The sequence below is a fragment of the Durio zibethinus genome, chromosome 2 (genome assembly GCF_047325235.1).
Source record: "Durio zibethinus cultivar Kanyao isolate XHJ-2024 chromosome 2, ASM4732523v1, whole genome shotgun sequence".
Lineage (NCBI taxonomy): Eukaryota > Viridiplantae > Streptophyta > Magnoliopsida > Malvales > Malvaceae > Durio > Durio zibethinus.
The window spans coordinates 36,406,334-36,469,187 of record NC_143163.1 but is presented as its reverse complement, the minus strand read 5'-3'; the positions used below and the strand labels follow the sequence as shown (position 1 = coordinate 36,469,187).

At 32.9% G+C, this 62,854-nt stretch overlaps 6 protein-coding genes and 1 pseudogene across 21 annotated transcripts; 1 reads left to right on the top strand and 6 right to left on the bottom strand.

Moving 5' to 3' along the window:
* Positions 1–14,217: 14,217 nt before the first annotated feature.
* Positions 14,218–31,534, top strand: LOC111318117 (uncharacterized). The gene is made up of 14 exons (XM_089754615.1): positions 14,218–14,447; positions 15,441–15,995; positions 16,415–17,638; positions 17,749–18,073; positions 18,326–18,581; positions 18,671–18,887; positions 19,105–19,457; positions 19,584–20,120; positions 21,061–22,258; positions 22,591–22,938; positions 23,150–23,387; positions 27,999–30,706; positions 30,800–30,948; positions 31,065–31,534. Exons 1-14 carry the CDS (start codon positions 14,322–14,324, stop codon positions 31,351–31,353), a joined length of 8,523 nt encoding a protein of 2,840 aa, XP_089610741.1. The 5' UTR covers positions 14,218–14,321; the 3' UTR covers positions 31,354–31,534.
* Positions 31,535–31,804: 270 nt separating this feature from the next.
* Positions 31,805–33,434, bottom strand: LOC111318115 (protein SLOW GREEN 1, chloroplastic pseudogene; annotated as a pseudogene). Its single transcript, XR_016333740.1, has one exon. The product of XR_016333740.1 is annotated as a protein SLOW GREEN 1, chloroplastic pseudogene (transcript).
* Positions 33,435–33,853: 419 nt separating this feature from the next.
* On the bottom strand, positions 33,854–40,018 carry LOC111318114 (uncharacterized protein At2g02148). 10 transcript variants are annotated; one of them, XM_089754597.1, is made up of 9 exons: positions 39,700–40,018; positions 39,134–39,515; positions 38,246–38,593; positions 37,990–38,148; positions 36,602–36,725; positions 35,961–36,125; positions 35,181–35,343; positions 34,836–35,093; positions 33,854–34,111 (listed from the first exon to the last, which is right to left on the bottom strand). In XM_089754597.1, exons 2-4 carry the CDS (start codon positions 39,279–39,281, stop codon positions 38,084–38,086), a joined length of 561 nt encoding a protein of 186 aa, XP_089610723.1. In that variant the 5' UTR covers positions 39,282–39,515; positions 39,700–40,018; the 3' UTR covers positions 33,854–34,111; positions 34,836–35,093; positions 35,181–35,343; positions 35,961–36,125; positions 36,602–36,725; positions 37,990–38,083. The 10 variants fall into 10 exon arrangements, with proteins under 10 accessions (XP_089610723.1, XP_089610698.1, XP_089610713.1 ...); XM_089754572.1 differs by lacking the exon at positions 35,181–35,343; XM_089754587.1 differs by lacking the exon at positions 35,181–35,343 and having other exon boundaries at positions 35,961–36,080.
* On the bottom strand, positions 33,971–38,033 carry LOC149520175 (uncharacterized protein At2g02148-like). The gene is made up of 6 exons (XM_089754040.1): positions 37,990–38,033; positions 37,384–37,448; positions 36,602–36,708; positions 36,060–36,125; positions 34,836–35,093; positions 33,971–34,111 (listed from the first exon to the last, which is right to left on the bottom strand). The coding sequence occupies exons 1-6, from the start codon at positions 38,031–38,033 to the stop codon at positions 33,971–33,973; spliced, it is 681 nt and encodes a 226-aa protein (XP_089610166.1).
* A 301-nt stretch (positions 40,019–40,319) lies between the features above and the next one.
* On the bottom strand, positions 40,320–45,120 carry LOC111318113 (uncharacterized). Of its 2 annotated transcripts, XM_089754564.1 has the most exons (3): positions 42,353–45,073; positions 41,441–41,610; positions 40,320–40,621 (listed from the first exon to the last, which is right to left on the bottom strand). In XM_089754564.1, the coding sequence occupies exon 1, from the start codon at positions 44,960–44,962 to the stop codon at positions 42,629–42,631; it is 2,334 nt and encodes a 777-aa protein (XP_089610690.1). In that variant the 5' UTR covers positions 44,963–45,073; the 3' UTR covers positions 40,320–40,621; positions 41,441–41,610; positions 42,353–42,628. The 2 variants fall into 2 exon arrangements, with proteins under 2 accessions (XP_089610690.1, XP_022776506.2); XM_022920771.2 differs by lacking the exon at positions 41,441–41,610 and having other exon boundaries at positions 42,353–45,120.
* A 1,341-nt stretch (positions 45,121–46,461) lies between these two features.
* On the bottom strand, positions 46,462–50,780 carry LOC111318111 (zinc finger CCCH domain-containing protein 17). 2 transcript variants are annotated; one of them, XM_022920770.2, is made up of 4 exons: positions 50,304–50,780; positions 49,228–49,338; positions 48,395–48,755; positions 46,462–48,316 (listed from the first exon to the last, which is right to left on the bottom strand). In XM_022920770.2, the coding sequence occupies exons 1-4, from the start codon at positions 50,469–50,471 to the stop codon at positions 46,809–46,811; spliced, it is 2,148 nt and encodes a 715-aa protein (XP_022776505.1). In that variant the 5' UTR covers positions 50,472–50,780; the 3' UTR covers positions 46,462–46,808. The 2 variants fall into 2 exon arrangements, with proteins under 2 accessions (XP_022776505.1, XP_022776504.1); XM_022920769.2 differs by having other exon boundaries at positions 46,462–48,755.
* Positions 50,781–51,524: 744 nt separating this feature from the next.
* On the bottom strand, positions 51,525–61,763 carry LOC111318110 (ARM repeat superfamily protein). 4 transcript variants are annotated; one of them, XM_089754539.1, is made up of 22 exons: positions 61,372–61,763; positions 61,151–61,283; positions 60,223–60,359; positions 60,069–60,114; positions 58,788–59,000; positions 58,102–58,605; positions 57,827–57,961; positions 57,390–57,605; positions 57,215–57,304; positions 56,892–57,136; positions 56,485–56,573; positions 55,823–55,863; positions 55,173–55,203; positions 54,967–55,089; positions 54,642–54,859; positions 54,471–54,566; positions 53,918–54,030; positions 53,553–53,688; positions 53,331–53,435; positions 52,871–53,149; positions 52,357–52,442; positions 51,525–51,895 (listed from the first exon to the last, which is right to left on the bottom strand). In XM_089754539.1, the coding sequence occupies exons 1-20, from the start codon at positions 61,644–61,646 to the stop codon at positions 52,949–52,951; spliced, it is 3,147 nt and encodes a 1,048-aa protein (XP_089610665.1). In that variant the 5' UTR covers positions 61,647–61,763; the 3' UTR covers positions 51,525–51,895; positions 52,357–52,442; positions 52,871–52,948. The 4 variants fall into 4 exon arrangements, with proteins under 4 accessions (XP_089610665.1, XP_022776502.1, XP_089610668.1 ...); XM_022920767.2 differs by lacking the exon at positions 52,357–52,442; XM_022920768.2 differs by lacking the exon at positions 52,357–52,442 and having other exon boundaries at positions 51,676–51,895; positions 60,069–60,109.
* Between the last annotated feature and the right edge of the window lie 1,091 nt (positions 61,764–62,854).

Below are 62,854 nucleotides of genomic sequence, written 5' to 3'. Positions count from 1 at the left end.
TTACAAGAACAAAGTTTTCCAACATTAAACTTGTTTTATTTTTTTATATTAATTCACAAAGCTTTAATATTTGAATTTTATATGGTTGGAAAGATATTTGAGTTTATTTTCTAATGGATCAAACAAAATCAAAATCCAAATTTTTTAAGAAAAAATTTTGAATTTTTACTAAATACTTTATAGTTGTCTAAACTGCACAATGGGTAGTTTTAAAAATTTACTATAATTAGTATACAATGAATTAGATGATGAATTTATATGGATAGAAAGGCTTTTAAGTCTAATTTTTAAATCTTGAAACAGTTCTTAATTTGGATTTGTATAACTCAAGATATGATCAAATTAATGAGTGGAGTACAAAATAAGAGACAACCACCCAGCTTGACCAAATCAGTCCTTTCCTGTAAGGATTGATTGGTTAGAGTTTTAAAGTGACCCAATTGATCCCCCATTTAAGGGATCGATCCATTTTTTATACAAAAAGCTTTTTAGGTTTAAAGCATACAAAAGGGATCGATCCTTCTACATAGGGGATCGATCACCTGAGTAAGGGATCGATCAGGTCCTTACCTAATCGATCGGGTCTGCCTAATAATGTGTATGATGGCTATTTTTTTAAGCTTTCAATAGACATTTCTTTTTCTAAACTATCCCCAATGGCTAGTTTTTTAATTCCTCTATATATTGGGTATTCTAACACATTAAGGAAATTGATGAATCAATAGAGCAATAATCAATAAGCTATATTTTCATTCTTTCAAAAAATCAAGAGTTATTAGAGCTTAAAAATCCGTATCTTTTATATTTATTGTATCTAAATCATATTTTTTATTCATTCATCATTTTTTTGCACTTAAACTTAGCAAACACGTAGCCTTTGAGAGGTATTTTAAGTTTGCATTTCTATTAAGTAATTTTATAATCAAAAGGTGAGATATCCTTTTGAATTTATAAGATTGAAAGGTTGCTACTTAGCTTAGAAATTAGAGAGTGTTAGGTTACTAACTAAATCTTAAGAAAAAGATAGAGTTGTAATTTCAATTCAAGAATAGTGGATTAAAGCCTTGGTGTTGACAATCAAGAATAGAAGATGTAGGTGCCCTATGGAGAAGGACCAAAACTCTAAATCCTTGTGTTTGATTTCTTTATCCCTATCTCTTTACTTTACATTTGGTTTAAGATTATCAATTTATTGTTATTTGCATCATATTTTGATATTGATTTTAATTTTTCATTCAATTATATTAAAATCATTATTTTGAAAGAATTTGAAGAAATTCAATTCACTCCCTCTTGTATCACCATCTTTCTTAAAAAACTAACAATTAGTATTAGAGCTTCGATCTTTTTTTATAGGTTTAACCACCTTGAATAAAGATTTTATAGCTCAATTTATAGGTTTCAAGAAGGTAAGAAAGTCTTCAAAGCTCTTATGTTTGATATATTTAAATTTTGTGAATGAAGAATGATGATGAAAGTGTTCGTAATAGTCCAAGATTTTAAAGTTTAGAATGTGATAAAGAAAGGGCTTGAAATTCCTTTAAATAATACAAACTACATAAGTCAAGTGATGGATAATGCCAAGGTCAAGTGTTTACTCTATGAAGCTCTTAACTCTCACAATTTTCACTTAGTCTCCAAATGCTCAACCTCAAATGAAATATGAAAAAAATTGGATGAGCTAAATGAAAGATAAATTTTCAACCAATATACATCATGTCTCATGGCTATTGAAGAATCAAAGGTAACATTTAGCTCTTGTGATTTAAATTCATATACATTTGATAAATTACAAGATGCTTACAATGAGTTGTATGATAAATGTGAATCAATGATAAGGAATTACAAGCAAGTTATTTCAAAATTGAATGTTGAAAATAATTTCTTGATAAATAAAAAGAATGATTTAGAAAAGAAAAATGATAAATTGAAAATAAATTTTGAAGCTTGTCAAAAAAAATTTAAATGCTAAAAAAAGAGAATTGAGAAAGAAATTTGAAGTTTTGATGAATGAAAAACAAGAGCTTTTAAATAAGAGTTGAAGTACTAAAATGATTAAATATAATTTTTGTCATTTTCATGGTCATACACATAGTTGTCCTATAAAAAAAAATGTTTCATTTAGAATTAAATAAGTATGAGTTTCAAAAGGAACAAAAGACTCGGTTACTAACTTTCAAGGACCCAAAGCAATTTGGGTATCAAAAATCAAATGAAGAATGTCTCTTATAGGTGTGCTAGAGCAGGGAGTTACAATGTGATTTTAAAGAATGAAACTCTAAACACACAATAGAGATGGTTAACCTTTAAATTTTTATGAATTTAAAATTAGTTGCCTATTCTTGTCAAATATTAAATGCTTAATGGTTATTAGTATATGCTTTATTGATATATCTTGAATATTCAAATTTTATATGATATATATGAGCTTGATTAAGTATGTATTTATTTTTGAATGCATTATTTTGATATAAAATATTCCTTATGCTTGTTAAAATTATGTTTAATGCCTATTTGCTTGAGATATATTTTTAAGAGAATATTTGTTATGATTATGAATATATTGAATATGACAATAATAGGGAGAATTCATGAATGCTCTTAAGAATAAGATTGCAAGAATAATCTTGATATTGTTAGTGAAATTAATTTTGTATATTCTTTAGATATGCTTGTTTTTAGAACTTGTGTTTAAGCATGACTTTGTTTATGAATACTTGACATTGATGATATCATTTTTTGTGAAATTATTATTGGTGTTTGTCGAGATAAATTATGTGCGTAATTATTTTTCTATTTATGCACAAACTTAGGGGCAGTACTCAAAGCTAAATAATTTTGAAATTTATGTTTTGCTTTAAAAGTAATTTTTATTAGAGTTAAGTCTTAAAATATGAAATTTTGTTTTAGCAAGTTTTTAATTGTAAAATAATTTGAATATCTTGAATTCAATGATTTAAACTTGCTTAAACAAAGATAACTTGATAACTTACAATAGTTTAAAATTTTCATAAGTGCTACATATAAGTTTCAAATGATTGTGGAGCTTAAAATATTAAATCTTGTTTTTGAACTTTTATGGGCATAAAAACCATTTGGACTTTTTCAAAGTGTGATATAAGATTTTTCTAAATGGTTTAGAGAGCTTAAATGCATGTTTAAATATATTTGTCCATCTTAATAGCCTTTTTCAAAGAAATATATGGATTAAGAGTTGATTTTTTTATTTCCTTATTTCTAATATCAAATGATCACTTGAACAACTTTGTTTTGTGATTTGAAATTTGTTGAAATGGTTCAAGTTGGTTAAAAATGAGCTTGACTAATTTTAAGATTTATTAAGGTATTTTTCAAGCAAAAATGAGTTTTAAAGTGCAAAAATCAAAATCGTAGAGATATTAAGTATTCAATAGATTATCTTATTGTGTTTTTGCATATACATATTTGTTTAAGCGATTTTAGCTTGATGAATATGTTTCATATTTTTTTATGCACTTTATATAATATACTTGGATTTGTGATCATCTAAAATGCCCATATAGCCATGTTGTTTAAAATTTCTTAATTTGTTTATAATGTTTAGATCTTATGAATTCTTTAAACTTAATTGTGTTATACATAATTGTTTTGATTCTTGATTTATGGTGTTGGCGAATTAAGGAACATCTTAGGCTTAAAAGATATATATTGATTCATTGTTCATTTATATTTTAGGTCAAGATATATGTACATATGATCATTAATTCAACTTAACCTTAATACTTATGACTTGAAAATACTTAAATTTTTTTTATCTTTTGATTTTTAAAATATTTTTAAATATACTTGCTCTTGTGCTAATTTGATTCATTAATTTTATGAAATATTTTGGAACCTATACTTAATTGACTTATCTTTTGTTTGGGATTAAGAATTGATGAATTACTTATGTTTTAAAATGATATGTATTGTTGGTTCATCATTATTCTTGTCAAGTGTGTACTTATATGAATATGATTGAGCTTTACTTGACATGCTTGTAATATGACTTAAGTCAGTGATTTTCTTATGATGCTTATTTTTACCTTAAGTCATTATCTATTATGGCCTATAATATGTGTTGACATATTTATTCTTTTATGATGAAATTTTCTTAAATTTATTTTTGATAATAAACATATCTTTATTGAGTTTTTAGTTTTCATATGGTCTAAAATTTATTTTGACATATTCTTTAGTGATTTTTTGAATATACATGAATATTGAATATGTCTTCTTTGTGTTCATTATTTTTAAATGATCTAAAAAGGATTCATGTTTTACTGATTGCTTAAGAACTTTTACTTAGTGCTACCATTGTGCTATATGATATTTATTATGATGAATGGTCTATGGTTTTTTTGTGTATAAGCTATTAAAGATATTTTTGTCATTTACTAAAGGTTAAAATTAACATTTGGTATGTGGTTATTTTTTAAGAAAAAATTTGGAAGTGTGTAAAGAAAATTTGATAGTGCATTTAGAACACCTTTTCTATATCTTGTTAAATTTTAATGTGTAATTTAATAAATACATTATAATAATTTTGATCAATATGGTAAAAAAGGTATTCTTATAATTATTGTAGAAGAAGCATTATAATAATTATTGCCAATCATTGGGAGGAGAGCATTTTCGTAATTATAATAAGAGCATTATAGTAATTTTTATCAATTATATTAAAAGAGTTATTTTGCAATTATAATAAGAGAATATTATAGTAATTTTGGCTAATTATGAAAATAAAGGCATTATAGTAAATTTGGACATTGTCAGCTATCGATCCATTAATTAGAAGGGCATTGAAGTAATTTTCTTATGATATTACTTTTAATATATTGTATAAATTTATTTTATTATAGTAATTTAATATGTAGTTAAGTCTTATGTAATTTTTATGAAGTAATGTAGGAATATTTAGTAAATTAATATATAGTTAATTTTATATTATGATAAATATTAATATGTAATTTAATAGGGGTATTATCATAAATTTAAAACAAAATGTCACATGTCATTTTGTAATTATGGTAGGTGGATCATTATAATAATTTTAACCAATTATGATAGGAAGAGTGTTTTTGTAATTATGTTGGGAGGGCATTATTATAATTTTAGCCAATTATGATAGGAATGGTATTCTTGTAATTATGGTAAGAAGAGCATTATAGTAATTTTAACCAATTAGAGGAGTAAGGATATTCTTGTACTTTTGGACATGTATCAAATAATTGAAGGGGGTAACATAGTAATTCTAAGGTATTATTTTTAATTATAGTTGACCAATTATAGTAGAATAGTCATTTTTATAATTATGATAAAAGGGATATTATAATAATTTTCAACAATTATAAGAGGAAGGGTATTATAATAATTTTAATTGATTATGGGAGCAAGGTATTATTATACTTCTAAGGTACGTATCAAATAGTTGTTAAATAATTGGAAGGGTAATATAATAATTTTTACGAGGATTATTTTAAATATATAGTATAGATTAAGTAAAGAAATTGAGAAAGTAGGTTGGAATGAGACGCTTACAACCTATAGCTCTAGATAGACTTAACAATTTAAAATACAACGGGATAACATAATACAAAAATAGGATATAAAGATGATACTATTTAAATTTTAATAATAACTATATATGGGTTTAACAAAACCAAAAATATATATTTCATTTTTCATATTGACACAATTATGACATGTAATTTTCGTATAAAATACAATATAATTATATAAATTTTAATATTTCACACGATAAAAATTCATGAATTATTAGGTTTAGTTTCAAACAAAGTAAGTGGGATTTTGTAGGTGTCTCCAAAGGACTTTGGACATTTGGTAGCTTACACAATACATCCCACACTGATGTCATTTCTTCTATAGTATTATTATTTTATTATTTTTCTTTCTAAATCGTAAATGGTTTTTTTTTTTTTATAGATTTTGAGTTTTAGGGCATAAGTGATTAATTGGTCTCCATCAACCGTAATTGATATGAACACACCAATGGAAATGTGGACTAGTAAATAAGCTAATTATTCTCAGGCTTCGTTTGTTTGGTGAAAACTAACTTTCAAAAAATGCTTTTTGAAAAGTATTTTTATTTTTTGGATATACGGAGATTTTCTGTTGTTTAGACGAGTTAATGAAAAATATTTTTTTTGTATGGTTGTTTTTTGAAAAATCTGTTTTTTTCTTAAAATAATATTAATACAATTATTAAAATATTAAAAATTATTTATTATTAAAATATATTAAAATTATTAATATTAAAAAATAATTATATGTTAATAATATTTAATATTAAAATATTATATTAATATAAAAAACACTTAAAATAAAACTATATATTATTCTTCATATTAATATTTTTAAAATATTTAAAATAATATATTATTTTTATTAATATTAAAATAGTAATATTTATTATTAAAATATTTATACTATTACAATATTTATATTTTATATTGAAAGTACCTATTATTAAATTAGAACAAAATTATTTTTTATTTATATTTATTATTAAAAGAGTAACAATAATTATTAAAATAATAAAAATATTATTATATATGTTTTTTATTAAAATAATATTATAATATTATTTATTATTTAAATATTAAAATATTTATGTTTAATAATATACAAAATAGGAATATTTCAAATTGAAATATCAAAAGACGTTTAATGTTAATATTTTACTTTTCTTATAAAAATTAAATAAAATATTTTTATTAATATAATAATATTTCAAGTCGAATCAAATCAAATTCAAGCTTAAAATATTATGTTTAAAATGTTACTTGAGTAAAATTATAATTAAAATATTAAAAGACTTTTAATATTAACATTTTAATTTTTTAAGTTAAATTAAATAAAAATATATTTATTAATATAATAATATTTTGGATTGGATCAAATTAATTTTAAGCTTTAAAAAATTATGTACAAGTTTGGCTTGACTAAAATCATGTTTAAGCTCATTGATAAGTAGTTTTATCCATAGATAACTCTTTTCTATAAATTGTCTTCCATTTTCCGAAAAAAAAAAGACAATTTCCAAAAAATGGTTACATTTTGTATTAATCAGAAAGTTATTTTCCATTCACCAACTAGTTTCTATCGAACAAATATCAAAAAATGCAAAAATCATTTTTCAAAAGCCATTTTCTGTGAAATAAATGTAACCTTCTATACATTGGGTAGTTTTGTGTATATAATGTACAATTCTCAAGAAATCACTAAATTTGATCTAAATTTCAAAAAGTATTTATTCTTAGGATATATTGATGGAGTTAAAGGGTATTGCCTATAAGACTCCACTACCTACAAGGTTGTCATCAACAGAGATTAATATTTACAAAAGATAGGGTGAAGGAAAATGAAAACACTTCAATAGAGACTATAATAGTTCAGGTGGAAGATATTCAAAAACAAAAAGATTTAGACTTTTCTGAAGCTACTCCAGAACCTAAAGCATAATAACAAGTCGAGGCTAAAGTTCCTAATATCCACCAATCAACTTGTGAGAGAAACCACCGGTCTAGCATTCAGAGTATATTACTAAGAGCAATATTGCATACTATCTTCCAATAAAAGACGGAGAGCCATCAATTTTCCAAGAGGTTTACCAAAAACCTGGATGTATACTTATGGATGGCAGCATTGCAAATAGAGATTGAAGCCTTACACAAAAACAATACATGGGATCTTGTTTTGCTACCACAAAGAAAGAAAGCCATGGGAAATAAATAGATCTATAAGATCAAGCATGATGGCAATGACGAAGTGGAGCCTATCGTGCAAGCTTAATGGTGAAAAGATATGGTTAGAAAAAGGGTACTGACTTCAATGAAATATTTTCATCATTGGAACGACTTACAACAATTAGAGTAGTTATGGCCATGTGTGTTATGTTTGATCTCAACTTAGAATAGCTTAGATATGAAGACTGCATTTTTTCATGAAAACTTGAAGAAGACATGCCTAAACTAAAAAATTTTGCTAAAACTAACAAAAAGAACTTGGTTTGCAAGTTGAACAAATTTTTGTACGATTTCAAATAGGCACCAAGGTGTTGGTATAAGAGATTTGATTCCTTCATGATAAGTCTTGGGTACAACAGACTTAGTTTAAACTATTGTATGTATTTCAAAAGATTTGAAAAAAATGATTTTATCATATTGCTTTGTACGTAGATGACATGTTGGTAGTATGTGCCAACAAAGATCAAGTCTAAGAATTAAAAACACAATTGGTTAGAGAGTTTGATTCGAAGGACTTACGACTAACAAACAAGATTATAGGGATGCAAATTTATCGAGATAGAAGGAATAGGAAGATTTGGCTTTCCTAAAAAAAAATCATTTGAAGAAAATCTTATGATGCTTTAACATGCAAGATTGTAAGCCAATTTTCACCACACTTCCTATTAACTTTAAATTATCTTCAAGTATGTTCAAATTATCCTCAAGAATGTCTCCTAACAATGGAACAAACAGGATAGAGATGTCTCGATTACTGTATGTATCAATAGTGAAAAGTTTGATGTTCTCCATGATTTGCACAAGATCAAACATTGCACAAACAGTAGGAGCAATTAGTTGGTACATAGAAAATCCTAGTATAAAGTATTGGAATATTGTTAAGAGGATTTTAAAATACATCAAAAGTACCTCTAATGTTGCACTATGTTATAAAGGATTAGAATTTGCTATTGAGGGTTATGTTGATCAGACTTTATAGGTGACATTGAAAAGAGAAATTCCATTAAATGCTATGTGTTCACAATTGCATGTGTAGCTTTAAATTGAGTTTCAAAACTTTAGACTAAGTAGCATTATTTACAACAGAAGCTGAATACATGATAGCTAAACAAACTTGTAAAAAAGTAATTTGGATAAGAAGCGAATAAGGAACTCAGGCATAAGTAAGGAAAAATTCTCTTGTATTGTGACATTCAAAGTGCCTTGTATATCATAAAGAATCTAACTTTTCATTCTAAAATAAAGCACATAGATGTTCAATATCATTTTGTTCGAAAAATGGTAAAAGATGGAAGCATGAAAATAAAAAAGATTCACACAAAGGAAAACCTAGCAAATGTCTTGACCAAACTAATCAACAGCAACAAGTACATATGGTGCAGATCCTCATAGGGCCTAACTAAAAGCAACATAAAGAAGGTAAGTGTAAAAAAGATGGATTATAAAGGTGTGAAAGCATGATTAAGATCATAGTCTTCAAATGCAAGATTGTTAAAATCCACACATAACAACAAAGTCTACCTCATGTTTTTTCTAATAGTGCATATGAAAAGAAAAAAAAATTGAATAAGATGATACATAAGATAACATCAAATGAAGGGACTTAGAGCTTATAGAAATGCTTAATTTATGAATAGAAATACATGTAAAAAAAAATATCATTCTTCATTTATAAGAAAGTTTTGTGAGGTGTTTTCTCTTAGTCTTAAAAAGAGTAAAATTATTCTCTTCTTAAAGAATAGTGGTTATATTATCACATTATTTCTCATAGTGAATTTCCCTTTATACTTACCCATGGATGTAGCCAAATTGGTGAATCACGTAAATTCTCGTATATCTCATTTTCATTATTAGTCTCTTAACTCTTATTTTAGTCACATGTTGTCGCTTCTACAAAGGTGTTAAAATCCCAACAATAAAAACAAAAAAAGTTATAGGTAAATTCTTTATTTTACAATAAGGTCACTACATGACAAAGTAAAGATTTTAAAGTGCGTGCAAGTTTGTAACAAGGTAAATGCATGATATGATCATTGGTTCCCAAGATTAAGAGTTTTCAAGCATGCATGAATATTTAATTGAGATTCATGGTATTAATTCTTAATGACAAAAAAAAAAAAGTTAAGGTACTCAACCAAGCAAGAAGTTTTTGCTATAGAAGAAGTTTTGCTAATCAAGTGCAATTGCAATTTGTTCAAAGAAGCAAAGAAAAGATTCAAAGCCATTAAAAAAACTATTGTTACCTTACAACTAAGACAAAATAATGAAGATAAAAGATTTTGCCTTTAACAAAGCAAAAAAGTTCATAAATCCAAGGCAAGAAAAAAAAGTAAGGCGGATGGTGATTAAGAACTTTATCTAATGAATTAAGCTATGATCTTAGCAATATTGCATGAAATACTCAAGATGAATTTTATGCTAGTGAAGGAAATCAACAAGATGAGCCTTGTTTTTAGAAGAGAATAATCTTACTTCTAATTAGCTTAGGAGTATAATACTATCTATGCTTTAAACATATTCCTCACATGCTTTGGGTGAAGAGTTGGGGTCCAATTTTTCTTTGAACAAGGATACATAGATCCTACAAGAATTTTTCTATGATTATAATTCAAATTACCCTTTAGATCAAATAGTAAAATTGCCAAGGAAATAAAATTTCAAAGTGGATTGGGAAAAGCTTTTGTCAAAGTTCTATTATATATTAGTTAGAGAATATGCATGTCAATCACAATTGTAAGACAATTCTTCTCAAATTATAAGTCACCAATTGATATTAGAATTATAATTCAACTTTGTTAAGGATAAACCAAAGGTAAAATGGATTTATAATTCTCTTTGTTCAATTACACTAGAATTATAATTTGAATTCATCAAGGAAAATCAAAGTTAGTTGGATTTCAAAGTTTACTAAAAATGCAAAGTGTAGGTAGAATATGTGCCAAATCAAATTAAATTTCAAGATATGTTCACTTTGCAAGCAAAATCATGTATGACCAAGTCTTGTGGGGCATTTATAGAAAAAAGGTCAAATTATATAATTAGTCCTTATATTTATATAGAATTTCAACTTTAGTCCTTGTATAACAATTAGGAAGAATGAGATCTTTATACAATTTAATTTAACAATGTTGGGCTAATTGATAACACTGTTACTTCATCTCTATTAAATAGCTAATATGGATGTTGACCAAGATAACATAACTATTGACCATGCTGACATGGTAACTAAGATTAATGAAATTAGTTGTTAAATTATACAATAGTTCTTATACTCATACGAAATATGAAAATTAATCTTTATACTCACACGAAATTTGAAATTTATTCCCTCTAAAATAAAAAAATATTTTAAATTTGTTTAGTTTTTTCAAAATTTAAAAATTTAAAAATATTTTAGTTCCTCTAATATATTAGCTTTTATTATATATAATTAATTATTAATAAAATCATATACATAATATTATTATCATTTATGTTAATCAATTATAATTTTAATAATTTAAATTAATATATCAAAGTTAATATTATTTTAATTAGTGTAAATATATTATAATTAGAACTTTCAAATTTTTTGGTTTTCACAAAAAAATTATTTAAATAATTAAGTTTAAATATAATTTAATAGTCTTTTAACATAACTAATAACATGAAATTAATATAGTAAAAATATATTAAAATAAATAAAATTTTATTTAAAATAGTATATCTAAAATTTATATAATTTATAAATAAACACATCAAAAAATGACTGAAAATAATTTTTAAAATAATTTAAATATATTTTAATTATAAAGTTTTTGCATTTTGTGAGCATTTGACTTATTTTGAGCTACAAAATCTCTAATATCCCATAATTTCTAATAACAAAAGAAAACACAAATTTAGAGTAAAAATATAATACTACAACTTAGAATTTTGTTTTGACAAAAATGATTTCCAAAAACCTAAATTTTGGAAGCCAAAACTTTGCAAATCATCACAAACAAATTTAAACCAATTTGTGTTATTTGTGATAATTTCTAAAGTTTTGCCTTCCAAAACTTAAGCTTTTGGAAATCATTTTTGCCTAAACAAAATTTTAAGTTATAGTATTATATTTTTACTTTGAATTTATGTTTTCCTTTGTCACTGGAAACTATAGGATATTAAAGATTTTGTGAGTCAAAATAAGCAAAATGCTAACAAAATGAGAAATTTTCATTATTGAGAAAAATTTTTAATTATTTTAAAAATTATTTTCAACAAATATTTTATGTGTTTAGTTATAAATTATATAAGTTTTAGTTATATTATTTTTAATAAATTTTTACTTATTTTAATATATTTTTACTATATTAATTTCATATTATTAGTCATGTTAAAAGATTGTTAAATTAGATTCAAACTTAATTATTTAAATAAGTTTTTTTAAGCAAAAAAAAATTGAAAGTTCTCATTATGATATATTTATACTAATTAAAATAATACTAACTTTGATATATTAATTTAGATTATTAATATTATAATTGATTAATATAAATTAAAATAATATTATTAATATTATATTAGTAATAATTAATTATATATAATAAAAATTAATACTAGACGAACTAAAATATTTTTAAATTTTAATATTTTGAAAATTTTTAAAAATATTCAAAATATTTTTTATATATTAAAGGGATTAAATTTCAAATTTTATATGAGTACAATGATTAAATTTCAAATTTCATAGAATTATAGAAATTAAATTTCAAATTTTGTATAAGTATAGAGATAATTTGTATAATTTAATAACTGATTTCATCAATTCTAATTATCATATCAATAAATCAATACTAAGTTAACATGGTCAACGCCCATGTTAACATAATCAATAGCCACATCAACTATTTAACAAATATAAAATAACGGAGTCTTTAATTAGACCAACATGATCAAATTAAACTAGTATGAGAATTTAATTTTTGTGAATTATTGTACAGCGACTAAAGTTTAAATTCTATATAAGTACGAGACTAATTATATAATTTGACATAAAAGAAAAAAAAATTCATCCAATTAAAAAGTGTCACATATTCAATGGAATTTCTTTAATTAATTAATTGAAAATTTTTTAAATGAGAAATTGATTAATGTTATGTAGATTAATAACATCATTTAATTTAATCATATAATTAAATAATTAATTAATTTATGATTAATTAAATATGTTACTTGGTAATTGAAAATAAAATACTTAGCTTGACCAATCAAAATTCATCAATGAGTCATCTATTTTATCTCTTAATTAAATTAAAATAATTTAAAGATAAATTTAAATTTGACCAATCAAATTTTAAATTTCACTCATAAGTCGTCAATTTTATTTCTAATTAAATTATAATTGTTTAAAAATAAAATAAAATAATTGAGCTCCTCTGAAGCTCTCATTGTAATTATAAATAAAAGTGCTCACCAAGTCACAATGGACAATTTATAGTTCTAAAAAGAATAAAATAAGATTTTGAAAACTTAAAACCTTTCCAAAAATCTCACAAAATAAATTTTAAAGAATTTCAAAAAACAAAATATTTGAATTTCAAGAATTATCAAGAAATTACTCTTCAAAACATTTGAATATCAAGAACTGTCAAAAAAATTACTTTTTGATTTTGTTTTCTCTAAAAAAAATAAAACAATTTCATTTATTCAAAATAAAGTGAACAAAATCCTTAAAGCATTCAAGAATAAGTGAACAAAACCCTTATCTAAAAGCAAATTTGCTTAACCCTTAAAATAAACTTTTCGTGAAAAAAAAAAAATAAAAGAATTTTATTTATTTTTAAAATTTCCAAGATTGTAATTTTTACAAGATTAATAAATAAAATTATTATTTATCTTCAAAGATTGCAAATTTTTCGTTGTTTTATTTTCGACTAAAAATTTATGTGAACAATAGTTTACTTTCTTTAATGTTAATCAATCGAACAATAATTGATTCGATGATATGCTATTGTTCAACTAGATTTAAAATCAAAGTCATCCCGTTTTATTCTTAGATTTTTGAAATACCTTTTAACATTAAAAAATATTTTTAAAAAATATGTATGGAGCTGTTGGTTAATAAATACTCCAAAAGAAAAAAAAAAAAAAGAATTAGAGGAGAATTTACTTTTTAGTCAGCAAGGATACGGAGGTCGAATAAACGATTAATAAGACCCTTCTTTTTTTTTTTCCTTTATTCTCTTTTTAAGGTTTCATCGTTTCATTTGATGGTACAAGGTATTGGCAATGGAAATGGCTTTCCTTTTCGGTTGCTGAAGTCTAATAAAGTGTGATAAAGGCTTCATAATGTCCGTTAGTAGTGCTTGCAGTACAGATTCCTAGCGTGTTCTACAGTTTTTTTTATATTTGAGATATTCCTCTTTCTTTGCAGTTAAGAAACCCACCCCCCCCCCCTCCAAACTTTACTACACTCCTTTTTAATTTTGTTTTTGTGGGTTCTTTCAAAGGGTGAAAGCTGGAAATCAGTTTCTAACTTTCTATGTTTAGTACATGTATTCATAGGAAAATATGGAACGTAACGCTTCAACTTCAAGTGAGCAGAGTGTTGTAACTAGAAAAAATGTGAGTTTCATTGATAATGTGTTTTCATGGTCTCTTGAAGACATTTTCAATGATGATCTTTATAAGGATCAGGTGGGTTTCCTTTGTCCTCCATCATCATCATCATCATCCTTGAATCTTTGATGTTCCTTCTTTTTTTTTCTTTTTTTTTTTGCTTATTTGAATCTTATTTATCTGATTATTTTGCAGCTTTTGGAATATCTTACACTTTTATGGAAGTTGAAAATGTTTTGCACAGGTTTTGGAAGGAGATGCTCGTACAAAAAATAGCTGTAGTAGTTAGAGGAATAGTTTCTTGTATGGGTTGGGTTTTTTTTTTCCAGCCCAAGCCCATTTCAGCATTAGTGTCTCGTGCTTCTTGCTTTATGAATATATACATACAGTTATGGCAGCAAGCCAAAAGTGGCATATTGTTCACTGAAGTCTGCTAAAACATGGCACAATAAGACTTGTGAAGTTTTCGCTTGGTAGGGAATTAGGAACAAAAGGTAGCTAAATATAGTAGTAGCTTGTTATTTTCTTGCAATTAAACTCTTCTGAAAATTTATTAATAAAATCTTATGTTAGTGTCGTTGTTGTGCATGGGGTAAAATACTTTAGAACTTTGAAAGCCCATGAGTTTATCTTAAGCTTGTTCAGTTAAGCCAGAGAGCTGAATAAAGATTGAACATCATAAATTTGTCAAATAGTTGAGCTTGGTTTCAAAACGTTGAAATGTCCTTCAGTTTAATTTGACAATTGGAATCAGTTTATAAAGCCAAGTTTGAACTGGCTCATATGTGTCTCATGCGTGTTAGCACATTTTTTAGCCTTAACTATGTAGTTTGACCTTAACATATTAGGGCGTGTGTTATTTATTCTCGAATGCCATGGAAGAAGATATAAGAAGTTTATTACGGGTTTAATCTTCCACAATGGTTGTCCATGCATTCATTTGCTTGTGTATGTCTGAATCAGTTGAGTTTTATGAGGGATTAAACTATTATACCTTTTCTTCTCTCACAATTATTTGTCTCTGACCGATAAGGATTCATGTGATCTGTTTCAATTTAATTCTATTTGTAGGTGGTAAAGATTCCAGATGCATTTCCATCTACGGAACAATATCTTGGGTCGTATGTTTTCCCTTTGTTGGAAGAGGCTCGAGCAGCAATGCATTCATCTATGGAAATTATAGCTAGAGCGCCATATGCTGTAGTAACATATCTTCATGAGACAAAGCCACATGGAAAATTATTATTTGATGTGAAAGTTGATTACTGGAAAAACAGGTTCAGTGATCGTGAGAAGGAACCATACAAAACGTTGCCTGGAGATGTTATTGTTGTAGCAGATGCTAAACCTGAAACTGCTTCTGATTTACAAAGGGTAGGAAGAAGCTGGACATTTGCATTAGTCACTTATATTTCAGAGGTTTCAGAGGATGACAATGAGGATAATAGATCATCTACTATCTTCAAAGTGAAGGCTCTGGAAGACCTTGCATCCAAAGATGACTTGCAGAAATCACTATTTGTAGTTTTCTTGAGGAATGTAACCACAAACAGACGAATATGGAGTGCATTGCACATGAAGGGAAACTTAAAGATTATCAAAGAAGTTTTGCGCGCTGCTTCTACGGTGAGCATCTCACATTACATGTTTAAGATTTGCTTTTTTGAATTTGGCATTATACTGGATAATTTGGTATCGCTTTTGATCAAAAGTGGTAGCATATGATGCAAGTGGCTACATTTGTCAAGCATCCTCCAATACTGGTTATTCTTTATGTTAACTATTTGAGACATTGCATACGTCCAACATTGTAAATCTAACATGAGTTTTGCAGTGTCTCAGATTCAAAATGTTATTGATCTTATGTTTCATTTGTTTTACGTGTTTTTCAATGTAACCGTAGAATCAGTTTTCTGGAATTTATTATTCTTCTTATTAATTTGAGGAGCAATTTTGAGGAATTTATAGTTGCTTTACACTTATATATATATATATATATATATTTGCAGGGACGATTTTTTATTCAAATTTCATGTTGTATACAGGTAGAAGAAAGCTGCAGTCTCTGTTCCTCTGAGATTGGTGGAACCTGGAATGATATTTTTCTGACAAGTTTCCTATCTCAACTGAATGAATCTCAAAAGAAGGCAGTTTTGGTTTGTCTTCGCAAAATGCAGTGCAGCCACAAGTCTCACGTGGAACTTATTTGGGGCCCACCTGGAACTGGGAAAACTAAAACTATTAGTTTGCTGCTGTTAACTCTGTTGAGAATGAAGTACAGGACACTCACTTGTGCCCCAACAAACATTGCAATTACAGAAGTAGCTGCACGTGTATTAAAGATGATAAAAGAAGTTAAGAAAACATGCTATGTAGCAGATGATCCATTTTGTTCCTTGGGATTGGGAGACATCCTCTTATTTGGCACTAAAGAGAGACTTAAAGTTAATTCTGAGATTGAAGAAATATTTCTGGATTATCGTGTAAAAAAGCTTACTGAGTGCTTTGGGCCGCTGGGTTGGTGGCATTGTTTTACTTCGATGATAACTTTTCTGGAAGGTTGTGTCTCTCAGTACCATGTTTTCTTGGAAAATGAATCAATCAAAGAGAGGGAACATGGTAGTGAAAATGAAAACCGAGAGAAAGAGTGTTGTAGTGAAACTGATTATAAGAAGGTGAGACACGGATCATTTCTTGAATATGCAAGAGAAAGATTTACCCATACAGCATTGCCACTGAGAAAATGTGTCTCAATTTTATATACTCATATCCCCGAAGTCTACTTTCTGGAAAATAATTTCCAAGACCTTAAAACTCTTTTAGGCCTGCTTGATTCTTTTGAAACTTCGCTGTTTCTTGATGATTTGGTTTCAGAAGAAGTGGAGAAGCTCTTTTTATATTCAAGGGATGATAAATTGCTTCTGGAAAATTTTTCTGATGCATCACTCCTCTTGTGCTCGGTAAGAGGCCAGTGTCTATCTATTTTGAAGTCCCTCCGTGATTCTCTTACTGAACTTAAACTATCAAGTGCGAGGGACAAGGATTCCATAATAGAATTCTGCTTTCAAAGAGCGTCGTTACTCTTTTCCACTGCATGCAGTTCCTATAAACTCTATAAGGTTAAAATGAATCCACTGAATGTGTTGGTAATTGACGAAGCAGCACAATTGAAAGAATGTGAATCAGCCATACCCTTGCAACTGCCAGGTATAGCACATTCCATTCTAATTGGTGATGAACGGCAATTGCCTGCTACAGTTCTAAGCAATGTATGTAAACTATACTTAGTTTGTTGTCTTTCTTTTCTCTCCAATGTTCCTTTCTAATTTTTCCCCTCTTTTATTTTTGGCTGTTTATTAATTTTTATCTTTTTTTGTAGGTTTCTGATAAAGCTGGCTTTGGAAGAAGTTTATTCCAAAGGTTGAGTACATTGGGTCACTCAAAGCACCTACTGAATATTCAGTACAGAATGCATCCATCAATCAGTTGCTTTCCAAATGCAAGGTTCTATAATAACCAGATTTTGGATGCATCAGGTGTTAAGCATAAGAGATATGAGAAACATTATCTTCCATGGCCGATGTTTGGTCCCTATTCCTTCATAAATGTCTCTGGAAGAGAAGAAGTGGATGATGTTGGACGTAGCCATAGAAATATGATTGAGGTAGCTGTTGTGTGGAGGTTGCTGCGAACTCTGTTCAATGGTAATTATCATGAGCTTAATTTGTAATGCTATGGTATGGGTTTTTTTAGATATTTCTCATAAGTCTGGATTTTTTTTAATTTTCTGGCTTATGCCTTTTGACTGCTAGTGATGGACATCGGTGTTTAAGGAGATAGTTCATTTTGAGGGCTGATGAGGCATTTTCTCTTCTCTTCATATTAAAATCAGAAAGCATTCTTCTTTTATTATTAGATTGATTTCCTTTTGTATTATTTGTTGCTTTTGCCTACAGCATGGGATGGCTCAAGGGAGAAGCTCAGTGTTGGCATAATATCTCCCTATGCTGCTCAGGTTGTTGCAATTCAGGATAAACTTGATGGGAAGTACGAGAAAACTGATGGCTTTGCAGTGAAGGTGAAGACAGTTGATGGATTCCAGGGTGGTGAGGAAGATATTGTCATAATATCAACTGTGAGATCAAATAGTTCAGGAACAATTGGGTTCATATCCAATTCTCAAAGAACAAATGTTGCTCTTACAAGGGCTAGGTATTTCCTTAAATTAACTTTCTTTCCGTCACTTTTTGCAATTCTATGACAAGTTGCAATGTATTACTATGTTTTCAATGCCTTCACAGGCATAGCCTCTGGATTTTGGGGAATGGAAGTACACTGGCCAAGCGTAAATCTGTGTGGCAGGCATTGGTTCATGATGCAAAGGCACGTCATTGTTTCTTTAACGCTGATGAAGACAAGGAACTGGCAAAAGCTATTTTAGATGCCAAGAAAGAATTTTGTCAACTTGATGACTTGCTTAATCGGGACAGTGTTCTCTTCAAAAACGCTAGGTGGAAGGTTTGTAACTACGCTGGTTAAAACTTGCTATCATTCTGCTTGTTCTATCGTGTTATTTTCATTGGCATCAATTTATATAGGAATTTTGTACGATATGAAAACCTATGTTATCTTACGTATTGCTGACCTTATTTATTGCTATATTTAGTTAATGAGACTTCATTAGAGATTATCTGCATTTTAAAGTGGTAAAAATTAATTTCTTTTCTTTTTCCAGGTTCTTTTCAGTGATTACTTTAGAAAGTCATTTGGGAAGCTGAAATCTGTCCAGACCCAGAAACTAGTTTTAAACCTTCTATTAAAACTTTCAAGTGGCTGGCGACCTAAGAAGAGAAATGTGGATTTAATTTGTGAAAGCTCCTCTATGGTCTTAAAACAGTTCAAGGTTGAAGGTCTTTATATTGTCTGCTCAATTGATGTAGTGAAGGAGCAGAGGTACACTCAAGTATTGAAGGCTTGGGACCTCTTACCATTAGAAGATATTGAGAGATTGGTTAAGCGCCTTGATGGTATCTTCAAAATGTATACTGATGATTTTATCAGTCATTGCAATGAGAAATATCTGGAAGGGTATGTGACCATAATGTTATTCCTAATTTGTAAATAAGAAATTTGCCTTTCTTGAATATGAATGTTATGTTTCATATGCAGTAATTTAAAACTCCTACATTGTTTTTACTCTTTTATTGTATCTAGGGATTTGGAAGTTCCCAAAACTTGGACAATATCATTTGATATTATCAGATATAAGACCCTTAGCCAAGATGAAAGAGAGCACAGTTCAAACAGCAGTGCTTCAGATGGTAGATGTTATTTAGAAAACTCAAAAGTGAGTGAGAGCTTGTTGTTGATGAAATTCTACTCTTTATCATCGGGTGTTGTGAACCAACTTCTTTCTGATCGGAATGGAAGAGAACTAGAACTTCCATTTGAGGTGACCGATCAGGAACTTGATATAATTTTATTCCAAAGAAGCTGTTTTATACTAGGAAGATCAGGCACTGGGAAGACTACTGTTCTGACCATGAAGTTGTTTAAGAAAGAGCAATTACACCATTTAGCAACTGAAGGATTTGATGAAGTCAACCCAAATACGTCAAATGAAGTCTGTCGGGAAGACAGAATCATGGGTGGTGTTGGAGAGACTGAAGCAACTCCACTGCGCCAACTTTTTGTAACAGTCAGTCCTAAACTTTGTTATGCTGTGAAACATCATGTTCTTCAATTGAAAAGGTGCGTTGCATACTGTGTTGAAATGATAGCTTTACGGTAGTATAAATTACATTTGAGTTTACAGTTGGCATAGAAATAAATCTAATTTTATACGAAGGATGATATCTAATGTGATTCTGCAGTGGTAAATTCATAGACCGAGACATATGAAGTCTGGACATTAAGTCCTACAACCCTATGTGTGACTGCAATTAATCCTTTTCCTTAAATTTTATTTTCTAATGTTTTAGAAACTATCCTGCTAAGTTTGTGATGAAATGATAAAATTAGCATATTTCAGGAAGTTCTTCTTTTTGTGCTAGATCAACAAATTGACATGTTTCTGAGAATGCAATAAATCTAATTGGTGGTAAAAAAAATCATATTTATAGACACCAGTAGAAAATTTGAACTTCATCGTCTGGCCAAATAAAACTGATAATCTTGCATGTTCAATCTTTTAGAAGTTTGAAACAATAAAATCTTTGAGAAGTTGTCTAAAATTCCTGGCGACTCTTGTCTGTATTTTGTTTTAAATACCTAACATATACAATTATTCTATGGATTTGTTTTTCATTCTTTGGTGCAAGAACTACAGAATGCTATTGTATAAAGACCCCTACTTTTTCAAGTCTGCAAGGTGTTTTCCCAAGTATTTAGTTTTCATAGCTATGATAGTCTTTTGTTTCTGTGTAAAGTTTTCTGCTTACACATGGTAAAGTGCGAAGGTTTCTTGATGTCTGTGATCTTGGATGGTTGTTAGATTGTTGCAAGTTTCGCTATTTTTATTTTTTACAAATAAGCTGCAATTTTGTTGATAATTCGCTGTTGGCTACTTTGGTTCTGACTTCTCATGGAAATTAATTTGATCAACTTGTCATGTAATAAGCACTCCACTCAAGGTACTTTATTTAGCTGCATGGAATTCTTGTTTCCCGGTGTCACAAGCCTTGTTATACAGGTTTGCCAGTGGAGGAAACTATTCTGAAGGGAGTGCCTTGCAAGATGAGGATGATATTGATGGTGCAGCACAATTCAAGGATATTCCCGATTCATTTGTTGATATTCTTCCTAAAGCATACCCTCTCGTTGTAACTTTACAGAAGTTTCTGGTCATGCTTGATGGAACAGTTGGTAGCTCGTTTTTTGAGAAATTCTATTATGCTAGGGAGCTATCAAATTGGCAAGTTGGAAAGGCATCAGTTTCCTTAAGAAATTTTATAAGAATAAGGGAGGTAAATTATGAAAAGTTTTGTTCAACTTACTGGCCCCATTTTAATGAGAAGCTGACAAAAAAACTTGACTCATCCAGAGTCTTCACAGAGATAATGTCTCGTATAAAAGGTGGCTTGAGATCAGGGGATTCTTGTGATGGGAGACTCGATGAGGAGGATTATATCAAATTATCTGAGGGTCGGGCGTCAACCTTAAGTAGACATGAGAGACAAGTGATATATGATATATTCCAAGATTATGAAAAAATGAAAGGAGAAAAAGGCGAGTTTGATATGGCTGATGTTGTGATTGATCTTCATCATCGACTTCAAAATGAAAGGTATGAGGGTGATATAATGGATTTTGTTTATATCGATGAGGTGCAAGATCTTACAATGAGGCAGATTGCTCTTTTCAAACATGTTTGCAAAAATGTAAGTGAAGGCTTTGTTTTCTGTGGGGATACAGCACAAACTATTGCCAGGGGTATTGATTTCAGGTTTGAAGATATACGATCCCTTTTTTACAATGAGTTTGTTTTGGAATCAAAATGTAAAACAAATGATGGGAAAAAGGAGAAAGGTCAAATATCTAAAAGTTTTCACTTGAGCCAGAACTTTCGTACACATGATGGTGTCCTAAGGTTAGCGCAGAGTGTCATTAACCTTCTTTACCATTTCTTTCCTTCATTTGTGGATATTTTATGCCCGGAAACTAGTCTCATATATGGAGAAGCCCCGATTTGGCTTGAATCTGAGGATAAAGACAATGCAGCTGCAGCAATATTCAGGAACAATGGTAATGTCGGGGGACGTATAGTTGGATTTGGAGCAGAGCAGGTCATATTAGTACGAGATGATCTTGCTAAGAATGAAATTTTGAAGTTTGTTGGCAAGCAAGCTCTTGTTCTGACTATACTGGAATGCAAAGGTTTAGAGTTTCAGGTATCTGGTATTTTATAATTATTCTTGTTGCTTCTATCATATGATCTGCTTGTTTTTATCCCTGAAATTATTAATAAATGCTCAATGATAGCTTTCTGTTGTTTAGTTAATCTTATTTTCCCTACAAGTTCAGAACCTAAGAACAGGTTGGCTGGCTTGGCTTTTATAAAAACATTAGGATTACCCCTAGTGTGTTAGAGCTTAATAATTGATCTGGCCCACATGCATCTATCTTAACAGTGCCTTTTCTCTGTATCCCTAATGTTTGTTTTCAAAAATGTAAACTGGTTCATCCATGCCACCATTAATTTTTTTACATTACATCTCTGTAGGATGTATTATTGTACAACTTTTTTGGTTCATCACCTTTAAAGAATCAGTGGAGAGTTGTATATGAATACATGAAGGAGCAAGGCTTGCTTGATGCAAATTGCTCATTTCCAAGTTTCAAACAGTCAAAACACAACATTTTGTGTTCTGAATTGAAGCAGTTATATGTTGCTATCACCCGCACAAGGCAAAGACTGTGGATTTGTGAAAATGTAGAAGAGTTTTCCAAGCCGGTGTTCGAGTACTGGAAGAAGAAGTGCCTTGTTCAAGTTAGGAAGCTGGATGATTCACTTGCTCAAACAATGCAAGTTGCAAGCAGTCCAGAAGAGTGGAAGTCACGTGGTCATAAGGTTTGTTGTTTTCAGAATGGTTGTTCTTGCCGGACAATTCTTATTTTTAATTTCCATTAATTCATATTCATATATTTGTTAATCTATTGTTAGTCATTTTCATACATGATTCAAGCCATTTCAATGGGTTTTGGGACTCCTCAGTTCTGCAATGAATTAACAGTTGTGCAAATGTAACAGCTCTTTTATCCCTTTTATTTGTGTCCTGCAGCTGTTGCATCAGGGTAACTATGTGATGGCAACAATGTGCTTTGAAAGAGCACATGATTTGTATGGGGAAAAACTGGCGAAGGCTTTTGGACTTAGGGCAGATGCTGACCAGTTGCATGGTTTAAATCCTGAAAGGGCTTCTACAGCCAGGAGGCAGGCTGCTGAAATTTTTTATTCTATTGGCAAGGCTGAGCTTGCTGCAGATTGCTTTTACATGTTAATGGAGTATGAAAAAGCAGGTGCAATTCCATTTTCCCCCTTCATACCTCGTTTAAGTTAATTTCTTGATAAACATGAACTTGAAGTGCTAAAATCTACTGCTCAGACATTCTATAATTCCTATAGTTGTTTTCCAAAAGACATTTTCTTTCTTCTGCTGTGTTGAATAACATCTTCCTACTGAGTAAGAGAGAAAGAAAAAGATTCTTTGATTGCAGCCTTTTAGATTATATGCAAATGAGCTTAACATTTTCATTTATCAAATGCATTATATTTCAGAATATAACATTCTCCAGTTTATTTATAGGAGCATCCTTGTCTTTCTGAGTTGAGTATTGATCGACTTATTTGCATGCTTTATGTGGAAACTGAATGTATATTGAAAAACTGCTTATATTGAATTATACAAGAATCTTAGGTTTATATACAACTAACTAGGGGTTAAACTAGGAAACTAAATCTTCCTTAATTCTAGGGATACAAATATTTAATTCTAGAGATACAAATATAAATATACAGATTACAAGATTACAACCAGCTGTAAATAAGTGTTTTCCTACACTCCCCCTTAAGCTGGTGAATAGGTGTTTTCCATTCCCAATTTGGAAATAATTCCTTGAAATGTTGCACTGCTGAGACCTTTAGTCAACACCTCTGCAAGTTGACCCTTGGTTGATACATAAGGTGTACAAATCAACCCACTGTCTAGTTTCTCCTTTATGAAATGCCGGTCTACTTCAATGTGTTTTGTTCTGTCATGTTGTACAGGATTGTGTGCAATGCTTATTGCAGACTTGTTATCACAGTAGAGTCTCATTGGTCCATCCCACTTGATCTTCAAGTCTTCTAAGATAATCTTTAACCATAGTAGTTCACAAATCCCTTGAGCCATTGCTCTGAACTCTGCTTCAGCACTTGATCTTGCCACCACATTCTGTTTTTTACTCCTCCAAGTCACAAGATTACCACTTAAGAAAGTACAGTAGCCTGAGGTGGATCTTCTATCAGTTACTGAACCTGCATAATCAGCATCTGTATATACTTCTAGAACTAACCCCGAATTTCTTTTGAATAAGATACCTCTCCCAGGATTGGCCTTCAAATAGTGCAATATACGGTAGACAGCCTGTAGGTGCACTTCTTTAGGACTATGCATAAATTGACTTACCACACTCACAGCATATGCCATATCAGGTCTAGTATGTGAGAGATAAATGAGTCTTCCAACTAATCTTTGGTACATCTCTCTATTTACAGCAACATCTTCATTAGCTTCTCCAATTTTATGATTAGGATCTATAGGGGTATTTGCAGGTTTACATGCAAGCTTCCCAGTTTCCTTCAAAAGATCCATCACATATTTCTGTTGTGAGATAAAAATACCATGCCGTGAGTGAGCTACTTCAATTCCTAGGAAGTACTTCAATCTCCCTAGCTCTTTTATCTCAAATTCTCTAGCCAAACACTGTTTTAGAGATTCTCTCTCTTTTTCATCATCTCCAGTTACAATTATATCATCAACATACACTAATAGAACTGTGACTCTCCCTGAATCAGAGTGCTTGATAAACAATGTGTGATCTCCTTGACTCTGTTTATATCTCATTGCTAGCATCACTTTGGCAAATCTCCCGAACCAAGCTCTAGGAGACTGTTTAAGGCCATATAAAGCCTTTCTTAACCTGCATACTTTGTTTACTTCTAGATGACCTCCAAATCCCGATGGAACCTTCATATATATTTCTTCTTCCAAATCACCATGTAGAAAAGCATTCTTTACATCAAATTGTTGAAGCTGCCAATTGTAATTTGCAGCCAATGATAACAAAATCCTAACTGTATTCATCTTGGCAACCGGAGCAAAGGTTTCCTGGTAATCCACTCCATAGGTTTGAGTGTAGCCCTTAGCCACTAACCTGGCTTTATACCTTTCAACAGTACCATCTGCCTTGTATTTTATAGTGAAAACCCATTTACACCCCACTGAATTTTTTCCTTTAGGCAACTCTACCAGTTCCCATGTCTGATTTTTCTCTAAGGCCTCCATTTCTATTTTCATGGCTTGCCTCCATTTCTCATTAGATAATGCCTCGGATAATGTAGTTGGAACAGAAATAGTGCTTAGGCTCACAAGAAAATTTTTGTGAGATGGTGAGAATTTTTCAAATGACACAAAATTAGATATTGGGTATAGTGGATGCTTGGTACATTCTCTGGTTCCTTTCCTAATGGCAATAGGCAAATCATAATCACTAGTTATAGTTTTAGGAGATTCATGCTCATTTTGAGAAACAGAGTCAAAAACTGTAGTTACCTCATTTTCAGAGTTAGGATCAGGTTCTTGGACTGGCACTGGTTCAGGATCTGGAACTTTCCTTCTTGAGTACACCTGTAATTCTTTCATAGAATCAAGAACAATATTATCCTTTGTCACATCTTCCGTATTTGGAATGGGTTCAGACTCAAATTCAGTGTTTGACTTGGGCTCAGCAGAAACAGGTTTCGACTCAGAAGAATTAATGGGTGTAAATGTTGAAGAAGGGGGCAAATCAAGCAAAAAGAAGTCTTTATCCTTATCTTCCATGAATGAAGTCTCCCCTTGAAGATAAGGTTGGGTAAAAAATGGTTTATTTTCTTCAAAAGTGACATCTGCAGACACATAAAATTTTTTGGTAGGAGGATGATAGCACTTATATCCTTTTTGAGTTGAAGAATACCCCACAAAAATACACTTAATCGCTCTTGGATCCAACGTTCCCCTGTTATGACTGTGAACATGAACAAATGATGTATAACCAAATATCCTACGTGTGAGATTGTTTGTGGTATTAAGGTTGGGATAAAATTGTGAGAGTAGTTCCATAGGAGTTTTAAATCCCAAAACTCTTGAAGGTAACCTATTTATAATGTGTGTGACAGTGAGAACAGCTTCCCCCCAATAAGATTTAGGTACATTTGCTTGAAAAAGAAAGGCTCGGGTTGTGGCTAGTAAATGACTGTTTTTCCTCTCTGCCACTCCATTCTGCTGTGGAGTATTAACACAAGATGACTCATGGATAATCCCCTCTTTTTGGAAATAGGTGGATAGACTCTGGTTGAAGTAGTCTCTTGCATTATCAGACCTAAATATCTTGATTCTCACTCCAAATTGATTTTGGATCATGTTTTGGAAGCTTAAAAACACACTATTCACATCTGATTTGCATTTAAGTAAAAAAACCCAAGAGACCCTAGTACAATCATCTATGAATGAAACAAACCATCTCGCACCAGAAATATTAGGAATTGTAGAGGGACCCCAAATGTCACTATGAATCAAGTAAAAGGGAGTAGAGCTTCTTTTGTTACTGATTGGAAAAGACACACGTCTATGTTTTGCAAATTCACAAATATCACAATGAAAATCTTCAACATTTAATCCTTTGAACAAAGAAGGAAACATGTTTCTCAAGGTTCCAAAAGAAGGATGTCCAAGACGAAAATGATAAAGCCAAATTTTGTCTTTATTGGAAGATTTTTCAGAAAGAAATGACAAAGGTAAACTATTTTTGATACTACTTGTGTTATTTGATGTCTCAAGATAGTATAGTCCATCCTTCTCCTTAGCAAGTCCAATCATTTTCCCCGAACTCTGGTCCTGAAATTCACAATAAGAGGGATAAAAAGTTACTTTGCAATTCATATCTCTGGTAAGTTTTTGTATAGATATCAGATTAATAGACAATCCAGGAACATGAAGAACATTTTTGAGAACAAAGGAGGGATTAACTTGAACATCTCCTAATCCTGCCACTATGGTAAGTGAACCATCAGCAACAACAATTTTCTTATTACTAGGACACAGGTTATATGTACTAAACTTTTGTGAGGAATGTGTCATGTGGTCTGTGGCTCCTGAATCAATGACCCAAGAACTCGTAATAGGCTTAGCCGAGACATTTAATCCATGAGAACCGAAAGCTTTACCTGAACTAGAAACTTTACCCAAGGAACATACCATAGTAGGCTTTTCAAGGATTTTCAATAAGTTTCTCAGCTTTTCAATCTCTTCCCTGTTGAACTCTCCTTGTTTCTGAGACATCTGTAGTACTCTAGTGATTTTCCCAGTTAACATTTTCTCAAATTGGGTGGTAGTGATATCTTTCTTTGAAAGGGTTCGGCAATGAAGGCCTAAACAGGATTCGGCAATGAAGGCCTAAAAAAGTCAGCAATGAAGGCTGAAAATTTTGCTTCCCAAGAAGAGCCTAAAGCTCTGATACCATGTGGAAACTGAATGTATATTGAAAAACTGCTTATATTGAATTATACAAGAATCTTAGGTTTATATACAACTAACTAGGGGTTAAACTAGGAAACTAAATCTTCCTTAATTCTAGGGATACAAATATTTAATTCTAGAGATACAAATATAAATATACAGATTACAAGATTACAACCAGCTGTAAATAAGTGTTTTCTTACACTTTAATATGTGATCATTAGTAACTGAACAAATAATTTTCTTTCTCTAATACAAATATTTCCTGCTTTAGTCTAGGATTATTAATGAGTTCTTATTTTGTGAGCGTGCATGTGTGCATATGACTGTCCCAGGATTCCTGGAAATTCTGAAAGTAGTTTTGAAACTGCAGGAAAAATATATTTGGAAAATTGTGGGGAATCTGCTCTAGAGAGAGCTGCAGAATGTTTTCTTCTTGCTGGATGTTACAAGACTGCAGCAGAAGTTTATGCAAGAGGCAACTATTTCTCAAAATGCTTGTCTGTTTGTTCAAAAGGAAAACTATTTGACATGGGCTTGCAATACATTCAGCACTGGAAACAACTTGCAAATGCAGATGAAGAAATAGTCAAAAGAAGTAAGGATATGGAGGAACTTAAACAAAAGTTTTTGGAGAGCTGTGCACATCATTACCATGAGGTTAATGATAAGAGAACAATGATGAATTATGTCCAAGCTTTTGATTCCATGAGTTCAAAACGAACATTCTTGCAGTCCTTAGAGTGTCTTGATGAGCTTCTTCTTCTTGAAGAAGAATCGGGGAACTTCTTGGAGGCAGCAAACATTGCAAAGTTGAGAGGTGAACTTCTACTTGGGGCTGATCTGCTTGGAAAGGGTGCACAATTTGAGGAGGCCACGCTTATTATCCTCTGGTTTGTGTTTGCCAACTCTCTATGGTTAACTGGGAGTAGGGGATGGCCATTGAAGCAGTTTACAGAGAAAGAGAAGCTTCTAACAAAAGCCAAGTCATTTGCAAAGAAGTTGTCAAACCAGTTTTATGGGCTTGTTTGTTCAGAGGCTGACATTTTACTGAATAAGCCAAGCAACTTATTCTTGATGAAACAATATTTAACTGCTTCTCAGAAGCACAAGAGTACCCGAGGTGAAATATTAACTGCTCGAATGATTCTAGATCATCACCTTCATTTAAATATCTCAAAATATGAAGGGATGGATGACTTGGTTTTTGATCTAGCAAGCTATTCTGAAGAGCAAATTTCTAATAACCAGGTTTCCACTGAGACACTGGTCTACTTTTGGAATTTCTGGAAGGATAAAATCGTGAAGATATTTGAGTATCTTGATCATGCTGGAATCAAAGATAACAGTGATCATAGAAAATATGGAGAATTCTGCTTGAATTATTTTGGTGTCTGGAGACAGTTTAAGAATCAGAGTACTGTATATCTTCTGCCGAATTCTGATGCTGAATGGGTGAGAAAACTGGAGAACAAACATGTTTGCAGTAATCAGAAGCAGGTTTCTATTTCTCTCGGTCAATTTGTCTCAGCTGCAATGAGTTATTGGTGTTCAGAATTACTCTCTGTTGGCCAAAAAGTTCTGACAAAGCTTGAGGTATTCTATAAATCCTCATGCAGAAATTCTTTTTCAGCCTTCTGTCGTAGCAGGTCTCTTACCCTTATCTATGAGGTTGCCAGTTTTCTCTTGAATTCCAACTTTCTGAAGAACCAGCGTGTGGACAAGGATCTGATGAAATTTGTTCGGCTGTCAACAGAGCACTTCTTTGAGTACATATTTCCTCTTGATTGGCGAGAATCGTTGAGAGAGAACATGATATCTCTGAGGGGAAATGAAATTTCAAGGAATTTACTTGAAGAAGTTATGTTTGAAAAGATCAGGTCAAACAATAGTGGTTTGTTGTCTTATGGGGAAACTGGAAAGGTGGCTTTGATAATTCTTGGATCAGGTCAGCTTAATATTGAACTATATGGGAAGATACTTGATGCTTTAGAATGGAATGTAGCATGGAAGGACTTCATTGGGAGTCTCAAAGAGGATAGAGTTTCTCCTCAAGTTTTTTCAATTGGCCATATCAATGAAGGGAATGGAAGCTCAGAATCTAGAGCTGGATCTGCAGCTGGTTATATGGAAGAAATTGGGAATGAGCCAATTATATTGAAGTTCCTTGAAGCTTTACAAGATACTTATAACGCTAACTGGAGGAAGATATCTGATTACATGTCACCAGTTTGTTTCTTGTATCTTGTTGAGCGCTATCTGCTTTTGTTATCCTTCTTCAAGGGAAACTTTTTCACCACAAAGACTACTTTTGTGGAATGGCTTATCTACCAGGATGGGGTACCCAGCTCAATTTCCAGTTTTATGGCTGATAAGCAACAATTTTTGGAAGACATTCTAAAATTTGTAATTGACATGGTCCAGCAGATCCTCTATTTCAAGGAAGAGACCATTGATTGGATTAAAAAGTCTCGTATAAACGTGAGGGAGTACCATTCCCTAATGGTTTTGAGACTGGTTATCATTTTATGTTTGCTTCATTTGAACTTTGGCAAGTGTATTGATTTACTTTTTGACTTGCTGGATCGAAAGCATATTACAGATCTACTGCCCAAGGATTTTTATGATGCCCTTTGGAGAAGGCGGAGATATAATTGTCTGGATGTCGTGCTTGCTCATGCATTTAAAATAATTGGAAATCCTCTCATAATTGTGAGCATGGGGGTAAACGGTCCTAAATTTGGATGCCAGGATGCTATATTTGTTGATATGAAGGTCAATCCATGCAAGGAGGAAATATTGAGAATCTTGTTCCCTAGAACTGGAAGTTCTGAATATCGAACTGATGATTTTTGTGGTGAAGTTCTTCCTCCAGCCAGTTATGATGAAGGGAAGAGCTTGAAGATTGTTCCTACTTCAAGCTCTGGTTCTCTGTCAGATCAACACTTGAATGCTCAGAATCAAGATGATGGTGACATACTGATTAACAATGTTCATTTTTGGGAAATTGTCGAGGCCTTGAAGGCAGTGAGTGGCATCAAGGATCAATTGACCATTAGGTCATATGCTTCAAAAATGAGGGTAATTGTTATATGCATGTGATTAGATGAGCATTTTCAAATGTCACTGTTAGTTTTGTGTGATCTCATCATCACTGTTTACTGTTCTTTTTAGGTGTACCTGGATAAATGCGTTTCCCTCCTCAATGCTGCAACAAAAGGATGTTTGGAGAAGAAATCTAGAGGTAGTGAAGACAACTTTTCAAGGGAAGTAATCAACATGCTTGAGGAAATGGAGCAACTCCAAACCCAACTGGAACCAAAGTCAGTTTCATTCACTGCCTTTCCGATGTGTAGTTGAAAGACTCCATTTTTACACCACATTATTACCGCACCATATTTCCTAAGAATTTCCTTCTGCTTCTGCATTTTTTTTTCAGTGAGCTGAAACTTGAAAGTAGCATTCCAATAATTGGAGCCCTTTGCGAGGAGCTGCATTTAAGAAGGTCTAGAATTGAGCCTTTTCTGCGGCAGCTATTCATGCAGCAAGATGAAGATCTTATATCTGATAAATCTGGCGGCCGATGTGATATAGAAGAGAGTAGCAGTAAGGCTGAGGAATGTAGTATGGGTAAGAATCCGGCTTCAGAATCTACTGTCAATTGCAAACCCCAAGGGAACAGTAAATCTAAGAAAAACAACAGGAGTCGTGGCTGCAAAAGTAAGTAGATAAGCATTCCTCAAAATTCTAGAGGGTGTATTACTGATCTATATTCACGGTGGTTGCATATTACTCTCCTTGTAGCATAGATCTTTTATTTCTTTTAAATTATGCTAGAACTTCTGCTATGACTATAACACACATCTATTCTTATTTTATAAACCACTCTATCCACCTTATTGTATCCAACTTATGGTGGAATCCATAGTCTGAACTGAGTTTGAAGCAAAGTGCCCAATGTGTATGGAACTGCTCAATTCTATTGCTAATCAAAAGTAAGAAGCTTCCGGTAATTCAGTTATATGTTGAATAGATTACATACCTTTCCGCATTGAAGAACGTGATATGAAAAACCAATGTCCCTCGCATTCACATGCATCGTTTATAACATCATCCTAAACAAAACTGCAACCATGATAAAAAAAATGATCCAACTAAATAGAAAAAAACACGAAGTAATAGTACGTAAGCCCATCAAGTTGAGCATATTATTGAAGCCAAAAATTGTCATTAAGCAACTCATTCCTGAAACAGCAAAAACTCCCATCTCCTTATTTCTCTAACTATCCTCTGAAACTTACATCGAAGTTTCAACATCACTTATACCATTTTCAATAACGTTTAAAGGCCTAATAAAACATTAATCAACAAAACTTAGTAAAAGGCATAGGATTAACTCCAAGAATTGTATACCACCTGAATGCCAGAAAATTTTGGAAAGCACCCAAAACTCAATTCTCCTCATTGGTCCCAAACAATTTCATTCATGATAAAGATGTCCCCAAATACCCTTCCACCTCAAACTTCTTTGGTGAAAGCTCCCTATACTTTGCAAACTGTTCTTTAGCTTCAGCTTTCCTATCAAGCAAACTATATATCATCCCTTGACAAAAATACGGCCTAAAATCACTTGGATCTTCTTTGGCCAATTCTTGGTAACTCCTCAAAGCTTCCTCAACGTTCTTTTGCAAGAACTTTATCTGCGCCATTATCAGTCGAACATCTCTTGCTTCTTGGACTTTCTTCTCGTCTTGGGCAATAGCTAAAGCCTCTTCTAACCTCTTGATCACGACTTCTCCTTCCCCACAACGGTCCATTAACAAAGCATTCTCAAACAAAGCCTCGAAAGAGAGCGGATTTGATTGAAGAATTTCATCGAACATTTTACGTGCATTCTCCGTTTGACCCATTTTACTTAACAACCTTATTAACAAGAATTTCCAATCAGTTACCTGTGGTTGAGAAGAAACCAAACGATTCAAGATAGTAAGAGCTTCTTCGTCTTCGCCGTTTTCGAGCTTCTGTTGTAAAAGGGACTTTAATGCCTCAATGGCTTCGTAATTAGATTCCAGAAACTCTGAAAGTGGGGAAGTTTGTTTTGGGTTTTGAGTTTTTTCTTCCTGTTGCTCTTCTTCTTCTTCGAGAATGGCAGTTGTTTGTTCAGTGACTGTTGGTGGGGAGTCAGCTTTGGCAGGAAATTGGGAGAACTTCCCAATCATCATAGTGGTGGCACCAAGTAAAATAGCTGTTTTGGCAAAGGATTGGAGCTTTTGAGTGAGGAGTTGGTTATTGTTGTTATGTTTAGAAATGGGAATGGAATCATGATTTGCTGAAGAAGCCCTAAGACTGAGAGGTTTGTTGAAAGGAAAAGTGAGAAATGAAGAAGAAGAAGAAGAAGAGGAAGAAGAAAATGATTTGAGAGGAAGGAAATAGGGGGATGGTGATGATAATGTGGCTAGTGTGGGATTCATGGCTAAGGTTTTTAGGGTTTTTTTTGGTGGGATAGTGATTTTCAAGGCTGAAGAAAACAAGGTGGGTTGGTAAGAGAGTGGAGACTGAGACAAAGAGGGCGTTTCCTTCTTTCTGACCAGACACCTGTAATTTTGACTGGGGAGTTCGAATTAATTTAAGTAAGGTAAAGAATTTGAGAAAGGTAGTGGGAGTGGGACGCCCGCAGCCTGCAGCTACAAGCTAGGTAAGTGGGATTTTGTGGCAGACTCCGGACACTTGGCAGCTTGTGTAATGCACCCCATGCCGACGCCGTTTCTTCTCTAGTACTATTATTTTATCATTTTTCTTTTTAAAATGTAATTCTTCACATTCAAGATCAAAAAACAGAACCTAGAGCTGGGCCACTTTCAGCTCCAGGGATGGAGCCATGGAGGAGATGGATGTTGGTCCAAGATAAACTTACATTAACAAGGCCATGCTGCTACAATTATGTACCAGATAAGTTACAGAACGTTTAGCACCTGGTTTAACTCTAAAATTGTCATCACTATTTATATGTGCAAGACTCAATCAGTAGTTATGAATTTTACATATTTGAATGGTGATGTGATAGAAGGTGCATCGAAAGTGATGGATAAAAAAAATTAAAATTTAATTTAATTTATTTATATAATTATTTTTAAATAATAACATTTAATATATTTAAATTCAAATTTTAGTATATATAATTTTTTTCTCTAATCATAAACTAACGATGTTTTTTATAAATAAAAAAAATGAAAAGCCAAACCTATATTATTATAAAAAAGAAATGGGGAAACACTACTTGGTTACATGACTGAATGATATATGGAAACAACCAAAATTCAACATCAGACAGTATAATAAAGAATATCACCAAGACTTTGGGTATTCACGAAGAACGAACCGCATCATATCCCTAACCATCTTTATGCCACATCCTGAGCAGAACTTGGATGTTTCCCTTCGATAAGGTGCCCCACCTTCATCACAGAATTTTGCTGGACTTATAGGCTGAAATGTAAGCATTTCACAGGAGGTCAGTAATGACTTTTACATTAACAAAAGCATAAATATTCCTATTATGCTTTTACACTGACAAATTAAAGCATGTAAATTACAAAACACAATCAACACAGTGCAAACATGGAGCACATAGTATTCATAAAAAAAAGATCAGACATGACAATAGAGTTCTATGATTATCATACGCCTCATCCAGACACATTCATTCCTAAAAAGAATTTTCCAAATATAGACATGACAATGGGCCACTCTCATACTGTATTGGTATTGAGCTCCCAAAATCATGAAAATCAACTGCAATTATGAGCTCCCAAAATGTCTTGGCCAGATAAAGCAGGTTGCTGATGATGTTAGGAACATCGCATCTTTGTTTAGCACTCATAAGAATAATGATATTATCATAAGTCGTACTAATGGAAGTTCCATCTATCATTGTGCCAGATTCCCATTAAGAATTTTAGAGTACTAAACCAAAATCACCTATAAGGTATTTCTTATTGTTCTGATACAAACTTAAATAGAAATAAATTTCCAGAATTAGAATGTTAGCAACATGGACATTTCTTCCATTCTCCCCTAAAGTCATCACTTATAGTGTGTGCTAGAGCAGCAAGATGAAATGATTTACGTAAGAAATTAGAACCATAGGATAGCCACTGAAACATGAGTCATGCAAAGGAAGAGACTTAAATACATATAAAAACACCCTCACCATAACATGCAAGCGTGCTCCAACATGACCTGCTGTTAGGGGTTGTAAGCAAGCTATATGTTGAGACAGGGTTGGTGACTGGTGAGCATGATTAATTTCAGGTAAGTGTGATGGTTGCCCACATTGATGATTCGGGGGGAAATGAGCTGCATGTTGATTTTGGTGAACTGGTTGATGATGGTTCTGGTGAATAGGATGAAATTGGTGCTGATGAGACATTGGTGGTATATGATGCTTGGAAGGAGTCTGCTGCTGATTCTGCAATAATTGCAACAGTTTAGCAAAATCAGATACAAATACAACTTGCTGCAAATATACTGTTTAAAATAGTTGTCCCCAAGTCACCTTGAGCATATTTACAGGAGGTTAACACACTAAAATAGGATGTTTGGAATTAACTTGCAATCACACTTCTTGTCCAATGTTAGAATCCTTGGAAAGATTCAGAATCCATATTCCAAACAAATTCTTCATTAAACGGTTGCTTAGAATGACTAAGTTCAACTTCCTGCAAACATTTGTCCAAAATAATGCTATCCCCTAGTCATTTTGATCTTTGAATACTAGCTCAATACATTAGAACATGTGATGCCCAATTTAACTAGCAAACAAACTTTTTTTTCTGATGCTAGCACTCATAAACTGATTATGATATTTAACATTAAAAAATAATTCTCCATCAAATTGAATGTCTAAATGCAAAGAAAATAAAAGACTAATAGAAAGCCTAAATAGATCATTTTTATTTTCCTCAATGTTTTACCCTTTAGAACTTCTAGAATTTGTAAGAGGCTCCAGTCATGAAGCTTCTCCTGCTAAAGAATAAAAAGTGAACATAAGAGGAAAAAGACCTGCTTTGGGCTTTTTATCCTTCTCTTCCAAATTTCACTTTGAACAACTTTCTTGATTTACTTAAGCAAGTGGAATAAAAAGGGCTTATCTATTTTCAAAAACAGGAAAAAGAAAATAAGTTGTATATAGAATTTTTTATCTATTTACTTCTCATTCTCAACTTTAATACTGAAACCAGTTGCCATCAACAGCTTTAAATTGCCCTCCATTTCAACAGCTCAGTCATTGGAAGCAGGCAAAACTAAGGATTCTTTTAAAAACACACGCACATACCTTCTTTTCATGATATAGTTTATGCAGTTACAAGGGAACTCCAGCACAAACAACTCTATCAGCAAATAGCATATACTCATTTCACAGGGGAGCTCTTACTTCAATGACAATGTGAAACCCCTGAGCATTAGAAATTGGAGAAGAACTATCAGTGATGGAGAATGTCTGCAAACATATAAAAGATTACAAAATTATATCTTCGCATTCAACTTTAGTTGGTAAGGTTTATAGCAACAATATGTTTAGTTCTTTATTATATTTCATACACAATCTTCTGAAGCAATCCATCGTGGCGGAAAGAAGGAGAAATTTAACTTAGAATGATTGATGGAGAGAGGGAAAAAAACCTTAACATCATATGTATTATATTAGTATTAAGTGGTTTTATGTCACCAACAGCCATGTGGTCTGTTGGTAGAATGCTGAACTCTTAGTCCTAATAATAACCAGGTTCAATCCTTGACGATCTCATACACCCAAAAAAAGGCAGTTTTATGTCCTACTTCATAATATTGATCTACACTCAGAAATGCTAATGAATTCTAAGGCAAATTGGAAATTAGTTTTCAAGAAAACATTCAACTAGACCTTATTGTTCAAAGATACAGAGAATCAAGTTGGAAAAGAGGTATAGAGCTTACAGGCAAAGAAGGGATGTTGGGTACTGTGTTTGATGGAACATGCCTACACTTATGCCTTGGAGAATAAAACTTATAGTCTCGAGCAGAGATAGCAACCTCATTCCAACCTGTTAGTCATCTAAACCTTCAGCAAATAGAAACCTAATTAGAGAGAGGAAAGCATGTTGAAAAAAAATGCCTCTCAAAATTGCCGACAGTCAATACAGTTTATTGGTGGAGTGTTGGACCTTTAATTCCAGAAACCAAGGTTCAATCCTCAGTAGCCTTAAGAATAAAAAAATGTCTCTCAAAATCCTCAAAGTCTAAATATTGTCACTTGACAGTAGTTAATCAATTGTAAAAAAACACACTATAATGCATGGAAAGAAATAACTATTTCTCCAAATAGGAAAAACTACCTTGTTTCTAAGAAAATAAGGTCTAAAGAGAAAATAAAGAAACACACAATGCTTATAACGGCAAAAAAGTCAACAACTTCCCTCATATAATCAAGTTCTAAAAATAGCAACAAGGCAATACTGCAAAAAAGCAAAAGTTATAGCCTCTAACGGCTAGGAAAGGGAAAGAATGGTGCATGAAACAGAACCACACATTAAGATAATTTAGCAGCCAGGTCCCAACAGAACAAGCAAACAAGGTGGTTAGATATCAAAAACAACATAAAAATAAGAATTCTCCAGCAAAGCTAAAAGGTAAAAGCCTTGATGTAAAAGGAAGGGAAACAGTGGTGAATGAAAATAAAACCATGTATAAAGATAATTAGTATATTGCCAGGTGCAAACAGAACAAGCAAACAACATGATCGCTTCCCTCATGCAATTGAGAATATAACAACAACATAGCAGAACTGCAGCAAAGCAAAATATAAAAGCCTATGATGGGAAAGGAACGGGGAAAATGGTGAATTAGAAAGAAACTATGCATAAACATAACAACATATCCAAGGAATAAGCAAACAAAGTGGCACATAACACCTAGAAGATCTAGATATTCAACCAAAAGCTAGCAGGCCCATAATCAACATAATTAGTCACTCGCACTAATGCCGGTAGTGCAGAATAGAGGGGCTCTCACCTGTATTAAGATAAATCGCCACCTTAATCAGCTAAATAAAAGGAAAAAGAGATACACCCAAATGACTCATGTCATAAGAAATCCAGCTAACTTTGAATTTTGATTACACCGAAAGCAATAGATTGATTCTTATGGAACCCCTCTAAAAAGTATGCTAGTGTTCCTTAGGAAGGATCAATTAGCCAAATGAATAAGAAATAGTAGACACTGGGCACTGATAAACTAGTCAAAAAAAGAGCCACACCGCTAAAAGACCAGGACAGAAAATCACATGCAATGGTGCAAAGAAATAAAATCCCAAAGGAAGAACTTACCACTCAGCATCTTCAATAGGCACATTATTTGGCCTCTCAACCATATCCAAACCACTGACTACCACTAAACGAACTCGGTTTTCTTCTTGTATAACTAATTCTGGAAACCTGTCCTTGTTTCAAGGGAAGTTGTAAGTTCTCTTCTTTTATATATAAAACCTATAATCAATTAAAGGAGCCACATTACATTTTCAAGAAAATGTAATAAGACGTAATGCTTATTATCCTCATAATGTTGAGGAAAAGAGAATACTACCTTTTTTAGGAAAATTTGTTGCCAATCTTCTGTACAAACCACCTGCAGCTTCAAGGACTAACCCAATAGTCTTATCGCGAATGCCATTCAAGTAAGCAAGCCTCAAGTTTACATCATTAACTAAAGTTTCATACAAATTAGCAACATACATTAAGGGCAAAGCGAACCTATGATCGCCTTCATATTGTACATCTCTTGTCTTTCCCTTACTGAGTTTGTCTTGTCCTGACTGAGCATTGTAGTCAGCAGGTAACTCATTATCAACCACTTCAATCACATGGTCATTAATAAAATGATCCACTATGATTTGCAAAATTCTGGCCCTTGCTGATTCAATAGGCAAAACATCTGTGGTTTAAGAAAAGTTCAATTTTGGAAAAAGTGTCAATTCCCATTCACAGAATTTTATAATAAATTTCAAAGTTAGAAGCAATAATACTATTAAAGAATTAAATTATAAAAACTTAATTTCAAATAAATAATCTTGATTTTACTTTTATATAGAACAATTATGTTGGAACTACTATTGCATTTTACTCTTTTGCCTTTATTTGTAGCAATTTTTGGAAAAGGTGTAAATTCCCATTCACAGAATTTTATGATAAATTTGAAAGGTAGAAACAATTATACTATTAAAGAATTAAATTATAAAAACTTAATTTCAAATAAATAATCATGATTTTACTTTTATATAGAACAATTATGTTAGAATTACTACTGCACTTTAGTCATTTGCCTTTATCTATAACAAATTTTTTTCAGGAAGAAAAAAAACAAATAAAAAAAAGCACAACAAAATCAATGACAAAAAATAGCCTATACGGCCTTGTAAAAATAAATAAAACCAAAAAATAAAGCCTCAACAATTAAATCAGGTTTCTTTTTTACCTTCAATTGTCAAAATACTGAAAGCTCCTCTGGAAGAGTCGCTATTGTCTAAGCTAGACCGATCCTCATCCTCCGCTCGAACGCCGTGAATTGGCAAAGAATTTTTATAAGATATACGCATACACTGCTGGAACAAACAAATCTTCATAAAAATTAGAAAAAAAATCGTGCACGGACAACAGTAGTGGAATCGTGGTGATCGTTATCATGGTGATCCAAGGCATCAGCAGCATCAATGGCGTCGATTTCAGAAGGGCGAGAATCAACGGTGTTGAGATCGTGAAGAGAAGCGGCTACAAAGGAATTAGTCTAGTGTTGGACTGGAAGCTTACTCCCCATCCTTTTAATTCAGCAATTTCTTCTTTCGCGTCGCTGTTTTTGGCTGCGAAAGAGAAAGACAAAGAGAAAGAGAGAGTCTTAGAGGAGAAGCCATGGTTGTAGCAAGCTTTGGGTTTTTCTTTTATATTGGTTTGACTGCGCGGAGGGGAGGGAGGGAAGGCCAAACTTTGGCTTTAACGGCTATTTACAGAACAAAACTGAAGAAAAAACCAAGCCTGAAACCATACCTGAAACCCAAACCTCACTCTATTGTCCACACCTCTTCCCAAACCATTAGGTTTTGACTCCTTTTTCTTTTATAAACTACTTTGGACATTTAGCTCTCGACGAAGTCGTTTCGGTATATATTGTCATTAAACACCTTTTTTTTTTTTTTTTCATTTCTTCAAAGCCAAATTTTTTCTCATATACTACTAGTTTATTACTCGTAAAATACATAATTAAATTATAAAAACCCAAATTGACATACATGAAAAGAAATCGTCAATTAATTTCAAATGTGAATTTTTTTCAGAAATTGAAATTTTTAATTCTTTGAAACGAGAATTCCACACACTTAATATTGAAATATAATTTTTAAAAAGATATTAGGTTTGAAACCTGAAACATTAGAATAAAATATTTCATTTAAAACTCAAAATTAGATTTGATATTTCGTATATTTATATTATATAAAATATTAATAATTTGTATATTTATATTTTATTTTATATAAAAATTACATATCTTAATTTATATCAAAATAAAAATATGAAATATAAAATTTTTTTATTCTGTTAAATACATATAATTTTCGTAAAAATTTTAAATTATATCACTTTTATATTTTTTATTCATATCATATCACTTTATAATATTTTAAATTATAAAATCTACTTAAAAAGTGGTTTGACATATCTGTGAAAAGAATAAAATTCAAAAGAATTTTGCAAACTACTCAAACTTTTGATAAAATCATATTTGGTGTTTTAACATGTTCAAATGGCTCCAAGATGCAGCGGCCCCAGAAACCTGACGCGGTATCGACCACTGTCTGTGCGGCTTTCTGCTTCACTATCTCTGTTGTCTTCAATGCACATAATCCTGGAGCAAATCAGAGTAATTATGCATGGAAAATTTCAGTTTCTACGAAGGATAAATCGTTCGTTCCTGAAAAAAAAGATACATCAGTTTTAATAATTGGTTAGAACACAGAAAGTTGGTATTAATACAAGTAATAGTTATTAATTAGAAATATCACTTTGGGGGAATCCTCCAGGAAAAAAAAAGGCAATCAAACTCAAAAGTTAAAGCTGTCTGCTACAAACTTGGATGAAGATAAAAGAAAATCTAATCAATAAAATACCCATAAGACCGATATCAATGTATCACTAGCATTGAAGAATTTTGACATATAACCGAAAAAATTGATTCATCGATAAACATGGAATTGAAAACCAAAAAGAAACCAACTAACAGTTTTGTGGCACTTTTTCCCCACATAAAATAGAGAAAATTTACTTGATAAAGAAAACAGTATCATCTGCTCTAAACCTCTTTATGGGCACTGACAATCAGAGTACAAGACTTTATGCTGACTGCAAATGAAGCTTTGCTTGACCTAAATGATAAATGTCAACAAAAACTTAATAAAATGAAACCATTCGCAGCTAGCACAATACAGATTAATTGAAAAGCAACTCTGACAGCTAATTTAGAAAAAAGATGTCTTAATTGATGATGAAAGGCACATTGGGATTCTTGAACAACAAACTCTAATTAAATTACTTACAGTTCAACATAAGCTAAAAGAAAATTTCAGAAAAGGTTCTTCCTGTGGCATAGGTGTAAACTCAGACTAGGAGCTCTCTACCAGGAGAGTGCACATTGTAACCATGGACATTATTGTATTTGTTGACCGTCATATAACCACACTATAAGTAAAAACCCAGAAGCATTGGCAAACAACGGTAAAAGATAATTGTTTACCCTCTCATTCAGTGGCGTGAAAATACGGTCTTTGTCAGAGCAAAGATGCCTATCACCTAAAGAAGCATAGCCGTCAACGAAAGCTTGTAAAGTATTTAATTCTTCCTTTGTCAAAACCTACTTCTCAGCTGAAGTCATCCGACTTCCATGTCAGCCTTCACGCTTGAAACCTATTAAGACAAAGGAAACACTATTGAATAGACATGTGCTGTATAGTAAAGCACATTTTTTGTCCTTTGAATAACCTACGGCACATTTTGTTAGAGGCAGCAAGAAAGGATTTGGGGACAGTCTCCTCAAGAATGTTTTATTAGAACCAGCTAAAGTGACACAGAGAAAGTCTCTTATGGTGACAAGAAATCAGTAGTTAGCATTCAGACCTTGAGCAGTGCTGAATAGTTTATTAATACATACAGGTTTTATTTTGAAGAACTAACCCTAACAGAGAGCTTTGTCACATAGATGTGTGCTCATAAAGAAAAAGAAACAAAGAATGTCAATAACTATGGCAGTTTATTGGTGCAAAACAACTGTTGGAGCCTGAAGGTAAACAGCCTTAAGCATATATATCAAGATCAAAAATCCAAATCACCAGGAGAGGATCTATTGTCAAGTGGCCACAATTTACAGCTGTTTTTAATTCTTTGAAATGTTTAGTTGCTTTTAAATATTAGAACCTTTTAACCCGTCCAAGTAAGGATAAACCCCATCACTTTTAATATTTCATCATAATATAAGAAATAAAAGCAATATGCAAGCGTATGTGAAACAAATCTAGTTTTGTCATTTTTTTTCTAGACGGTCTTATACTGTGATTTCATCTTATAAAAACTATGCATAGACAAGATCCACATTTCCCAATGTTTCAACATATTGAAGAAACCAAAATTTTCATTTGTGACCATCACTCACCAGACACCATCAATGTATGGAAGATTTGATCTGGGTAAGCATGGTGCACCAAAAGCTGATTTGACTCCAAAAGGAAACATCTTCTGGTCGCAGGTTTTGCATCACTAAAGAATGACTCTGGAAGGATTCTTTATCAGCAAACCTGCTCAAATATGTTTGCATTCTCACAACAAGGAATGCCTCAGGTTCCTATTCTTTATTATGGTACATCCCTGTCCACTGATTCAAGTTTTCTACACAGATTGAACAAATTATGAATGACCAAACAATTAGACCTTACGTTTGTACACTTGGAACAGCATGATGGATGAGGCTAGTAATTAAACCCCTCTTAGCCATTTCATTTTGCAACTCAATGGCTTCAACAACATGTCCTAGCTCATAGTACTTCCTTAATACACCAATGCAAAGAATCTCATCAGGAAGGATATGCTTGCTTATCATCTCATCCAGAAATTTTCTTGCTTGCTGTAACTGACCACATTGGCAAAACCCCCAAACCAGGGAAGTGTAAGCTGGCAAATCAAGCTCCATGCCCATTTCAATCATTTTGTTCAACAGATTCAAAGCTTCTTGAAAATTTCCACGTTTTAAATTTCCATCTATCAAAGCAGTGTAAGCAGTTTTATCTGGAACCAAATTTTTGCTTAGCATTTCATCAAACATATTTTTGGCTGCTTCAATGAAATTATTCTTACAGAGGCCATCAATCAATACCGTATAAACTGCGACATTAGGTTGCAAATTGAACTCCAGCATTCTATTGAAATAATTAATTGCCTCTAGAACCAGTCCTGTTTTGCACAAGCCATCAACCAATACACAAAAAGTCACAACTGTAACTTCAATACCCAGGTCCCACATTTCTTCTAGTAGATTCAGTGCCTCAGTGGTTTTTCCTGCCTTAAAATAAGAATCCATGACTGTAGTGTATATGACAGGATTTGGACTCAGTCCAGATTCCTTCATTTCACCCAAGACAAGTTTAGTTTCTTCTATCTTATCCTGATAGCATAGTCCCCAAATAACAGTTCCATAAAACAACAGGTCAGGTTTAATGCTTTTCTCCTTCATTTCTTTCAAAAGATTCAAGGCATACTCCATCTTCTTAACTTTCATATAGCCATGAGCAAGGGCAGTATAAATTTGCACATTAGGTGTTAATCCAGCTTTCAGCATTGCCCTAAAAATTTCCTCTGCTTCCTTTGTTCGCCCTGCTTCACAAAGACCATCGATTATAGTTGTATATGTAACAATGTTCAAGTCAATATTTGCCTGCAACATCTCATTAGCCAGCTTCAATGCTTCGGTTAGATTGCCAGCTTTACAATTTGCATCAATTAAAGAAGTATAAGTGATCTCATTGGGTAAAAGACCAAGCCGCCTCATATCAACTAAGAATTTAACCCCTTGTTGCATCATCCCTTCCTTGCAAAAAGCATCAATTAATGTGCTATAAGTAACAACATTTGGTTTCAACCCCTTATTCCTCATTTCACGAAAAAACTCAAAAGCCTGAAGCATCCTCTGAAATTTACAAAAGCAGTTTATTAAGGCATTGTATGTAATTACATCAGGCTCACACGCTACATTCTTCATCTCTTCAAATAAGAAAAGCACTTCATCCAATAATCCCACCTTTCCATATCCATCGATTAGGGAGTTATATGTGACAATATCCGGTGTGACGCCAATCTGTTTCATTTGTCCAAATAACATTCTTGCAGTGTCCAGTTCCCCTTCTTTGCACATATGATCTATCACTATATTATATGTGAATACTGATGGAGCAATGCCAGCCCCAACCATTTCCTCCAAAAACCTCCTAGATCGGTCCCTCCTCCCTGACTGGGAAAGCCTATGTAAAAGAGCATTACAAGAACGAACTTTAGGCAAAACTCTATACCTCTTCATTTTTGAAAAACATTGGCTAGCCTCCTCAAACATTCCCAAATCAACCAACACACTAAACAAACTATCAAACACCCCAAACCCATATCCACAAACATTCCTTGTAGACCACAGAACATCAAAAGGATCGCAACCTGGCAACACTACCCCCCGCCTTGACAAAATGAATTCCCTAAGAACAGCAGTAGCATCAAAATACATTCTACCATGAAACAAAACGTGCACCAATATACAATAAGATTCACTTGTAGGGCTAAACCCTTTCTGGGTTTTCGCCCATTTGAAGAATTTCAATGCCAGTTGAGGGTCCTGTTTCAAACCAACCAAAATCTTAGATACCCAAATAGGTGCCAAGCTTGAATTAATCGAAGTTGCAATCTTTGGATCATTCCATGCGTCTTGTCGAATGATTTTACACATGGACTCCCTATTGAAATCATCTAAAAAAACGTTGGTATTACTCTTAGACTTGGTCCCATAAGGGAACTTGATCACGTAGAAGAAACTAGTGAATAAAATAAAAGGGCAGACAATAAGAGAGTCATTGGATGGAGGAGAAAAGGTGAGGTGATGAGCGTTTTGAAAGAGAGAAAAGGGGTGGCTTACTCTGACAGGTATTCTGCGGTTGATGTGGAAGAGACTGCTGAGGGATAGAAACATTTTGGTGAAGAAACATAGAGTTGTTGAGATTAGCCTCATTGTCGAAGCTGAGATTGCATCTTTGAACAAATTTGTATATTGTTGTGTGAGAACGGGAAACTAAGAAATGAGGTTTACTTGGTTTTGTTTAGGGTTTAACAGTGTAGCAGAGCAGAAGTTCTAGGTTTATGGGTGATTGACTGTAGGCTGTAGGCCGTGGCCAGCTGCTGAAGAGATTTTGGGCTTTCAGTGTCTCGGCGATTCAGCCCACTCCAACCCAAACAAAATTTATTTAGTATACCTTAATCGTTAAATCTTTTTGTTTTGCTTAATTTTTTGAAAAAAAAAATTTAAGAAAATATTTTTCAAAGTATTTTGTTTACACAATTTAAATAATTTTTCAAGAAGAAAAAATTATTGCATGGAATTTCATACCAAACAAAATAACGTACACAAGCAATTATTGACCCATCATTTTTTTCAACTTTATTTATTGCCTGGTTGTCTGCTCATCAAAAATATTTAAGATTACGTGACCGGTGACCTCACATATAATATTCATTAATGTTTAATCCAAAAGTTAACTAAAATAACAAAATATAATAATAAAATCCAAAAATATATTTGCAAATTTTTTTTTTAAGTTTTAAGCCGTAGAATTAAATTTTAATAATTAAAAGTAAAAGCTTATAATTTTATCAATAAACTATATTATTAAAAACAGTGATTCAAAGATTACACTTGTTCAAAATAAATGACCTGATTTGTGTAACCATACCTTATTGCCTCCGTATTTTAGCTAAATTAAATTGCTTTTAAGCTGCTAATTCTAGAAAGAAAGAATGAGTGAAAATTGGAGACTTTATTCCAAAGAGTAAAAATTGAAGAATATTTTAATTTAGAGAAATTATTTAATATACTAATAAAAAAATTTATTTAATACATTAATAATAAAATTTTTTAACTTCAGAAACAAAATTACAATAATAATACATGTCTTTTATATATTTAAAAAAAATTAATTTAAAATTTTAATATTTATTATCATCTTAATCCTATATGTATAATTAAAAAATTTTATTATCAGTATATCAAATAATTTTTCTTTTAATTTATGTCTATCGAATGCCATAAAAATGAGATGGCTTTGGCAATAAAGTGTAGTTTATTCCACTTATATAAAAGATGGTCTTTCATTCTTTGTTCTGTCACTGCCATTCAAGAATCCAACATAAAAGGAATCCATCCACCGACGAATTCGTGCTATGTTAAAGGTCACGTAAGCTAGCAGGTAACCAAAATTTGATAATAGCAGTTATGTAGCATATTCAGCAAGAGACTTCCAAACAAAATAAATCCCAAGTTGTTCGAGCACCCAATATGCTAAAACAAATTGAGCATAGATTAAACCAGCTGCATTCACACAAACTTGAAGGGAACTTATGGAAGACTTTAGCTATGGAGAAGAGTTTACACTGGAGAAGAAAATGAAAGAGAAGACATGTTTGTTTTAAAAAGAAAGACAAAAGATATGACAGGATAGGAAGGCAACATAGAAATTGTGCAGCAGAGAATAAAATAGAGAATTGGAGATTAATGAAAATTTTCTTATTCTCGTTCTACTTTTCCTGCCATGCGCCTAGTAATCAAGTTCAACAGGTGGGCACCAGAAAAGGCCTCAAGCATAAGAAAAATCCCCATTCAATCCGCTTTTAAATACAATGAGAAAGTTTTAATTGACACAAGGGCAAAACTTAATGTCCCTACTTCTAAAATGAAATTCCAATATAGCTAACTCTTGATCAGAAAAAGCAACCTAAATGAGCTCAAAGGCACTCCACAACACCGGAATAAATCATAGGGACTGCCAAGTAGTCTTATATGACCATCTCCATCTACCCATCACTCATGAAAACATGACTCCTAGCTTCTTTGCAAAGTCATCACCATCTTCACCATCTTCCTCCTCTATGTATTCCTCTTCAGGGTCCACATTTTCACCCTCCTCATAGTTATATTCTCCTTCATCACCCTGATCATAATAATAATCTCCATCCCTCTGGTCATCTGCCTCAAGCTCGTGATCTTCCATCCTCTCATCCGCAATAGTCCCATCCTGAGTCTCACGCTCACTTGTGCTGTGTAGTTGAGATGATTCACCATGAGTGACTTCCGTTGTTCCAATATCTGCAGTTGTGGACTTGGATTCTTCCTTCCTATTGGCCTCTTCCGGCGTCACTGAAACTACTGTATTAGTGGAGCTGCTAATCAAGCTTCCCTTGCTTTGTTTCTGGTTAACATCTTTATTTACAGATGCTATACCACTTCCAGAAGCTGCAACTTCAGATTGTCTCTTTCTCTTCAGAATCACACTTAAAGGCATTGGCCCTTCAAACGAAAGATCACCTTCAGTTTGTTGATAATCCTCTATGCTCTTTCGCTTTCCAAGAGAATGGTACTCCTTATTATCAGTATTCTTCTCAACTTTCAGCTCTGCAAGACTTTTCGGACCTGCAAAATCAGCATTCCTCTCGCCCATTATTTCTCTCCTAATCCTCAAACCCCCAAAATTCCGACCTTCTTTATTGTTGAATTCTCCTTCCACCCTTCCTTTTATTCTGTCACGGAGCCCCCCGTGGTGGGAAGAGATTTGCGGCTTTCCAGGAGAGAGCCATCCCAAATTTCGCCCCCTTTCTATCTCTCTTTCAGAACGCAAATCAGTCCCATTGACTAGAGATTTCCCAGGAAGCTTTATTCTACCCCGAAGACGATTACTAAGAGAACTATCATGTGGAGGTAAATGGTAAGAGTCTCTAAGAGAGCCCCGGAAATTTCGCTCCCCTTCATGGTTTTCCAGGGCATGATCATGATTGACAACAGACCTCAGGCCATTAACCCTCCTATGCTTAGATAAACGATGGCGTAGATCTGACTCCTCAACATGATTAAGACTTTCAGCTCTTGAGTAACCCCATCTCTCCAGAGTAGATGATCCCAGAGATATCCTCTCAGATGAAGCCCTCTGTTGGTCCCAACCATAATTCCCTTTCACATGGTCAAATGAATCATAGCCTCGTGCATCATGAAACATTTCTGGATCAACATCAGATATGGCATCATGATTAGTAGACTGACTAATGTCATATTCATTCACATTCCTTGCCTCATGTCCTCTTGTACCTCCATAGTGATCTTCACCATGGTAGAAATCAGAATCTCTGAGCTCATCATCCACAAGAACATCAAAACCAGGAGAAGATTCCCTTAAAAATTCGTCAGTGTCCCTACCACCATGAAAACTTGGTTCATCTAAAGCATGGGCCTGAAGCAAGCAATTAGAACGGCCCACATAGCCACCATTAACAACTGAAGTAGTATTTGTTCCTTTGTGTCGAGGAAGTTCCTCATCCAAGCCTGTCGGACATGGCACATTTCTCTCAGTTCCAGTACCAATTCTAGTGAAAGCAGCTTCGACTTTTGGAGTAAGTTTACCTTCAGGAGCTACTCCAACTGTCTTTGACACATTAGTCGAGGGAAACTTCTGCAACTGAGATGTTTCAGGGGCACCAAAAGCCTTCTTCAAAGAATGAGGCTCAGTAGTAGTGGTAGTTGCTGCTGGCTGTGGGGCTTTATTACTTGTAGTTGGACCATGCAAAAAAGCACATCTATCACCTTTTAAGCAAAGCCCCTTCTGGAAGAAAATACATGGCACTGCTTGTTTGTTGGAACTGTAAGAAGCACCCTGGTTGTAAGGGGTATGACTAGCAGGTGTTGGTGTTGCTGCTGCATTCAAAGAAGACATGGAAGAACCAGCTGGAGCTGCTACTTGGGTTCCCAACAAGCCATCAAGGGGCTGAAGAGACACCACCAAAATTACACAAGAACATTATTACAACCAGTCCAACGTACATCCACTACATGGGTGAAATAGCTAGATAAAATAACTTGCTTATTTAAATTTAAAAATTAAAATAATAAAAAATAAAGAATTTATAGATCTCTTAAAATCTAAAAAAGAGAAAAAGTTAGAATAAGTACGCATAGAAGTAAAATTATGGACTCCAACCCTAAGTTTCAAGGAAAGTAAATAACAAATATAATCTTGTTAATACATATTTTTCATTTTATGATTTTTTTGTCTATTTTCCAAGTGAGTTGGTGCCACTTGACTTGTTTGGAAAATATTCTAATCTGATTGTCCACAATTTTCGAAACTTAACTGTCAAAACACATAATGAAAAAGAAATAAAATCCCTATACAACCTTGTAAGACTAGCATAGCACAGAAATGTTACTGTTGCCGCAAGTGAAGAGAAGAAACTTACAGGGTGCCGAAATCCACATTTCGGGTTCAAGCAATTACCATTCAACCAGTAATAACAATCCCTTGGATTAATCCGGGCATATTCACTATGGCGATACTCACATTCACTTCCCTATTGGCATGGACAAGGGAAAAGGAATATCAGTTACAGAATCCAATGACCATTAATGACAAAAAATTGCATAGCAGTACGGAAAATATGCCCACAGCATCTTTCAATGTATGAAGTATAGCATGACATAATTGACATTATGCCATCTAAAAATAATTGTTTGTTATAAACAAAATGATGCAGCTGATGAAGACTGGTTAACAAAGCAACTTCACAGATGAAAAAACCAATTTCTACAAAAGAACTAAACAACAAATGCAAACAAACAACAAATAGTTCCCATAGGCTAAAAGTGAAATTGCAATCAGAAGACAACAGGAACAGTCTTGGAATGACAGTAATAGAGATGATGCAGCCAAGTATACCATTATAATCACAACATAAATGAATTGCAATGGAAACACTAAATTCTAAAAATACTCTTCTTTTTTACCCTTAGAAAGGGTTGGTTGACAGGAACATCAATGTTTCCCAGTCTTTTACAGCAACAACTTAAAGTTGTAACAGAATCAGATCAAATACAATACGCTAAAAAATCAATGCACCAAGACTAACAATAATTCAGCAAATAATTATATATTTAACAGCATATCCTTTATTAGCCAAATATATATATATATAACACGGCCTTTGGAGCAAAAGCAATCATTTTGTGTAGTATATATATAAAAGGCACATCAAGGGAAAGATTCCATATATTTCCTGATGAAATTCACTAGGGTTTTACCACCAAGACACTTAGATAAACTAGTAAGATCTAACCTTTAAAAAAAAAACAAGTGTTCACTTTTCCAATTACATTTAAAAATTTTTCATTCAAAGTTAAATAAACAACTAAACAAAGAGCCATCAGAGGGAAGGAAAGTAAAGGGAAAATCTCAAACCCCAATTAACGTAACAATGCAAGATCCAAGAAAGAACAAGATCTTGTCTGAAACCCAAAAAGCCCTAAGAAAAAACCTAACCTTTTTGCAGGTTAAAGGGGAAGCAAGAAAGTAAACGCAATCCGTGTTCCTCTTCAAAGCCTCTTCTTCAGCCGATGTTTTCGTAGCCCCTAACACCGCCATCGCCGCCTGTTTCTGCTGTTGCGGTTGCTGTTGTTGGTGGTGGTGGTGTTGCGTAGCCGCTACCATGGCAGATTCTTTAATTTAAGATATTAAAATCCCCAACAAAAAACAAATCCTCTTTTTATTAGATCGAAACTTTTAATGAAACAGAAAGAGACAGACAGATTTAAGATTATGTAAGATGAGGAAGAGAGGAAGAGGAGGAGCCGCCTGGAAGAGATTGGGTGTTGAGGGGATGAAGGAAATTAGAAAGAAAAAGCCTAAAAGAGTAAGCTAAAAAATAATAGAAGAGAAAAGAAAAAGAGTAAATAAAAGAAGGAACGAGAGAGAAAGGGCAGTGAAGAGAGAGAAGATGTGAGATGAGTGGTGAATGGTAATGTGTTCTTTTTTTTAGTTCGTTTTAAGAAGGAGTTTTTGTGTTCTGTCTTTCCGGTTCGACCGTGCTTCAACTCTGTTCTGTTCTACCACGTGTTACTTTTTAACTGGTCACATCACTTTTAGTTTACATATATTTTTTTCGCTTCAATACAAATTTGGGAGATAAGTATTCTAATTTCGAATGAAAAAGTTTTGAATAATTGTTTTAGTAATTTATTAGTTGAAATTTTAATTTTAGTGATTAGAATTTAAATTTTAAGAATTTAAAATCTCTTAGTATAAGAGAACACTAATTGAGACTACATATAAATGAAATTTATTTGTTGATATATGACATAAAATTTTTGAATAAAAAAAGTGTTGCAAATGTTGAAATACAAAATTTTCATAGTTAATGTGAAATTTTTACCGGACACCGTAGTGTTACCATGATGAATTTAACTCTTTTTATAAAGTTAAACCTTGATATACTTTCTCATGTCAAAAAGAAAAATACAAAAATAAAAATTAATATGAAATAATTGCAAATTTTGCTTTGAATAAAATAAAATTAACCAATTAACTCTTGAATCAATTAACATATATTTAAAATTGGTGATTAAAAATTACGAATTTAAAAAAATTTATACGTATAATTTTTTTAATCAAGTAAATATAACATAAGAGGTTTAAAAGTAGACACTAAGGTAATAAAAAATAGAGTTGACATAAAAATGCAGAACCATTGTTCTTGCTAACAAATTATTGGTTCAACCACCCGATTCATTTAAATATTTCCAAAAACAAATTAAATGTTTTGTACATTAATAATGTGGTAAGCTCCACTCTCCTATACAAAGCACAAACTTGTGAACAAACAAAACCTTATAATCAACTACAATCAACCTCGAGAAGAAAATAAACTGCTATAACATAGGATTCAAATTTTCTTTATCAAAAAAGAATCAATATCATGAAAAAAATGGTTCAAGAAAACAATTATACATTACATGCATGCAACGAGAAATGCAGATGCACACATGTATGCTCATCAAAGATAAAGGACAAGCAGCATCTCCAAACCGGAAAATGGGGGAAGCACTGGAAGCGGAAGGACTAGCACTAAAAAATACCTGCAATTATAAGCATGCATGATTAAATGTCTTCAAATCAGCTACAGCATCATAATAAAGGCTTTGATTTGTGAGCAAAAATCCAGAAATATATATGCAGATATGATGCAATACATTTACAAACAAATAGCAATTCTGATCGTATGGATTATGGAGTATTATGGACAATTCAAGTATTATTTATCAACTTCAAGACTTGACAAGGTTGTCGGAAAGTTAACTAAGAATTTATGTCTTTATCTTCGCATTGCAATATCATTACTATAGTCTTTCAGTTTTTACGTTTTGGATTTATGTATGTAAAGATATGCATGCGTATGTGCATATATAAAACGAGAGTTAGTTTCCTAATGAATGTATTTATCTATACTCTGATCAACTATAAACAATAAATTAAAAACATGATAGCCCTTTTACTTGGATTTTTTTTTAATTTAAATCAACAAAGGTAAAAGTTTTACCTTGTACCAAAGTCCTTACAAAGTCAAAAGTTGCTGGTGTCAATGTCTGGATGACCAACCCCACCCTTTCTATTTAACCAGCCAAACTGGATCAGAACAAGGTTCTAAGTTGGATGGTACTCTTGACCCAGGTTTCGACCCACCCATTCAATTAAAATAATAAAAGACTAAGAAAATGGTAAAAGACAATCAAAGGGCATTCAAGTAACACGCACGATTGTAGACACATATGTATAGATAGGTACATGCATGCATCTACATATATTTAGTATTAATGCATGTGCCTATATTTGTAAGTATATATATATATATATATATATATATTGTATGCAAGTATATGTATATATAGGCATGCACTCCATTTAGATCAATAAGTACATATGTATGTATGATAGCAGTAGCAAGACAGTTGATTTGGTACAACACGATAGAATCAAGGCCAGCTCCATCAATAGTAATTTTACCTACATGTCAAGCATGAAAAAAGATCATATCCAAGCGTTTTGGGTCTTACCTCTATCAGTAAAAAAAATGGGGAAAGACCATTTTCTTTGTCAAAGAAACATTTAGAGCTCAAGTGATCGATCATATATCAGCTGTTTGGGACAAATGCAGCAAGGGCATTAGCATGTGCAGGTGGAAGGTTGCTCAGTAAGGGTTGCATCTCTTGCCCATAAAGTGAAATTAGGTGAGAAAAAGCCCTTCCCACTTGGGCTTTAACTTCAGAAGTTTCAGCTGGAGACACCAGAACTTGAGCAAAAATATTTACCAGCTCAGGGACATGAGAGAGTATCTGCTTTGTGCATGCAAAAGAGAAAGAGAAGGGGGGGGGGGGGGGGGGGGAACAAAGTCAACAAAAGACTATCACTTCTGAAATTAAGTCCAGAACCATAAATGTTTAACAAAGCTTCCAGTTGACAAATACTTATTAATTATAGTAAGTTTGCCATCCTGGTCAGGAATTAGACAAATACCTGGGGATTAGATGACAAAACAAGCATAGATACACAATTATAAACAGCCATGGACTCCTCATGATCTTCTTTTAATGGAAGAACTCTCAAAAAAACAGGAAGAACCTGTGAAATGTAACCAAGTTATAAAGAGATAAGAACAACACATTAGATATGGAAGGGGTGTGGGGCAGGGTGATGTTGTAGGGCAAGCAGATCAGTTGGAAAGAAGACAAGATTAACCTGGTTCAATGGGATGGATTGCGGATGCACCATTATCATCCTTGCAACAGCACCAGCAGCGTTATCCCTGACAGCATCATCTGGCTCAGGTTCCCCAAATAATGGGTAAAGCCCACGCAATATATCATTGTAATATCTATTATTGATGAGTGGAAAAGCTACATTCAGGGATGGAACATTGTGGAAAAAGTCTAGAACAATGACATAATATCTAATTAATTTTAATATTGTCATAGTTTGAAGACAATAATGTAAAAAATAGTCCACAGAAATCTGCAAGACACAATGAAAACACATTTCAAAACAAGGAAATAAGGGAAAAGAATAAGAGTGGGTGAGGGAGGGCATGGGCTGGAAAAGGATACTTCAAAGATGACTCTCCCCCATTTTTGGCCAGCTCTCCCGCACAAAATGCAGCATTCCTTCTATTTGTTGCTGATGATGATGCTAACTCTTTAAGCACCAAGGGCATCAGTCTCTGAAACATGGAAAAAAAGTTTCAGTAAACAGCCGCATATGTTTGAAAACCAACAAAGACATAAAATTGACTGCCATCTTCTACTTGTAGCCTTTGCTACTTTCTTTTGGCTTCTGAAAGCAAGAAGCAAAATGTCTGTTTGAATATGGAACTAAACAATACTTTTGACATAAAGAACTAAAAATGCTTTTCATGAATTGAAATTTAAAAGTAACTTTTTATAACAAGATGCATGATTTTAATACAGACCAACTTTTTAATACAGACCAACTATGTTAAAATTAGCATTGCCATCTTATTCATTTGTTCAAATTTTAGTCATCATTTTGCTTGCTATACTTCACTTTTGCTTTTTGACAGCTGTTTAGGTAACAAAAAGCACAATAGTAAAAGCAAGAACCAAATAAAGCCTAAACAATTGAAAATTCTGATTAAATTACATCAATATAGCTTGCAATTGGAGCACCCATGTCCTGCGCAACTTCAGCAAGACAAGCCACCACCATAGTTCGATCTTGTGGAGGGCGTGAAGCTCTCTGCACTCAGCAACAAACAAATATAATATGCTAATTATAGAAATCATAACTTCATACTCAACTACTATAACCCACCGCAAATTTCATCAGAGGTTCAAATAGTTTTGCAAATATAGGAGCAAAGTGAGAACCCATTGACTTAGCAAATGCAGGTAAAAGATCAGAAACTGCATCCATTAGAATTTCATCATGTTCGGCATCATCATCATCAATATCACTCCCATTCTCTAATTGCTGACATGCTGATTCCTCCTGAAGCAATGTCAAAGTAGCATCCACAAGCTGAGACAAATCTGAAAAACCAGATAAAATGAGAAATGATATCGACAATAAATATTTGATCTACCCCCGAAAGATTTTTGCACCAAGGATTCTTAACAGGGAGCAGTGAACTACTTACAAGGCTCTAGAGCCATATAACCATAATCCTTGATGATATCAGCTATGCTCATACAAGCTTGGGCAACAACTTCCTTGTCATCATCTTCAGTCATAGTCTTGATATAGATATTAATCACTGTATCTACAAAATGAACGAACTAAATCAGAACCCTATTACCAATGCAATCTGGAGAAGCATAAATATAAACTATAAACAGTTAATACCAAGAACTTCTTTTGCCTTCATTGACCCATCCTGCACAGCAAAAAACATTAAACTCTTATTAGCAGTGTATGAATTCACCTACTCTCAGTGTGTATGCAGACACGATACATTTATATGTACATATTTGCATGCATGAGGACCTGCATGACTGTCTGTAGTCTACGTCAATTTAGATAAAGACTCTTCTGTGAATATGCACACGCGCCAGCATGTGCATGTTGCTCAATCAAGTAGCTTATACACCAACAAATTTACCAAGGTAAAAGAGAAGCTTCGAAAACTACAAGCATGAGTGGAAGGACCATTGGGCAAATTCAAGACATACATATTGTACTCAAAGGTAGCAAAGTTTACGACACAAAATTCTAAACCACATTGGAATTGACATATCCAGCACAAAATTAAAGCTAGAATAATGATTAGATCACACAAAAGTAGAATTATTCCTTTGAATTCCATAAACATTAATCATTCTAAGAAAACTTGACAACCAGAACATCCACCCACCCCTCTCCTCTATCCCTCTTTTTACAGCACTCCAGAGGGTCAAATACAAGAAGAAGAGTCCACTAGAGATGTTAATGAAACCAAAAAAAAAAAAAAAAAGGTATAGAAGGGAAGGAAAATGAAAAGGGTCAATGCAACTCACATTCTGACACTGAAAGATTGCATGTGCTGCTGTCAAAATATCTGCAAGTTCGATCACCAACAAAAGATGGTGAGATTTGCATAAAGATGAATACATGAATGTAAGAGATAATTACTATTCAACTCATTGACCTATTCAGTCTGTGCCAAATCCAAATTAACAGTTTGCTACAACAGGAATGAAAAACTAAATGTCAAATCTGGACAATTAGCATCCTGCTCCAAATTTGAACTTAATCATGAGCTTCTCCAGCCATGAAAAAGCATTATGTCAACCACAATGGCATTTCATTTTCTTTTTGGACCAGATCTCCCTCTCTCCTACCCTGGCCATAACGTTGCCAGCATTGCTAGACTCTTGCACATGCATCATTTAAAGGGGGGGAGAGGGAGTGAGCAATTTGTGGATGAAGCCATGGCAGAGGGCAACATTATTAGTCAGAAATTAGTCAGAACAGAAGAAAATCAGAAAAAGCAGTCCCATGAAGACAAAAATATTAATTGCAGTAGACATAGGTTTTTTTTTTTTTGGAAAGTAGAAGAGTCTTTGTCAAGGACAACAATAATCAATTTTCACCATCTATCATGACAAAAAATGTTAACAATATATGTTGGATATTACATAATGATGTCACAACGCACAAGTATGTAGTTGAAACTCACGTTTCAAAGCAATGATTGCCTGCAGCCGTACATCTTCATGAAAATACCCCGAATGTCTCACCAAAATCTTCAGTGATTCCTCCAAATAGCTTAGAAGAATTAAAGAACTCAGAGTACAGGGGAACTACCATTTTTATGGCCATTCACATTCACACTTAAGGGGTATTAAAGAATCTAGAAGATGGTTCCGTTCTAAATCATACTTAAAATGTTGTATGGTCCAAATTTTGAAAGCAAAACTTGTAATACCATAACTGATCTTTGTCTGAAAATGAATCATCAATTCATAAAAGACTAAACCAGCTCTATTATACCCAACTCAGTTTTGGATAAAAACACCTTTAATATCAGAAATATAAATGGTACAGTTGGACAAAAAATAAATTAATAAAACAATACAAGGATACGGAGCAAAAGAGCCTTTCGTATGCTGAGCAAACAAGCCAAGAGCTTGAGTTGCAGCTGCCTTTTCATCTAATACCCCTGTTCTTATACTGATATTCCTAACCCTTGGTTCATCATGAGCTTCATCATCAGATGAGACTTCACCAAAACCATTAATATTCTCATCATCAGACTCATCAATGTCCACTGCAGACCCATCATCAAGATTGCAAGATGAAAATGCCAGAGGTGCAACATGAGGAAGATACTGCTCACAAAATAAAACTGACATGAATACAGGCACCAAGCAAACGAAAACAGAAATTTAATTGAAGTCCATGCACACCTTCACAAAGCCATCATCCATAATTTCTGCAAGATTGCTGAAGAACCCATGAGTGTACTCCCTAAGCTCACTGAATTCTAATCCAAAACCCTGAGGTGATAGCAAGCATGATTCAACACATCTAGGAGATCATATTCATGTTAAGATACTTAGAAGAAAAGGACAGTGTAATTACAGAAATTGCAGCTTCTACAAATGCGGGTAAAATTGGCTCTATCCTTGTTCTTCCAACAGACATTGCAACAATTCCAACAAGCTCCGTAGCTCTTGCCCGAGCACGCAAATCCTCATCATCAGTAAGAACCATGAATACTTTCATCAATTCCAGAACCCTTTCAGCATATGGAATGAAAGCTTGCTCTGCAGCAGCTGCAACAGAACCAATTGCGGACTGCACCAAGTATTAACAAATAAATATTATATTACAGGATTAAATTCTGCAATTAAATGAAACACGCTATTTGAAGACTTCATTTATATTCCAGTAACATTATCTCATATCATCAACTCTCCATTTGATTGGTGAATCTCAGCCTAGGAGTCTTTGTTTGTGTGCGCAAGCTGTCTTTCCTCTTAGGTTCAACAAAAGAATATAGAGCCATATTTGCTTACCATGCACGTTTCTTGCAAATTACGAGAACTATTTTGGAGGGCAGCCAGGAGCTTTCCCATTAAAGGATCAAGAAAAGGAAGGATTTCCGTGCCCATATCTTCACAAAATGCTGCCAAAGCATAATATGACTTTTCCTGTAAAAAAAACAAGTTATGCAGTTATTATAAACATTACAGACAAATTTAAAATACATACATTGACATGCAAGCGTGCATGTACATTTATCAACTAAAAAGTGATCTATACCATAACTTAGACATTTCCCTTTATGTACCTTCACTTCATCAGACACATCCTCCAGTGCATTGAGAATGCAGGGAAGAACACTTGCATAATGACATATAATTTCAGGCTGCAAATGTTCTGCAAATTGGCCCAATGCAAAAGAGGCAGCCCCTCTAACCATTTGCTCTGGGTCTCTCAATGCCCCTAAGACGATCTGAAGAACAGGCTCCAACTTATCTTTCATCAACTCTGCACAACCCTCTGAAACAACACCTAAAGCTGTGACAGAGGCCTCCCTAAATTTCGGATTCACATTCTGACTGCTTATAGAAGCAAACTCAAAAACAAGAGGAAAGACATGCCTTGAGAGATTCAAGGCCATTGTGTCAATAACTTCCGCAGCAGCTCGATCAGGAGCAAGATCATCATCTTCATCCACATTGGATGATTCTGCCAGCAAAGGGCACATTACTTGCAGAATAGGTGTGACCAGCTTCTGTTTTTTTAGTGAATTGGCTTTGTACTTTGCCAGCCATGAAATTATTTGAATAGCCTGACAAATTAAATGAAAGAAAGAAGTAAAGGTACAGAACGTGAAACCAAAAACAGAGACATCAAAGAATGGAACACAGCCATAAGATGCAACAGAACTATCCATGATGACCAATTAACTATAGCTAATGCTTATATAATAATAAGTCATAAAAAATTAGGAAAAGAACCATCTTTTCTCACCTGGTGGCGAGTGTTCGAATCCAAATTTTGACTTGAGCTAACTTCAAGAGAGAACTGTACAATGGATTTAACAGAATCCCCAAGAAGAGGTGCAGGAGACTCAATAAGCTCATCAAAAATTTCAAAAGCAATAACAGCAACATCCTCCTCACCAGCAGCAAGGCATTGTCTTGATACATTTAAAATGCTAGGAATGAACTCCCGAAACTTAACCTGCATGGTATGATAATTAGCCACAAACATTTTGCAAAATTGGTTGACCTTGTTCTTTTTTTTATTAAAACATGTATAAAAACAGTTAAAAGCATGCATAAACAATTTCCAACAAACAAGATATGCCTTAGAATCAGATTACTAGAAGAAAAGTGGGTGAACGTTTACTAGTTAAAACAGAATCAGTGACTAAGCAGACCTGACATTGCCAGCCAGATATGTACTGAACAACTCTGTACAAAAAGGATAATTTGCCATTATAGGGATGGGAAACGGGTGGGACACCCCAAGCACTCAACTCCACCCAACTAAGCTTTAATCAGAAATCAGTTGGCCTAAGTTACATGCATAAATGAACAAAGTTATTTCACTTCATTTTCATCAATAACATTTAAACAATCTAGTTGGCTTCGATTTCAATTTTCTATTTGAACCCATTGAACAGCCCTATCAATAAGGTTGACATTAGGTTAGGGGCAAAATGGTCCACGCACAAATTCATAATTTTGAGATCATATATTTTCAGATTCCCCCAATCCAAAGGAAGTTCACCTTTCCAATTCCCTTGTCTTAGAAAAATATTCCAATCAAAGTAAAAGAATTCTCCATACTCCGTTTATCTTTTGCTTTCACCTCATTGGTGAATTTTATAAATATGGTCCCTTATAATCTTTCCAAGTATTTTAATACTTCATCAAATATTTGTGCAGAAGGAATAAAAAAAAAATGAAACTTCAGCTCATCAATTGCATCTCTTGTTTGAATTATATAAGACAAGTTTCAAACTACAATGCCATCTACAAACTTAATTCCTGGAGAAGATTCCAATTAGAAAATATCCTTTCTGGATAAACATATATTAGTCCTTTTGCAACACTTATTCTATCTTGCAAAGCAGCACATGCTCAAAAAATTCACCTGGAAACAGACTACATAATCAAAAAATAAGTAGGTGTTTAACAGTAAAATAGTATGCAATGGACAGATTACTTACTAGATGTAAACTATATGCTATAATTATTCAAAACAAATAGAACTTATAGTCGAGCAACAAGCATACAAACTCACCACTTCAGTCCCATCATTTGTGAATTCAAGAAACGACCCCACTGCCCTGGCAAAAAAATGTGTAAATCTCGTAAACAAGCCACAAAAAGTTATATCTTAACAACCAGCGAGGTCATCAAAAAGCATAAAGAGGGAAAAAAAACTAAATTATTACTTAAGAGCAGCAACTCTGACACGACTGCTTGTCTCATCCTGCAAGCACTTGAGCAAAAGTGCTTGCAACTCTGCAAAATGTGGTCTAAAAGTGCTTCCGATTGTTTCAGTCAAAGAGCTGAAAAGGATCAATGCCACCTTATACCACCAGAAGCACACAAATGCATTTGTTAGTCCATAAAATAGAAATATCATGAATTGGAGAACACAAGAGGAAATAAGAGCCGCTAGCTCTAGAAAAGCCAATTACTATGTAAGGCCCAATATCAAGCCAAAATGACATAAACAGGGAGACATGATTGAATACAACAGGATGGGAGTGCAGGTGTCCAGAGAAGTAAATAAATACAGAATGATAAACTAGATGAAGGTACTATATGGCTTCACGTCACAGGAAGTTTGTCTCTTCGCACAGCAGCAAAAAACCAGTGGTATAACCAAGCCACGTTGTTACTCAACAGCCTAGAATAGTAAGATATGAGGCTCAACTTGATCTTTGTATGCTAAGTAAACACACCAAGCTCAGCCCAATAAATAAAGCCAAACCGATAGTGCTAACACACATATGCTCACACTAATAGCATTCTGCTGTTCAGAAGTTTAGCCATGACGTCCATGTCAATTAATTTAACCTTAAAATTAAAATTACATGAATTATACAAATTAAAGAATAATTCTATGTTTTTGGGGAAAAATAATTACCAACTTCTTTGTTAGACTTATACAATATTTAGCAATGTTATATTTCTATTTATTGTATATAAAGATACATTTTCACTCTTTTTACCATGAAACATGATAAGCAAAAAAATATATCTTTTATTGTCATAAGCTTATGTATTAATGATATTTTATTCGCACAAAGAATTATTACTCAGCAGCATAAGCTTTCAGCAATGTAACAGAATCCAGTTGCCGCGGAAACTTACTTCTCTATGATCCTCCTGCGGACTCTGACTACATTGAAACAGAAATGGCAGCAGATCAGGCCACTCTCCAGCTGGAACAGCGTATTTCGCAACTATACTCACTACATTCGCGCTTGCTCGCCTCACTGGTGGACTGCCAAAAATCAAACCACTCAAAATTAAACCAAATTCAATTCCAATATGAAATCAAAAGCAAGAAAGATGGGAATTCGATAATAAACCTGTGTTCCATAGTGATGCTTTCAATGAGGGACTGCTTGACAAGTTGCTTAATTTGAGGAGCAAGCTTAGCCCAGTGACCAGTGATCTTCTTCCGGAGGAGGACGGCGGCGAGCTGGCGGACGTTTGGGGTCTTGGCGGTGCGAAGGTGCTGAACCAGAGCTGGAACGACTTGCGGATCCTTTGCAAGTCGCTTAATTTGCTCCTCCGCTTGCCTCCTTGCATCGTTGTCTGGCATTAAGAATTGGATCAACAATAATTCTAGGGATTGTGCCATCGTTTTTTTATTTTATTTTTTGTTTTAGGGTCTCACTTGAGTTGAGTTGGAATGAAGATATTGGAAATTTAAAGAAAAGTGAGAAAACCCTACTGCGGAGGCTGCTGCTGAAACGGTGAAAGGGTTTTTGCTTCCCTTCAAAGTTTATATACTTTGATGAGCTGTGTTTGGGTCTGGACTGATAAAGGGTAAGTTAAAAAAGCGTACGAAAGGCCAAGTGGAAACCATGGCAGTAAAATTGTTTTTTTTTAAATAAAAAATTAGATTGTGACATCACTATGCACAAAATCATTTTATTTATTTAATATCTATATATACATTTAAATTAATATTTTTAAATTATAATCAAATTTTTAAATTTTATACGTCACTAACTTGTTATAAAAAATTAATTTTTAAACAAATAAAACGAAAATGACATATCTTCACTTCTTATTATCTATATCTCAATAATATTCATATACCTACAAATTTATATCAAATAAAATAAATTACATATTTTTCTTAAAATAATAACAATATATATTATCATATGATGAATTAAATAATAAAAAAAAGTATTGACATATTTTTCATTTTTATAGTTTTGTTCAAATTGTTGTACAAAATATGAAAAATGTTAAAAAATGTGTGAAAAAATGAATTGAAAAAAATATTATTTTTCATAAAAATAAACTTGCAATAGTAATAAAATATACTTAAAAAATATGCAAACCAAAAAATAAATTTGCAATAGAATAGAATTCCAAAACGTTGTAAATCAAAAAATAAAAAATTAATATAACACATTACAATTAAGTAGCAATTGGTTTTTTTTACAATACCATCATAGTAATATAATAATCAAGGTGATTTTATTGCTTAGGTATTTTTATCACTTGTAATTTAAAATTATTTTGTTTTGTTACCAATTATTAGTTCTTAGAAATTAAATATCATTATATTTGATATTATTAAAAATGAAATATTATTTCGTTTAAAAGTACAAAAATAATTATAGATATTGTAATAATTACACAAGTTCATGATTTTAATGTTATTTAAATATAATGATTTATAAAATTTAGTAATTTTTTGTTTATTTTATAATAAAATATGATAAATTTATTAAAATAATTAAAATATTTATTGATAAGCAAATCAATTTTTATAATATAAATTATATAAAAAACATTTAAATTAGAAAAAAAAAACTAACCTATTAAATT

What these genes read in the sequence shown, in the direction of transcription:
- LOC111318113 (XM_022920771.2), bottom strand. Translation starts at nt 44,962, where the DNA reads ATGAGGCTAATCTCAACAACTCTATGTTTCTTCACCAAAATGTTTCTA.
- LOC111318114 (XM_089754597.1), bottom strand. Translation starts at nt 39,281, where the DNA reads ATGAAGATTTGTTTGTTCCAGCAGTGTATGCGTATATCTTATAAAAAT. An exon ending in CAGTATTTTGACAATTGAAG is followed by an intron (nt 38,594 to 39,133) that starts GTAAAAAAGAAA and finishes CTTAAACCACAG; the next exon opens with ATGTTTTGCCTATTGAATCA. An exon ending in AACAAATTTTCCTAAAAAAG is followed by an intron (nt 38,149 to 38,245) that starts GTAGTATTCTCT and finishes AATTGATTATAG; the next exon opens with GTTTTATATATAAAAGAAGA.
- LOC149520175 (XM_089754040.1), bottom strand. Translation starts at nt 38,033, where the DNA reads ATGGTTGAGAGGCCAAATAATGTGCCTATTGAAGATGCTGAGTG. An exon ending in TCATGTTGTTTGCTTGTTCT is followed by an intron (nt 36,709 to 37,383) that starts GTTTGCACCTGG and finishes GATGACTAACAG; the next exon opens with GTTGGAATGAGGTTGCTATC. An exon ending in GAGCACGCTTGCATGTTATG is followed by an intron (nt 34,112 to 34,835) that starts GTGAGGGTGTTT and finishes CTTACATTTCAG; the next exon opens with CCTATAAGTCCAGCAAAATT.
- LOC111318117 (XM_089754615.1), top strand. Translation starts at nt 14,322, where the DNA reads ATGGAACGTAACGCTTCAACTTCAAGTGAGCAGAGTGTTGTAACTAGA. An exon ending in CTGCTACAGTTCTAAGCAAT is followed by an intron (nt 17,639 to 17,748) that starts GTATGTAAACTA and finishes CTTTTTTTGTAG; the next exon opens with GTTTCTGATAAAGCTGGCTT. An exon ending in AATGAGAAATATCTGGAAGG is followed by an intron (nt 19,458 to 19,583) that starts GTATGTGACCAT and finishes TATTGTATCTAG; the next exon opens with GGATTTGGAAGTTCCCAAAA.
- LOC111318111 (XM_022920769.2), bottom strand. Translation starts at nt 50,471, where the DNA reads ATGGTAGCGGCTACGCAACACCACCACCACCAACAACAGCAACCGCAA. An exon ending in CCCCTTTAACCTGCAAAAAG is followed by an intron (nt 49,339 to 50,303) that starts GTTAGGTTTTTT and finishes CCATGCCAATAG; the next exon opens with GGAAGTGAATGTGAGTATCG. An exon ending in AATGTGGATTTCGGCACCCT is followed by an intron (nt 48,756 to 49,227) that starts GTAAGTTTCTTC and finishes GTGTCTCTTCAG; the next exon opens with CCCCTTGATGGCTTGTTGGG.
- LOC111318110 (XM_089754539.1), bottom strand. Translation starts at nt 61,646, where the DNA reads ATGGCACAATCCCTAGAATTATTGTTGATCCAATTCTTAATGCCAGAC. An exon ending in CGCAGGAGGATCATAGAGAA is followed by an intron (nt 60,360 to 61,150) that starts GTAAGTTTCCGC and finishes TGGTGGTATAAG; the next exon opens with GTGGCATTGATCCTTTTCAG. An exon ending in ATTTGCAAGAAACGTGCATG is followed by an intron (nt 57,606 to 57,826) that starts GTAAGCAAATAT and finishes TACTTGGTGCAG; the next exon opens with TCCGCAATTGGTTCTGTTGC.